The sequence below is a fragment of the Crocuta crocuta genome, unplaced genomic scaffold (assembly GCF_008692635.1).
Source record: "Crocuta crocuta isolate KB4526 unplaced genomic scaffold, BGI_CrCroc_1.0 scaffold41, whole genome shotgun sequence".
Lineage (NCBI taxonomy): Eukaryota > Metazoa > Chordata > Mammalia > Carnivora > Hyaenidae > Crocuta > Crocuta crocuta.
The window spans coordinates 7,924,439-7,996,527 of NW_027529428.1; the positions used below are offsets into that span (position 1 = coordinate 7,924,439).

The following is a 72,089-nucleotide window of genomic DNA, read 5'->3' on the forward strand; positions in this document are numbered from 1 at the left end:
TTCTCATGGTTTGTGAGTTCAAACCCCGCATCAGGCTCTGTTCTGACAGCTCAGAGCCTAGAGCCTGCTTCAGATTCTGTGTCTCCCCCTCTCTCTGCCCTTCCCAGTTCATGCTTTCTCTGTGTCGCTCAATAATAAATAAACTTTTCCAAGACTATGTTGAAAAAGTAAAGCAAAAACACAGCATTGACACTCATATTTGTATTCAGTTTAAGACACAGTTTCCTCTGCTTACCAATAGTCACATCTCTGCTCCAAAACCTGATCATTCACATGAGTCTCGTATTTCAATTGCATGATTGAATTAAATGCTTTTTAAATAGTAGATTTATCAGGAGGAAAAGGAGTGTCATGTCTATGAAAACTAAGTGTAAAACTGAGCGTTATGCAAACACCTAACCGTGTCAAGTTGTTAAGCACGTTCTGAGTCATCTGTGCACAAGACCACGGTAAAACAATATGGGAAATGTCATAAAAAGCTCAAAGTAGTCCTCATTCAGATTGCCTCAAACATGCCATTAGTGTCTAATTTCTCTCTCCACTTGGAGGAAATATGCGCGTGGTGAAGGCCGTGCAAGATGATGTCAAACTCTGGCAGCTGACCCAGTGCTAGGAGATGTCTTTGGCCCGCAAAGTTTACAAACACCTAATTCAGCTAAACTAATGATCTTAGGGAGGATTTAGCCTACTGATTGTTTTATTGACTTTACGAGTTGATCAGTGTCCCGATTGTGTCATGTAAGAGAGGGACAGATAAGAGTGTCCTTAATCATGCAAAACAAACAGAGACCAAAGAAAGGGTGTGTGATGGGCAGGAGGGTTCAGAGGTGAGGAAATATTGCTAATTGGAGACGGATGGCGGAGGGACAGAGATGAGCTCTCCAACATATACGTTCATTACTCGAATGCTGCCTTCCACCTTCAGGTTTAACACCAGCATTGCAACCAAACACAGATCCTGTCGCCACATATGAGACCCACTTTTTCCAAATTATTAAAGCCCCAATAGGCATAAGAACAATGTGGTGTCTGCGGAAATTGCAGTGATCAAAAGCAGAGGGATATATCCATGTCTGGATTAACCAGCCGGCAGACTCATCCAGCCATGCTCAGGGCAACACCGAACAGCCGTGGAGGAAGATGTCACTGAGCATAAAAATTTAGCTCCAACAAATTGATCCTGGATTTTGAGAGTAGAAAATGTGAAAAAAGGTATTTTTTTCTTTGACCTTATATATGTTTGTTTCACAGGGTTGAGTGGTTTCTATTTCAACTACTCATGCGGGTGGGAGAAGGAGAGGCTCCATTATCTTTCCAGCGACTGAGGCTTGAATGGAGCTCCGGAGAGATTCCTTCTAAGATGAGGCAGTAGTTTCAGCAGTGGCTGGAGTCATAGTGTGTATGTTTCTTGGTATAATGACAGCTTTCACAAAGGGCTGGAAGAAGTTACATTCAAGAGGAGAATAAATTATGTTTCTCTTTCTGCCCTATCCCTCTGCCCCATCTGTGTGCACTCATGTATATAATTTAGCTTGTCCATACAAAGGGAAGGAAGATTAAACATCTTTTGTTTGTTACTCCCAACTTCAAGTCCCATATATACAAAATGCAATAGGGGTACCTGAGTGGCTCAGTTGGTTGAGTGTTCAACTTCCGCTCAGTTCATGATCTCATAGTTCCTGAGTTCGAGCCCCACATGGGAATCTGTGCTGACAGCCTGGAACCTGTTTTGGATTCTGTCAACCTCTCTCTCTGTCCCTCCCCTGCTCACGCTGTGTCTGTCTCTCTCTCAAAAATAAATTTTTTAAAAAAGCAATAAAAACACAATGAAAATGCGTAACCCTGGGTTCAGTCTTAAAGTGGGTCTCCTTCGCCTCTGTGCCCTCACCAAAGCTGTGTGTGGTATGGGAAGGAGGGAAGTGGTCTGAGAAAGCCTTCTACCCGGGCAGCCATTCCCGGGAATACATTGTTCCAGAAGACAAGCTCTAGGGACCGGATGATGCTTACTTCAAAAATAGAGATCTCAGGCCCCGTGGTTTCTGGGCAGAAAAACAAAATTTGCCCTTCACGTAAGATTAAGGTTGGAGAATTCCTGATACTCTAATCACAGTGCTTCACCCATAAAAAGATACTCAGTAAATATTTGTTGAAATTCAATGGGCAGGTGTGGTAACGTGTTTCCAAAGCCGTTCTTTTCACCTACCTTCAGTAACGTCTGCTGTGGAGGGAAATCTTATGTAATCATTCAGTGAAATAAAATCAAGGATGAGCACGCAGGCAGTGAGCTGACACGACCCGTGTGTCAGGAGGCTTTGCGCTCGCGCTGCCTGAATGGCGAGTGAACCAGCATTTGGATCCACAGACCACTGTAGAGCTGGAAGCAGAAAGACAGCAGCAAAACACAGCTGTCTGGGCATGGCCAGAGCGCCGCTCCGCAAGTTATGTAATAGCTGTTGTATAATTGTGCATTTAACTCAAAACACATTTTCGAAAGACAAAACAATTAGATTTTCCAAAAAGAGAGCAAGAGCAAGAGGGAGGGATGGATATAAAGAGACAAGTATTGAAATAACACAGAAGTTTCTATCTGGCCTTCAAGCATGCGTTGCCCAAGAGACACGGCCCTTGGAGATGGTGGTCTTAGACATTGGGGGCCGACCCATGAGCCCTATCTGGCCAGGCTCCTGTTTTTGTAAATAAAATTTTATTGGAAAACACCGAGACCCACTAACGTATGTAGCTATTGTCTGTAGTTTCTTTCATGTAGAGTCGAGTAAGTCACAGCAGAAACCGTCTGGCCTAGGAAGTGGAAAATATCTTTTGTCTCTTTAAAAGAAAATGTTTGCTGACCCTAGTCTTGGATGAGTGAAAGAGCTAATAACTGGAAGTGCGCGTGAGGGTGACTATTCACTTAGGGAACCCAGCTGGGAGATGACGAAATTCTGATTTTGTATTTGTTAGATCTATGATCTTAAGCAAGCCACTTGCTCTCTCTCAATCTGTAAAATGGGGAACCAAGGAAGAATAGAAAGAGAAAGTAAGGCTCCCGTGCCTGGTTCGGAGCAACTATTTAAGAAGCCTTCATTTCCCTACCTAAATCCCATATTGGGGGGAGCGGGGCAATTTTCCCTGGAAAAAGAAATTGTCCTTCTTAACTCTCAACAATCAGAATTAAGAGTATTCATGGTTTTCCATCGTGTTCTTATTGTAACTTTTGCTTGAGCTCCGGTACAATAAAGTCTTGCGTTTAAAATGGGGCAAGGGTAGTTAAAAATTCCTTTTTAATGTTCCCAGCCCGAAACATTTATTCTAAGAAACGGAATTACTTAGGGTCCTGTTTAAGTCCACTTTTTGTGCAATTGCCTGTATCAATCACTGACAAATACAGCCAACTTCCAAAACCAAGGATTACTTTCATTTTAGATAGTTTTAACAGACGATATTGCCATGTTGCTATACCGGTGACTGCGTGTGACAGTGTACTCTGGGATCTGTAAGAATCCTGCTGACCTTTCTGTTCTCATATATAACATAAAGATAACTCAGAGCTTCTGCAATCATAGTAGGTCTGCTTACCTCGCACTAAGAATACACTCGATTGGTAGGATCCTTTCAACCTGATTTGAGGTAGGGTCTGTATAGAGGGACTTTCTTCCCACTCTGCTTTCTGGGACATGGACTGATTCGCCGACAGCACTGTCCTGAAGACACCTGGCCAGCGGCCTCCCCTCACCAGCTTCTCCTGAGCACAAGTGCCCTCGGAGACTCTTTGAATCTTCAAATTCTCTGATGCCAAGTCTGTCAGAGAACGGAAAGTTTCACCGTAGCATACAAAGCATGAAAAGCCAAAAAAATAATAACTGGCCTTAGTGGTCAGAGCAGCTGCTCTGCATATCCTTATCACAGGTTTCGGCTTTGTAAATTAATTCGTCTGCAAATAGTGCCCTGTCTCCAGATGTAGTTTCAACGCTGGAGCACTGGCTTCTTAAGGATTTAAGTTTAAAGTCAAGGGCTTCCTGCCCTAGGTGTTACAAATAAGTAGTGTCGTTTTCTTTTTGCTCCGAGTTTGTTCATCCAATCGTGTTCCAGTATGCAAATAAACCTTAGCCCGTGCAGATAAAAAGGAACAAATAAAGCCAAGTGCTCTATGAGAACCAAATCGCAGAGCCTGTCACCTGTGTTCCAAGAGCCGAACCAGAAATGTCGTCTTCAGGCAAGCCAGACTTACCTGTCCCACTCACCAATGTGACATATAAATATACGAAGGTTAGTACCATTTATATTTGCTGCTTTGCTTCAGGATGATAAGAACTACATGTGTGGAAAGCATAAAAGGTCAGTGTGAGTAAACTTGTGTAAAGAGCCCTTTGCAAATACAAAAATAAAAGGCTTGCAAAACGCAGGCTCAGGTTTAGTGTCTTGATCAAATAATGACTTCTAAATCGTATCAGGCAACTTTTCATAAATTCGTTTCTTAAAATATTTCTAAGTGAGAGGAATTCTCTTCTGTGTGAAAGGTTCTTGCTTGCATCAGGTTCAGTGGACTTTACTAAGCATTCGATTAACTTCAGTGTAACCCAGCATGTGTGATAAGAGAGGCAAATACTTACTAGACAAACTTACTGGTAAGAGCCAAACAAATAGGAAATGCTTAAAAAAAAAAAAAAAAAGGAGAAACGAACGCTGAAGTAACATGGTTTTTCTATATGTTTAGTGAGTGCCAAAATGAAGGACCTATCTCTGATTATTGGATGAAAGCTCCTCTTTCAAAAACTCCAAATGGACTTGCATTATTTAGCATATTTGGGGAAAGAAAGCATTCTTATTTCTTGCTTCAGCCAAGTTTGTTGCCACTGGAGCAGATGCGTAATTGTTAACTGATAAATATTTAGAGAAATGAGCCGGAGACAGACCCAGGCTTAAAAATCCACGGCTAGGAGGAGGAGGAAATGGATCCTGTTCGAGTTGTTCAAAAGTATCTCTGAACTTCGCCTGTTTCACCTTGTTATATGTCTGCTTTCTTGTGAGAGTCTAGAACTCCCAAACGCACAGATAAAATAAGCAAACAAACCAATCTGAACAAAATCCCTTAAAATTAGCTTCATGAAACACTGCAGAAAGCAAGGGAAGAGAGAGGCACCATTCCAACGTAGAAAGAGCCATTTTGCTTTCTGAATTAGCCAATGAAAAATCAAAAGCAATATAACTTAATGATAAAGCAAAAGCCCCACTATTATTTATTTATTCCCTTACTTGTAACCATGGATGGTTTTGAAATCCTAAGGTCGGTTACATTTTCATTTTCATAAGCACAATAAATGAGGAAGTTGCTCAGCTGACTGGTTCTTTTCCTTAGGAAAGTGTCTGCAGAGATCAGATTGTGCCTTTAATGTGGTCAATCCGGCAGCTAGAAAGTGTGGGAAGGTATTATTTTTTATGAGATTTTATTCAAAAGGAAAACATCTGTTTATTTGATTGTATTCCAAATGAGAACATGAAAACTGAGGTGAGTCCACAGCCTCCAGCAATTTGCACTTGACAAAGGTGTGCCCAAAAGATGACAAGACTTCAACTTTCCCAACTTCCTTGCTCCAAACTGGTCATTCACAAGAAATCCAGCCTAAGCAGGCACATTTAAAAATGCATTTCATAAATGTCAAAATCATTGGCAATGACTAAAAAGTATCTTATTACTATTATTACAGTGACTTATTTTTTCCCTATGATAATACTTGGGAAGATGTTTTTCATCGTCAGAATGTCCCATTTTAAAACGCTGCTTTGTAGAATTTTGCGGTCTCCTTTGTATGCGTGTCTTGAGGAAGCTCTAAAGTCAAATATTCTTTCTACTGCATTAAGCTTCATTCAGTAGCTGGTAACTGAGCATGTACGAAAGAGGGGTGGACAAATGAAATGGCCCTCAAAAACGTAGCATACAAACACAGATCTAGTGACCCTTTAGCCCAGGGAGACGTTTTTAAGATTGGATCTCCTGTTCACTTCAAAGCCAGTAGAGGAGATCACCTCTTCAAGGAAAATGACAGACCTGAGTGTTCAAAAGAAGGTACAATGCAAAGAGCAGCCATTTGCTCTTCTTTGAAGAACTTTTCTGGGGAGAAAATGCCCAATGTAAGTGAGTGAATGTTGATTGCTCGCACATCTTCTCTATAAATCTGCTCAGATAGCATTTTATTGTCTGATTTATTAGTGACAGCATTTTTACACTTGGGAGAACACCAGTTATGTATGTAATTAAATCTAAATGGGTGAGCTTTTGCAAATGCCTTGGCATTTGCTTTTTTACTGTGCCCCCCTGAAGAATCGTACTGAATTTGCACTTAACAAGAGGAGTTGGAAAAATGATGGTTATGCTCTAAGTTTCCTGATCGCAAATCACAGAAGCAAAGATTTTATAGTGCGTGTGGAATTACCTTCTATGGCCAGCGCTTAAACTCTGTACTATTTGTCTCTTACTAGGTTAATGTCTTTCTTTCTTTATTATCACTAGAAATATATTGATCATTGGGGCAAGGTGGGGAGAAGGGGCAAGCAAGTTTGAGTAACAAGAAACGATCACAGCTACACTCACTCTCTCAAGTTTGAGACTGCTTTTCACCCAAACAAAAGAAGTCAGTGTTGCATATCTTTATGACTTATTCTCTAGTACAGGCTGATTATGTTCTTATTGTGGTGGTGGTGGCTAAAACAGAGACCAGAGTTAAGAAAGAAACAGTTTCTAAAAAGATACGAATGTCTGTAGAATTGAAAACCTTAATACCATCATTATACATCCACGTAAACTCGGCTCCCAATTCGAACCTGATTGGTTCCCCTTTCCAATTCTAAATGCATCCCACATCTGCCAGCTCATCCATTTTATTGACGTTTTAAATGAAGAGCCTCTTTGAAACTTATGTGATCATTGCAAACTACATTACCTCTGTCTCCCTCGGTTTCCTTATGGATAAAATGGGAATAATAAAGATTCCAACCTCCTAAGGGGATACAAGTATTCAATGAGTTCAATGCATACAAAGCATCTGAAATAGTGCCTGGCACATGGGAAGTGATTGATTAACATTGGCTATCCCGGTTCTATTTATGTTTCTAAATTCTTTCCCATTTTCCAGAATCTTCTTTTACCGGACCTCACCAAGACTGGTTTCTCACACGTGTTGCTCTCATCTCACTCTTTCCTAGTAGTATCCCTGTCTCTCTTGCACACAGAGTCACGCCCCACCTGACACAGATCACATTGGTGCAAAATTCCCAGGGTTTATCCAGGATTTCATGGATCAAAATTTTCTCTTACAGGATTCTGTAACTTTGTTTTCCATTCTCCCTTCACAGCTTTGTTGTTTTACCTTAAGAGAGAGAGAGAGAAAATGAAAGAAGACAAGCTTTCTCAGACAGGATTCAAACCCCAAAATGTTTACTCTTAACTCCCTGAACAATAAGGTGTTCATACCAGAACAGATGTTCATCAGCTAAAGACATTTCATATGCACACAGACGCAGGTAACTACACACAGAAAATAGCTCTGGCTGAAATTCATCGTGTTCACTCTGTACCAATGGCTGGTGACAGTATGTGCATTGATTCTATTTATTTCTTACGATAGCCCTAGGAGGAGGTTCCTCTGGTTTTATCGATGAGGAGACTGAGGACCAGAGTGGCCAAGAAACTTGCCTTAAATCATACAGCTAGATGGGTGCTTGGGTGGCTCCATTGGTTAAGCGTCCAACTCTTGATTTGGGCTCAGGTCATGCATGATCTCACGGTCCTGAGATGGAGCCCTATGTCAGGCTCTGTGCTGACAGTGCAGACCCTGCTTGGGATCCTCTGTCTCTCCCATACTCATCCTTTCTTTCTCTCTCTCTCTCTCTCAAAAGAAATAAATAAACATTTAAAAAAAAGTACAGCTGGAAAATAACAAAGCTAGACTTTGTATGGGACCAGCCCCCACACCAAGTGTCTTGTCTAAGATCCATACCAGTATTTCGGAACATGGAGTTGCTGGATTATGCTGCCCTTGATTCTGACTCTCGTGTGTCCGTTCCTGAGTACTGGAGGGAACTTGACCATGAGCCTTTCCAGCTGCTGCTCAGCTGTTCCCAGGCCAACAGGAGGAAGTTGGCCGCCAACTTAGAAAAAAAGGCGAACAATAAGGAAGCTTGGAAGCTAACAGACATTTGGCTTTGATTGAAAAGGTCGGGTTTGGGCTGGGAGAGGCTGCAATTTAGAGGATTTAGAAATAGGTGTGCAATTTCTACGGGAGCTGTGTGTCTTCTACTCCTATGGAATAGCTTTTGGTTGGAGGAAGAGATGACCTTCCTAGATTTCTGGTATCATTGAATAACACATTGAAGTGAAAGACATCTTTTTGGTAGAGAAGAGTTAGGAACCATTGCGTACTAGGCTCCACGTGCCATTATCTCCTCTTTAAATTCTTACAGCAAATAAAATCAGGTCGCGTGCATTTCTGACTACCCCATTCTCTTCACTCCTCTCATTTTCCTTCTATTTATTTAACAAGTCATTGAATTACCACCCTGTGCTTGGGTGTATGTGTATGGAGGCTAATAGGGCTCTTGGCTTAGGGAGCTTATGTTCTTGGAGGGTGTGGGAAGGAAACAATCATGTCAGTGAATAGTTTAATCATAAACTTTGATAAATGCTAAAGGCAAGACAACGACGGGAAAAGCTTGCTTTTGATGAGCTGTTCAGGAAGGTCTCTTTACGAAAGGGACGTTTAAGGTGAGCCTGACTGATGCAGAGCATAAAGTGTCCATGGAGAGCTGGGGGTGGGGGATGGGAGTGAGGGATGGGAGAATAACAAGGAGCCAGAGGTAAGAGCACGTGCAAAGTCCTTTACAGGGAAGAGCCTGCTGTGTTCAAACAGGGAGGCTGTAGTAAAGGGAGGCAAAGAATGGAGCAGATGAGGCTGGAGGAGGGGGCTCTGGCCAGGCCACCTGATGGATTGTGTAGGAGGGAGACCACGGAGGGGTGCTTCAAACAGAACAGAACTTAAGTTCAAGGTGAAGCTGATTGTGCTGAGGCACTGCTTTCACCTGGGAAATGTTGCTAATTCCCTTCTGATTGAGTCAATATTCTGTTGGCTTTTGACTTGGAAGCAGTTGAACAAATAGCTGGGTGGCTGCAAGGTACGGCGGCTTAACAAGATAAACGCGGCTTTGATTTCTAGCTCTTCTGCTTATTTCACGCTATGACCTTGGCTAGGCTTCTAATCTCCTTGAGTTTCAGTTACCCTGTCTGTAAATTGGGAATAATAATAACTACCTTGGAAAGTGGCCGTGAGAATTAAGTGAGGTAATTTGTGGAAAACTCCTGGCACTTCCTAGCTGCTTGGTCCAGGCTCTCTTTAACCCTCTCCTTTCCAAGATGACTCCCACAATTCTCTAGTTATTCTATCCCCGATGGACATGGAATGAGTTCTTGCAATGCCTGCTATCGTTTAAAAATGCTTGCATCTACTGCTCTCATTTGAGTCACCTAAGTAACCCCTGTAAGAGTTAGAACACATTACCAGTGTCCCATTGTAAAGCTGAAGAACTCGAGTGCAGACGTCTTAAGTGATTTGCTCAAGGTCACACAGCTCCCAAGAAGCACAGATGGAATGAACTGGATTTTGAGGCTTCTCATTTCAGATCGGATACTTTTCCACATGATACCGTTTTCCCCTACATCCTAGCCACGGCCTTGCTTGTATCCTCCTGGATTGTCTCTAACAAGTGCTCTCATAACCGTTGCTTCACTTGTTTCGTGCGTTCCTCACTCTGACTGGGAGAGTGGCCATTTGGATGATGAGAGAAGAGGTATGATTAGGGCACCAGATGCCCAGACAGGTGGATCAACAAGAGAGAAGGCACTGTGGGGCAGCACTTCTCGAACTTGACTATGCAGGTGAATCAGGGGAGGGTTCTTGTTGAAATGTAACTTCTGATTGTGCAGTGAGGTCTGAGATTCTGCATTTCTCTTTTTTTTCATATTTATTTTATTTTTGAGAGAGAGAGATGGAGCACGAGAGGGGAAGGGTCAGAGACAGAAGGTAGACATAGAATCCAAAGCAGGCTCCAGGCTCTACCCTATCAAAATGGAGCCTGACTCGGGGCTCAAACTCACGAACTGTGAGATCATGAGCTGGCCGAATTTGCATGCTTAACTGACTGAGCCACCCAGGCTCCCCTCCGATTCTGCATTTCTAACAGACTTCTGGGTTTTGCTGATGCCACCCAAAGTGTGGCCTGTTGACCAGCAGCAACGACCTAATAGTTTTGGGTCAACCTCATAATTTTACCTGCAATGACCATCATCTAGTTACTTAGGGACCTGATTTCCTCTTTCTCTCAGAAAGTTACATGCAGCCAGCTCAGAATCACTGACCTTCCCCCTTCAGAAAGTGCCTGAGTCCAACAGGAACCAGATAGTGGCCACAAACCCATGGTGGAGCCGACATTGATTTTGCTCCTGGGAGGTAACCATTCACTACAAATGCAATGTTTTAGCTCATCTCCGAGGATGGCTGTCTTGGCAAATCTTTTGTTCTCTGGCACCTGCCTGCTTCAAGAATCCTAATCAGCAGCAATCCTAAAGTGAGTAACAAATACTCTAAGAGATACTTTGAGCCCAATTTCATGAGGCATCAAGTGTTCATGTGATTTCTTTAAACTGAACTTCACCGACTGCATTTGTCAGTAACTGCTTGCCAGAAAGAGCAGGCTGGGTGAGAAAACTCTTAGGCATTATGGGAAAAAGGTCCTTTGAAGAGGAACCCAAAGTTAAGCTAATGCTTCTGAAGTGGCATGGGTAACCTGTGGGATGATGTAATACAGATCTGCATAAAAGATACCTCCTGGGAATACAGGCATTGATAAAATGACTTCTCTCAAAGTAGCAACTTCTCTCAAAGTACCAACTGCCTGGTTAGGGGTGGTGTTGATGATGGTGGTGGTTTGGGTTTTCCTGATGCTAGAATAATTATGGCCAAATGCCTTACGCATATACCAGGTTTAAGTAGCAACATAGAGCCATGTTCAAAAGAACGCAGGCAATGGGTGCTTCCTAATTCAAGCCACTACTAAGAAACAAATCAGAGGAGTAGATACTTGTGTGAACCCTGATTCCATAACACTGATATATTTTGGGTACGTGTGTATCAAAATCTCCCACAGAGGCACTGTTTGCAAGGGATATAAAGAGTTGCTAATATTTGGTTTTCTGATTACATATTTTAATATCTCTACCTGATGACTTTATTGCAATGCTGCAATTGTTAACGGAAATTCATTTCCTAGGAATCTGCACAAATATCACAGATGTCAAAACTTTGCCTGAATAACTACCTTCCCCCCCCTCCATCCAGGTCCTATCCTGTAACTACATCCACTGCTCTCCTGATACTACATAAGAAATTGAAACAATGCAAACAACAGATAACTGAATTGGGCTCTATACCTGGCTCTTTCTTTGGAAGGTAGAAGGCTTCCATGCAAGCAATTATACTGTTGCACCTTGATATGAAATATAGAAAAAAGTACAGAATTTTCCAGTGCTTCTCCATCTTATCTCTTTGATACAGTATATGTGTGACGTGCAGAGGTCATTGACAAGTAGTTTTGTCACCTGTGGGACATAGTGAAGATGTGGCTTGAAACAGACATACTTTAGCATCTTTTCTTTTCCTGAGCTGAAAAAGCCAAAGAAGAGTATACATTCATGTTACTAAAGTCAGACTGTAATATAAAACAGAAATTAAAGGGAAAGTTTCTTTCTCTTACGTTTGTTTTGGTCACTCCCATTCTGTTTTCATTCCTTTGACTACAGTTAAATATTTTCCTCTCTTCTGTTATTTCCTCCTTAATTTCCTTTTAGATTTCTTTCTTTTCTTTTCTTTTCTTTTCTTTTCTTTCTTTTCTTTTCTTTTCTACTTTCAGTCTCAACATTTTGCTTTGCTGCCTCAGGGTTTGGGATGAAACCCAGCTGCCAGATAACTGCCAGAGATTCTTTTAAACGTTTAACACCTCCACCTGGCTTTAGTTCAGCCTTTCCTATTATTCATTCCCATTTTATTATTTTCCCCTCCCCCACCAAAGTCTTCCGTCTTTCTTTAGGTGCCTACTGCTGAGAAAAGTTTACACTTTTACAGCATATACCCATCACTCCACGTGCTGTGAGCCAGGTCCTCGGGTTTGGAAATTCACACAGGGGACATCAGATGGAGAATTCCATCACCCACTCTCGCCCTTGGTGTACCTCAAAAGAAATTCTCTGTGCATTGAAAATTTGACCTATCAACATCTCTCTGCCACCGAGAAAACATTGGCTTCCCTCATAGGATCTAGAGCCATTATTCTGTCCCCGAAGAGATGATGTGAATTTAGAGCAGCTTGAATATCTATTGGAGGGAGTCAGGGGCTCTTTCCCTTTTAAGGCAACAGGTACCAAAATGTTCTATCAACAGGTAAGGCTTATAGGTTTTATTTTTGCCTATTAGCCACATTCGGCTTGATCCAAGCCAGAAATATTTGAGGAAAGGGCTTATTTATTTAGAATTATAACTTTACACCAAACACATTAAGACATAATAGTTTTTACTCTGGAAAGAAAGCTTTTTTTTTTTTTCAAAATTCAAAATTATGATGTGTTCTTGGACACTAAACTGCATTCAGGAAACAATCATTTCTTTTTAAAATCAGAGGTCAAGATGCATCCCGTAAAAGCTGACATATCTAAAATTTAAAAAGTAAAAATCAATTTTTAAGTCTCCTCAACATTCCCATTGATTGTTTCCCCAAAGAAGAAGCACTTGGTGTCTAACAGCATGTATAGGAATCTATAATTCCCAATCAATATTGTGAACTTTAAGCTGAGGTCTAGTGTACATATATTATTGTAGCCTGTGTCCAAAACTCAGAATTAGAATGTAGTTAATATAATAGTTAAATAGGACCCAAGATTTTTTTTATTTTTATACAATGCTCCCTTTCCCCCCAAAACTTGCTACAGGCAAACAGCAAATGGGAAATGAGGTTGTCACCAGGATAGATTATTTCCACGGGCCTGAAATATGTTTCAGAAGTATTATTCCGAACATCCGTTAGCCAACACGGCTCCACATAACCATTTCATATGACAGAAAAGATGATGATTCACAAACATTTGGTCACAAAGTTAGCTGGAAGGCAAACGTCCAATGTAAAACCCACAAAATTAAAACAGGGAAAAAAGGATCCTTAAGGTAGTTCTTGACAAAAAACTTTTCCCCGGCTAAGGAGAAGAAAAGGAAGGTACAGTACCTGGCCTTTACAGCCACCTTGGTCATCTCTTTGTCTACGCTGGGCTCTGTTTGTATGCTGAAAGGCCTCTGTTTGGGGGAGAATGTATCTATTTCGTAATCTGCAGACAGTAGTGCTATCTCACTATTCTCTCAAGCCTTACGAGTGCATGCCTGGAATGTTAGAAATTGTCTCCCAGCTAATCTCCTGGGACTCTGGTCACTCTACTTCAAACCCACGTTGGGTACATTAACATCAGCATTCCTAAAACATCTATTTGTTCCTGTCACGCCCTTATTACATCCGGAATAGAGTCCAGCCTTCTCACTCTGTAGATGGGATCAAGATTCACCACTATCTGGCGTCCTTTTCATCATCGAAATTCATCTATGACTTGTTTCCACACACTGTCCCGTGTCCTGTGGTCTCTTCCTTGGATTATACATGTCCCAAGAGTGTTCCCTTCCTTCACCCTTGTTCCCCTTCTTTCCACCAATCCAATCCTTTGCTTCAAGGTTGCATTCTTCTGGTCCTTTACCTACTCTTTTGTGAGTTACACTCTGCAATTTACTAACGAAAGCACTGCTCAGGTCTTTACCCTACAACCTTCCATTCTTTACTGGCGGATCTTCTTTGATTATTAAGCCCCTTGAGGGCAGGGGCTCACTCTCTCACACTTTCCCATGATACCTTCCAGATGCCTCAGGTCCTTACTCACTATTGGACAGAACATAATAAGTAATTTAATAGCAGGATATGAAAGGCCAGGTCAGAAAAGAGGGGGAAAAAAGGTTAAGTCCAATTGGACCAACTAGTGAAATCGTCATGAGCAAGTGACACTTTAAGTGAGCCTTGAAGGATGAGTAGAAGAAAACAGTGAAACTCCAGCCCGAGGAACAGCATGAATAAAGGAACAGCATGGAGCAGAAGGGCATGGTGTTTGAGACAGTAGAATGAGACTAAAATAGAAGGTAAACTGAGGAAATAAAATACAAAGTTGGTAAAGAATATCAGGGGGCTAATGATGGTAAGGAGAAGCATGTCTGAAAAACTTAGAAGAACCACCTAAGTGTCCCGAGGAGTGGCCAAAATTTGAATTGGGTTGGCTTATGATCAGGGGAGGGGGAGATTAAATTTTAATTAGGCAGTGGTTGGGGGCAGGAAGAACAGGGCTTCTTTTTATAAGATGTATAAAACAAAGTGATACCAAAGAATGACTAGGTAGGGATTGTGTGTGTCACTAACAGGAGAGGGAAAGTGTGTGTGTGTGTGTGTGTGTGTATGCCTCTGTGTGTGTGTGTGTGTGAGAGAGAGAGAGAGAGAGAGAGTGTGAAAGCTGTAGAATGTTAGTCTGAGGTAAATACTCAGCAGACAGCCAGGGATGACAGTGAGAAGAATTTGGGACACATTGATTAAGACACTTCCTAGCCATCCCTTGGGAAGAAAATTACAAGAAAGTAAGGGCTAGGGATGCACAAAGAAAAATACTCCTTAAAAGTGATTATAGGATTTTGTAAAATGTGTTCATGAGGGCTGGAATGCTGATTCACTCATTGGGCCAGTCAGTATTTTTTAAACTATTATTTTTAAAATATTTTTTAAATGTTTTATTCACTTCTAGGAGAGAGAGAGAGAGACAGCGTGAGCAGGGGAGCGTCAGAGAGAGAGGGAGTCACAGACTGAAACAGGCTCCAGGCTCTGAGCCGGCAGTCAGCACAGAGCCTGACGCGGGGCTCGAACCCACGAACCGCGAGACCATGACCTAAGCGAAAGTCGGACGCTCAACCGACTAAGCCATCCAGGCGTCCCTTAAATTATTTTTTAAATGTTTATTTATATTTGAGAGGGAGAACACATGTGTGTGAGTGGTGGAGGGGCAGAGAGAGAGGGAGACAGAGGATCCCAAGCAGGCTCTGTGCTGACAGCAGAGGACCAGATTCAGGGCTCCAAATCTCGAGGGGCTCACACCCCTCTCTGAGGGAGATCATGACCTGAGCCAAAGTCGGAGGCTTCACCCATTGAGTCACCTAGGCGTCCCTGAGCAAGTCAGTATTTTAATCTGAATTTATTGTTCTTCCAAGTGATCTCAGATGCCAACATGTTCTTCTTGAAGGACAGTATCTGTGTGCCATTGTCCTTTCCCACATCTCCATGTATGTGTCCTTGAAGATCTAGTCTCCTCATCCGAATAGCTATACACCTCCTTTTATTTATTCATGCTAACATCTTTTTCCTGACAATTCTAAGCTACCACTACGATTTTTCGAGCTCCTCTAAAATCCTGGACTGATGCTGTTCTGACATACAAACAATTATATTGGGATGACTAGGCAGATAAGAAGGTTCCTCCTTCCCTTTGCTTTATTTTGTTTTGTTTTGTTTCCAGCAAATCATGAATATGATAGTGTGCTCGTCTGCAGAATATGATGGTTTTACCCATGTGTAGCTCCCAGATTGTTGGGTCCTTGATTCAGTTTTAGGTTATTTATTCATGAATCCTTGACGGACCTTCAAAATCACTTGAAGGCTGGCATTGTGTTGAGCACTGAGGATAAACCAGAAAACCTGACAAGCATAATCTTTGGCCTTATAGAACAAAGCTTACAGCCTAGGAGAGAGGCAGACATTTAAAAATGACTTTAAAAAAAAGTGCCAAGTTTTACGATGGAAGTTTAGGAGACCAAGGAAACAATTTTGAGATCAGGCTGTCTATGTAATCTGGTAAATAGAGAATAGAGAATAGGGAATTAATTGTACTTAAGCCTTTAGGGATACATGGCAATCATACATGGGGGATTTTTAATAGCTAACTGATTTGTATTTAGTATAGTTACAGATTTAAACCTTTGCTGGGGGGGCAGTGTTTCAATACTTTCTTCCTCAGAGTTTGCACTATTAATAACTTATCTTTAAATATCAGGTAAGGGAGGTGTCTGAATTCAGATATATGTTAAAAATACAACATTCACCCTTCAGTTAAAACTGTGTCTATCAGCTACCTGTGATTCACAGTTAAATACACTAATTCATGTTGTGATAATAAATCTAATGGAAAGTTGTCGTACATAATGTTCAGTAGCATGCTCGTGATGGCTTTTAGGTTTCAAAAATAAATAAGAAAAAGGAGAATAAACAAGAGATAATGAAATGAGAGAAGGGAGAAGAAATTCTAGCTTTTCCCAGAAACAAAACGTATCTTTATTTGCAATAAAGGAGTACTTCTTAAGTAGGCTTTGTAAAGTATTTTTACTTTGCAAAATGACAAATTAAAGCCCTGTTAGGCTCCATAATGAAGCAAAAGTTGAAACGCATTCTTTTCAAATGACATACTAACACTTTTAAATATTACTGTTCTTTTATACACAGAACAGAACTCCATGTTTTCGAGACCCCTCTGTCTATTTGGACGCAAGTCTCTTAGATATCGCTAAGAAATCTAGTGCCTGATTTTATCTGAGGGCAAATAAATGATTAGATAATCATTTAAAAGAATAAAGTCCTTATGCCTTGAAAAAGTCAGTGAAAACATGTCACTCACCAATTTTTATTTCTAAGCAAACTTCTTTTAAAACTTATCTTTAAAACAGTAAACTAAAGGATCAGAAAACGGTCACTTGTGATACCAAATCACTAGCAGCCCAATATGAGAAACTTCAGAATCTGAAGTGAAAAATTGAGATGATTAGGGGCGCCTGGGTGGCTTAGTCGGTTAAGCGTCCGACTTTCGCTTAGGTCATGGTCTCGCGGTTCGTGGGTTCGAGCCCCGCGTCGGGCTCTGTGCTGACTGCCAGCTCAGAGCCTGGAGCCTATTTCGGAGTCTGTGATTCCCTCTCTCTCTGACCCTCCCCTGCTCACGCTGTCTCTCTCTCTCCTAGAAATAAATAAAACATTAAAAAAAATTTTTTTTAAAAGAAAAAAAAATTGAGATGATTAATCAAGAGTTAAGCCATCAAAGTCCCTGCTCTTGCCTCATATTCACATAAAAGCACCATTTCTAGATTGTTTTTCTCCAGACTGTATTTTCTACGGTTGAAATGACCTTGTACCGTAGTGTAATTTCAAAGTATTACTGTATTTTAATGAGTGTGTGTGCACATGCAAGCACGCACAGGTGTCTGTGCGTATAAAACCTGTGCGTATAAACGTCTTGAACCCCAGCCAAAAATACCTTACAGGGTGGGGTGAGGTATGTGAAAGAGGTAGGGTTTTAACATTGACCTCACTTAGGCCTATTGAAATGCTTTAAGTTTGTAGAAGAACTTCTGAAATTTGCTGCATGTTTAAATGCTTATTTACCTCCTTTCTTTCCCTCTCTATAGATTTTCATAAACAATGAGTGGCATAATTCAGTGAGTGGCAAGAAATTTCCTGTCTTTAATCCTGCAACTGAAGAGAAGCTCTGTGAAGTAGAAGAAGGAGATAAGGTGGGTTTCATAACGCTTAGGCCAGGTTTCTTTGTTTTTCAACCTCCTGAGCTCCCAAACACGCCACAACTTGTAGACGTGTTATGAAAATACCATTTCTGGGGCCCTGTGGGAAAATTTTCTAGGTACCTAAAGGGCGCCCAGTAGCCATGTGATAACGATGAGTCTAGGCTTCTGGGTGTTGTGCTGATTTTCTTTATACTATTTCTCCTTGCTTGTTCTTCAATTTGAATACAAACACACTATCTATAAAGTGATTGGTCATAGATGGATAAAGTAGAGAAATCCCTTATTCATATAAAATTGTTCTTTTTTAGAGTGCCTGGGTGGCTCAGGTAGTTAAGGGTCTGACTCCTGATTTCGGCTCAGCTCAAAATCTCATGGTTTCTGAGTTCAAGTCCCACATCGGGCTCTGCGCTGCCAGCATGAAGCCTGCTTGGAATTCTGCATCCTCCTCTCTTTGCCCCTTCTCCACTTACTATCTCTCTCCCTCAAAATAAATATAAATAAACTTTAAAAAAGATTTAAAATTGTTCTTTTTAAGTTGCTAAATGAAACTAAAGGAAACAATATAGGACGTTTGAAATGGTAAAACTGCCAAGTTGTCAATTAAAAATCATTGAAAGACATTGATTAGTACCTTAAAAAATTGAATTATTAAATCACTGAAACGGAACCATTTAAAGTGTTGTTGCTTTCTAGCTAATCAGACTAACAACACCAAAACCCAACTTTTATCAGTATTTTTTTTTTATTCTAAATGTTAATTGAATCTTCCACCATTCCAATAGGAAAGCTACCATTTGCTACTGCTTTTGCATATGATGATGAAATAGCAGAATGGACAGGTTAACTAATTTACTGTAGGTGATGTTGCTTTAAGAAAAATATGAAATCCATATTCAAGTGCTGTCCTTCTGACCCCAGAGCCTATGCCTGGCAGGACTACCTTACTTGGTGATTATTATAAAAGTAAGATAGGGGGGCACCTGGGTGGCTCAGTCGATTGGGCGTCGGACTTCAGCTCAGGTCATGGTCTCACGTTCTGTGAGTTCAAGCCCTGCGTCAGGCTCTGTGCTGACAGCCTAGCACCTACTTCTGATTTTGTGTCTCCCTCTCTCTCTGCCCCTTCCCCACTCATACTCTGTCTCTCTCACTCTCAAAAATGAATAAATGGTAAAAACAAAAATTCAAAAAAATGTAAGATAGGGTAATATTAAATAGGCTGGGGCATGAGGAGAGTAAAAGGCTTCAAGTTTTAATCTGAATAATTACTTTAAAATGTATACATATTTCTCAGTATTTTTTATTTTAATTTAATTTACTAGAAAGAGAGAAAGCGTGTGAGCAGGGGAGTGGCAGAGAAAGGGAGAGAGAGAATCCTGAGCAGCCTCCACACTCAGCACAAAGGAGACAGATGGGGGGGTGGGGGGGGCCTTCATTCCAAGACCTTGGGATCATGACCTGAGCTAAAATCAAGAGTAAGATGTTCAACTGACTGAGCCACCCAGGCGTCCATTTCTCAGTCTTTAGTAGTCCAAATATTATCAAGCTTTCAGTCTCTGTCCCATGAGGCAATAAATTATTTTGCTATATAAAAAGATGACTGAACAATGAAGGATAACAATCCAAAGCAAATACCATGTGTGACACAATACTCAGATCACTGGGTCAGTGTCATGTTCCTGCCTGATGCTCACACTTTCATTACCTTCTACCCACTTGGTGAGATCACCCAGGTGAGATTAAGCCTTGCAGATCTATTCTAAGATAGCCATAGACCCAAGATGCTCATTGGGTTTGGATAAGCCCCTGGATTCAGGTGGCAGTATTATCAGAAGACATAAGATCCATGCCTCAAGGTACAAAAATGCAGAGTTTAGCCAGAAGGCTGGACAGTTTGAGAAGTAGATGCCTAATAGAATGGAGACAAATGTCACCTGCTTTCAGATTTCACTTTCTGAATTTACCAGAGTTCGTCCGTACATAAATTCTTCACGGGCTTCTCACCAGCCTGTGGGTGAGGAAAAAATCCACAATTCTCTTGGTTTGGGCTTCTTCTCAGCTCCCCCTCGGCAACTTGGGAGTCCCGCCTTTACCCCAGAACCAGGCTCCAAATACTGGATGCTGGTCACTGCCTCCGTGACTGCCAAGATCATGGTGCAGCCCTTGGAACTGAGTTCAGATCATTATCTGCAGCGAGACTGAGAGGTTCCACAGTTCATTTACCTTCTTTGAGTTTCTATTGCTTTTGGGGTAAAATGGGGAGATAGGAAAAACTTGGGGGAGATTAAATAAGAAAAGATGTAAAGTGTTTTAACAATGCCAGGCACATAGAAAAAAAGCCTGAGCTCCTCAGGTACCCCAAAAAGCTTCAGTCTTTATAGGGCTTTACTTTTCTTTAAAGCACCCCAAACTTCCCAGGTAGTATTGCCTTCTTCCTGTGTCATTACAGGAGATCATATTTACAGATATTATCACCCTTGCGTTGCATAGGTTTTGGTTAATTTGTCTGAGACAGGATGCTTCTTATAGAGGCCAACACTCAACTCACCTTTATATTTTCAGTGTCTAACACTCTACCAGTAATAGATAAACAAGCTAATCTCCTCCGTCAAGCTCTCAGCTTCCATATGCTCCACACATCTCGTCTTAAAAATCTAGTACTAAGTTAACTATTGACTAAGGCAGTGGTTCTCACAATTTCACATGCAACAGAATTCTCTGGAAGGCTTGTTGAAACACATATTGCTGGGCCCCACCCACCCCTAGAGTTTGTTTCCCTAATTCTAGGGTGGGGCCTGAGAATTTGCATTTCTGACAGATTCTCAGGTGATGCGGATGTTTCCAGTTGGGGTGGAGGTGGGGGAATATACTTGGAGAACCACTGAACTACGTATTAGACCATAAATTGTATCCTTGCTGTTAGCATTGAATGGAGGCCATGGACTTAATAAATAAAATGTTAGAGTTGGAACCTGAACTGTGATCATCATTCCGCCCCTCTATGAAATGTTACAAGACGCTCAAAGTTGAGCAGAGAAATACTGAGGGTCCCTGGCTACATGTTCCAGGAGACCCAGAAGCCTGTGTCCTTTGGGCTATCCCTAGAAATAAGAGGAAAATGTATTCTTCATATTCAACAAAGAGGAATGACCTTTTATCGGAGACTGCCAGAGATCTACAGAACTTCATTAAAGCACCATATTACATCAAGTGTCCTTCTCGTTGCTTGAGTAGCTTTGGAGACTCTGAGGTGGTGGGGAAAGCAGTAAAGGGTAAGGTAAGGCACGTTTGTGCCCCTTGACAGCTGCCTACACTTTCTCTCCAGAGGTATAAACGCTACTCAGGAGTAAGACCGCAGAATTAGTTGTAGTTTGCAATTAACAACAGAGCAAGCATTCCGGATGCTTTCGCTCTGGTGCCTTGGACATCCCTCTTTGCCACTGGCTTCCAACTGTAGTTTCATCAGTGAAACAAATCTGTGCCAGGAATTCCAGCTGAATCTTGTCAGGCAGTCTGACGACTTTTCTTGGCGTTGTTGGTGGTATTGACCTTCTTCCTAAAAAGTAGTGAAGAAGAGCTGATGATCAAACCTGAAGCTTTAGAAATATTGGTCATTTATTTGCTGTGTACTTTTTTGGCAATTACTCCCACTCGCAGCAGAGCAGCATTGTCTGTGCAAGTGTAGCTCCGGGACACTCATTAACATCCAGCAAAGCTTCAAATCAGGTCACAATGCTAATCGAGTTGCTGGATACTCGATCGTTTGAGTTTAGTTGTTTATGATATAAACTGTTCGGGATAAGCAACAGTTTGCTTCACATTCGGCACTCATGCCACCCTGTTCTCGTTTGGGGTAATCTACTAGCGTTTGTTTTCAAGTAATTACTTCTGGTCTTAACAATTTTGCCGACAAATGTGTATTAACTTCTAACATTGCTTAGTGAAAGGTACAAATCTAGTAAATTACACAGTCACCGTAAACCTAATATTCTGGAACTGACTCTTTAGATAATGAGCCAAATGGTTTTGGGGATTTAATTTATGAGTAGAATGGAGCTAACAATGGGCTATATACCGCCTTTCATTGGTGTTATAAAGAAAGAAGGAGGAGCAAGAACAAATGGAGGTTACAAAGCAAAGCACTGATGTGGGTGGGAACTGTTTTCTTTTCACTTCACTGGCTCTTTTAGGCTATATTGACTAATCCTGAAAACTTCTTTTAATACTAAGCATGACCTAACAAATAATTGGTGGGGATAAAAGTAAATGTCCATTAAAGTAAGTGCTTATGACAGGTGTAAAAATAAAACTGGTCTGATAACTATTTTCTCCAAATTGGAATGGATTTAATATGGAAATGCACAGCCTGGGAGTGATAGCAAAGTTTGTCCTTCCTTAACTGTGTTTCAGAGGACTTTCATATTTTATCTTCGTTCGATCCACTTTCATACATTCAGCTTTAGTCCCTTACTTCAAACAAAGGAATTTTTTAAACACTCTAAGACAAAAGTGTTGTTGACGATGGCAAATCTGAATGTATCAAATTGTTTGTTGGTTGATTAAAAAGTTATGTCCTTGCGGATGCTAGTCCCAGAATAAAAATCCAAGAAACACTAGTCGTAAAACTTTTATTATGTTTGTAACGATAGACTTTATGCCTAATATGGTTCATGTAAAAGCTTTGTTACATAATGGAATTGACTAAAATACAGTTTATGATGTGAATGTCAATATAAGCAAATTATTTATATCAGGAGCACTCTTCTATAAAATCAATGTAATACGATGAGTTTGAAAGATAGGTAATTAAATTATTAAATATTTATTAACTGCCTACTGTAGGCCCAGAATAGTAAGGAGTATTATAGCTTTTAATATAGATAGCAATAAATATTCATTGCAAAGATCACTATCAGGATAGCCTTGCAGAGCTATAAAATTGGATTTTGGAGCCAGACGTGAGATCTAATTTTGGTTGATAGGTTTCATGCTGGATTTCATGTCTTATAAAACAAGATGCATGGTGCTTAACTGTGATAGTAACTATGGGGTTATAGAGGGTATCACTTAGTGCATAGAGCTTAGTCAACTCTTAACTAGTAGTTGTTATCAAGCTGGATTAGCCCGGCAAGAGTTTAGGTAGATTGTGATCTTTGAGCTGGGACTTTTTTTTAATGTTTATTTTTTTGTGTGTGTGAGAGAAACAGAGAGAGAGAGAGAGAGAGAGAGAGGCAGGGGCAGGGAGAGAGGAAGACAGAATCTGAAGCAGGCTCCAGGCTCTGAGCTGTCAGCACAGAGCTCAATGTAGGGCTCAAACTCACCAATGGTGAGATCATGACCTGAACCGAAGTTGGGTCAGATACTCAACCAACTGAGCCACCCAGCTGCCCCTGAACTGGGTCTTAAAGAAATGTAGAATTTTCAAAGTAAAGGGGTGTGCTGGTAGAACATTCTAGGGTAGGAGAACTACAGGAGCAAAGATGAGAAGTACTTGGGACAGGCAGAGTAGAAAAAAATGTAAACACAAGTTTGGGTAGGTGAGGTGGCACCGCATAATGTTGGGTCTTGAAAATCAGGCAGAGGAGTTAGGCCTCGGGACTGTAGGCAAAGGGAAAAGTTGCAAATATTTGAAAGGGAAAGTGATCACATAAAATTGTTTGAGAAAGATTAGCCTGGTAGAGAGAAGACAATGGACATGGGAAGACTATCAACAGTAGGAGATAATAAAGCCTAAAATGATACAGGGGAGAGAAAACTGAAAGGAAAAGATTAAAATATCCTAGAACTGCTGAAAGTTATTTTAAGATTGCTTTGCCTCAACTACGATAGCACTTGCTACCACTTAATGAGCACTCAACATAATGTCTGTCACATAGAAAATGTGTTTCTAGTGTTACCTTATTTAATTTTCAGAGGGGCAATCTCCCATCTTCACTATTTTATCATTAACAACCTGATGCCAAGACTTACAGAATAGTGTTTAACAAATTTTTGGATGGGTGGATGGATGGATGGAGCGAATAGATGAGGAACCGGAATTCAAACTTGAGTTGTTTTGTTCCAAATCTATGTATTAACCACCATTACTCTATTTCTATGCCTGCAAGATAAAATATAAGTTAGGAGAAAAGGAAGATTTTGACCCAAAGAACACAACCACAAAAGTCTTTATTTCAGGATTTCAACAATTCTCCATATGACAGAGCTAATTTTCTAGAAGTCATCTTTTTCACATCCCTTCGAGAGGCCAGGGTGCCTATGATAAACCATATTTGGTCAAAGCCAAGAGCAGAACGCTGAGCAGAAGGAACCAAATGAGAGCTGCGGCACCCAGGTCTGTTTAAACACAGAGTAGCATATAATTTTATAAGCTGTGGTATCTACAGATCATGCTGGCAATTTGAGATTCTTGTGGAGTTTTTTCCAGCAGTGCTGTCTGAAAATAACTTGAAAAAGGTTAGAACCTTTTTCATGTTTCATGGAAACATGGCATAAATACAATCATTGTGATTAGCTGAATACCCAAAATATGATTATGCACATATTTTGCAGGAAGGGCTAGTAATAATGCATATATTTTATTGTATATACTGATCATTCTCTAAAAGGTTAGGTAATGAGATTAACAGGTGTATGATGTATTATAAAGAAAGCATTTTTACTTGTGCTTGGTGAATATTATCACTTAATCACACCAGATTATACTTTTTAAATTATTAAAAAATAATTTAAAAATAAATGCTATTTATTTTCAGAGAGATGGAGAGAGCACAAGCAGAAGAGAGGGGCAGAGAGAGAGAGAGAGAGAGAGTCAGAAGAGAGAGAGTCCCAAGCAGGCTCCAAGTCGCCAGCACAGAGCCTGACGCAGGGCTTGAACTCACAAATCATGAGATCATGACCTGAGCCAAAACCAAGAATCATAAGCCCAACTGACTGAGCTACCCAGGCGCCCCATGAGAAACGGACTTCTTTACCTAGTCAGGAATTGAAAAGATTACGTTGTACTCAGTTGGGAAATGAGAGGTTGTAATACCTAGACAGATCCTTCTGTATACCATACCAGTTCCACCACGCGATGCCTTTTTCTCTCTACGCAATAGGAATGAACACACACTTATAATGTTTACCCTTCAACAGCAAAACCCAGTTCTTATTCACCGTGCAGTAGGTTCCAGATGAGAGTGTATAGGCTATAGTGTCACCAGCCGCCCAAGAAGATATTCACCATTTTAGTAGATCTTGAGCTTTGTCTGCAACTCTTGGTAACCCAGTCACCAAAGCAGAGTAACGTAGTGGTGAAAACCCAAGGCTCTACACTCAGAGGTGCTCCCTTTAAAATTCCATCCTGCCACTTGCAGCTCCTTACCTCGGGCAAATTTACTCTCTCTCAATCTTTGCTTCACTTTCTTCATCTGTAAAATGGGAACATATTTGTGTCATAAAAGTATTAAGAATTAAATGAACTGGGGCACCTGGGTGGCTCAGTCAGTTTAATCATCCAACCTTAGCTCAGGTCATAAGCTCACGGTTTGCAAGTTCAAGCCCAGCTTCGAGGCTCTGTGCTGTCAGCACAGAGCTGCTTCAGATCCTCTGATCCCTGCTCCCTCTGGCCCTCCCCTGCTGGCTCTTTCTCTCTGTCTCAAAAATAAATAAACATTTTTTAAAAAGAATCAAAGAAGTTAATGTGTTTAAAGTAATTAGAACATGATCTGATATATGGATGGGAAACACTTTAGTGATAGCAATGCTAAAATACTATAATATTTCTATTCTAGGAAATCAAGCCTGAGCTATGTGTGTGGAATTCATCATTCTAAAGATTAGGCAGCAGGTATATAACTCCAGTGTATGTAGTTGAGTTTATACAGTGTGCTAGACATTGGGCTAATGAGGACGCAGCACCTGCTTATGAGGACCTTTAGTCTGTTTTATAGGGTTACTGCCATTGGATTTGATAACACGTTTAGGCTACTGAACTGAATTTCCTGTGACTTGCAGGAGGATATTGACAAGGCAGTGAAAGCTGCAAGAAAGGCTTTTGAGTTTGGCTCTCCGTGGCGCACCATGAATGCTTCGGACAGAGGGCGGCTCATATACAAGTTGGCTGACTTAATTGAAAGAGATCGTCTTCTCCTTGCAGTGAGTATTAACCAAACTGGGCAGGTAGCGAGATCTCCAGAAAGTACTCATTATTTGGATTGTCACGTCGCTTTGGTTTTAGGCATTTACTACATGCTCACTACAAACAAAACGAAAAATTCTCTACCAGCTCCCGTAGAGAAATCTTATCACTAAGATTATTCGCAGGTAGTAATCGGCACTCAAGTTCCAGTGATGTTAATTTCTACTCCTGTAGTCGATTCTACGTAAACCTTGGCAGACCCCAAGTTAAGCCAACTTATACAAATCTCTTTTCTCTATTCTAGAATTCCTTAGAGCCTTTAACAAGGTCACATGCAGTGAATATCCTAGAATAATATAAGGGTTTTCCAACTTACTTGAACACTGGACTCTTTTGTTGGAAAATCTCATAGAATTTGTCTAAGGTGCCCAGAATATTTCTCGAAAATAAATTTTCTTTAATCTAGCCCACCAAGACTTAATAAATGGCTGCTTTTCCCCCTCCTGAAATGTATGCATCACAATGGTCTTGATCAAATGACATTCTCTTTACAGTTGAAAAAGGCGAGGAATAAAAAAGAAATCCAATCATTTGCAGGTTTATAATAATTATATTTTAATGTATACTGATTAAAAAAACATCTTGGGTGTTAGATGAGTTAGTACGTAAAATGTGTGGGGTGTAACCTTGTTTTCTTCTTAGTTAGGCATTATAGTGAAGCCAATTGAACACACACCAATACCAAGATCAAGTTTCAGAACAAATTTTTATAATCTTTAGAATCTTTTACTGGCTGTAACAAAGCGGCCTATAACATATTTTAAAATCAACATTAGCAATTATAGTTAATCAAAAAGCTATTTATTATTTAAAGGTTTGGAATAATTCAAAGTATGCAAAAATGTGGAGTTAGAAGTTATACACAATAAATAAAATAAATAAAAACCAAAATGTCCTGTAGGAAGAAAGCAGAATTTGCCAAAACTTGACTTCTCTTATTTAGCTGTTCTGTGGACTATAGAGGGCTCACTGCCTCTGTCCGATAAGATCCTAGGGGGAAAATAAGAGCAGACACACAAAAATCATGGTTGATTTAAGTTTTGAGATGGCTAACAACATAATGCAGAGTCAGAAGATTGTCCAACAAATGAGGAACCGTTTTACCAGATTATCACCTGTACATTCCTGACCTGGCCAGACATGTGGTCCCAAAGAGCTCTAAAAGTTCCTGCTTAAGGAAAGGAGGAAAGGAAGACAGGTCATCAGCTACTGATAGATGGTTAGAGCACCAGACCAGAAAGTGTGGCGCTCTATGGCCTGACCACTCAAACAAGAATTACAATGATAGTGGCAAAACTAGGAGTTTCACAATTAAAAATTCTGCTGCTGAAGAAAGCGCATGAACAAAATGCTCCAGGGGTTACTGACGTTTGTGTAATTTGTGTAACAAGTTTGTGTAACTTAACTATTAATAGTCACTGACACTCAATTGTCCCACAGTTGTATTTACACACAAGTGAAAAATTTTAGGAGCGCCAATCTAAGGAAACTAGGTGCCACTCACTCTCACCAACTGTGTGTCTATCAAGTTAAAACCGATTCCTAGAAAGCTGGTCAACTGAAAGACAATGGAATGAGATAGAAGGAACACTAGGGTTCTATCTGGATCTTGATATGTGACCTTAACCATGAAAGACTCTTGAATACTGAGAACAAACTGAGGACTGATGGGTGTTGGGTGGGGAGGGGGGAGATGTGCGTGGAGGAGGGGCACTTGTGGGGATGAGCACTGGGTGTTATATGGAAACTAACGTGACAATAAGCTATTTGTAAAAAAAAAAAAAAACAAGTCTAAATAAGTCATTATAACCCTTTTCTCTTTTACCCCCCTTCGTAGAAGGGGAAGGTCATACAAGATGACTTACAAGATTTCTATTTCCAAAATTCTCTAGCACATGATTGCTCAAAATGTTAACTCTGTATTTTTTTAATCTAAAAGGTTTGTGGAAGTTTACATTTGAGGTTTGGTTTCTTTTTCAGACAATGGAGTCAATGAATGGTGGAAAACTATTCTCCAGTGCGTATCTGATGGATTTAGGGGGCTGCATAACGACATTACGCTACTGTGCAGGGTGGGCTGACAAGATCCAGGGTCGCACCATACCCATTGGTAAGGAGCTCTGAGAAGCCGCCAGGGGTGGGGGCAGGTGTGAGAAGATCACTGTAAGGCTGAATTATTCCAAACCCTCCTTTGTAAAGATGTCAACCGAAATGGCAGTCTTATTTTCTCCTTGACTTTGAGACAATGCAGCTCTGAACTGGGGAGTTCTGCTAAGATTTATCACATGGCTTTTTAACATTGTTTCTCCATGGTCACACAGAAAGTACCAGTACGGATACGTTAGACAATTTTAAGGTAAGAGCATTCTTGTGCTCACGATCACTGAATTAGGCCAATCGTCTCTCTAACGGCACAAACTTTTCAAAGCTGGCCTCAAATTATTTATTGTGTCTTCCAGTAGTGGCATTTATACCCCTCCTATAATGTAATTATTTAAGTGTCTTTGCATGTTCCAGAGTGAGTTGGTTATGGTCATCTGTGCCTGGTCTAACTCAGTAGTTATAGCAGATTAATAAAACAAACCAATTCACATTGATTTATTTCAAGTAGCTTCAAAGCAAGATGAGACTGTGTTTATAGCCCAATTTAAGAATTTGTGTGAGTAAATGTGTATGTATGTGTTTTAGTATTTTAGTAGAGCATGCACATAATGGGAGAGGAATATAAAGAAGCATCAGTTTGGATAACATGATGGGTAGAATTTAATTCCTATAAACTTACTGGCTATTGAAGTACAACAGGGCTGTCCCTTCTGGGTATTTTCAATCTCATTAGAGCATCCAGTAGGTTAAAAGCGATAGCCAGGAATTAAAAGGGAGGAGTGAGACCATGGTAAAAAGCAAGAAATGTGGCTATGTCAGAAATTCTTACTTTACCCTTTGACAAGGGAGAAATTATTTTAAGTACAAATAGATTTGATAAGGAGCTTTCTTGTTATGATAGCCAGGAAGTTTTTGTGAGAACTAGAATAGAACAGAACAAAATGCACCATGTAACCTCAAAATGACCACTTCAAACTTTGAGGTGTATGAAACAATCAAAACCAGATTTCAAATATCTTACTTCTGGCATTTTTTTCATGGATTAAGAGAGTCTGCTTTTATTTTTTGGTAGGAAAAACAAAAACAAAACAAAACAACAACAACAAAACCTTTAAAATAAGCCAGTAGGCTTGTAGGGATATATATATATTTAATTCTACTCTTTTCTAATTTTACTAGTTTCACTTCGAAAAAATTCTGTCATTACTGATAGAAGTTAGAACTGTCAGCAATAGCACTCTAACAGGTATTTTCTTAGTCACACACATTTACCTTTTTTCTTTTTTTTAAGTTTATTTATTTATTGAGAGAGAGAGAGAGAGAGAGAGAGAGCATGAGTCGGGGAGGGACAGAGAGAGGAGACACAGAATCCAAAGCAGGCTCCAGGCTCTGAACTGTTAACACAGAGCCTGACATGGGGCTTGAACTCATGAATTGTGAAATCATGACTGAGGTGAAGTCAGACACTCAACCAACTGAGCCACCCAGGGGTCCCGTTTTTGTTTTTAGTTATTCTCCAAACCTTCCTCTAACATCAACCCAAACCACCAACCCATGTATGTCAAGTATATTTGTCCATAAATGATTTTGTGTTTTTTCCAGATGGAAACTTTTTTACTTATACAAGACATGAGCCTATTGGCGTGTGTGGCCAAATCATTCCTGTAAGTTGGTCTTCTCTATAATTTTCAATCTTAAAAAAAAAAAAAGAATTCTAGAAGCTTTATCCAACACTAATGGATCTTAGATATTTGCTAAATGCAGACCAAATACATTTGGTAACTGATGAGTTTAGGTCTCCCTGTGACTGAACTCCTTGGACAGGAATGAGATAGTCCCAGAATCATATCTATATTGTGGAGTCTCTCTTGAGTGTGTTTCTCTACTATCTATAGCCCTGACATTGACATTTACTCTATGGCTTGTTTTTAAAATGCTGTGTCATGTAATCTTTTTAAGACCCATGCTTCACATGTACAAGCAAAGTGGCCGTCGCCTATTTCTCTGCTGCAGGACACCAGTTTAAGTTTGGCCCTACTGTCTTCCACACTTTTTATTTCCTCATTGAGCCTTATCATGGAGAATAGTAGCAACCAGAGTGTTCAAGTCCTAAATGCATTTTTTCAATTAAAAGGGAAGAAACTATTGGACCCCTGTAAGGAATAGATCCTACCTTTGGAAGTATTTTTCAGCAGAATCATGAAGATTTCCTTTTAAGCCCCCCAAAATAGGAGGCTATCTAACTGATTGCATCAACATATTCAAAGAGGCCAGATAAAGCGTTGGCAGAGTATTCTGAAGTTTTTAATTAGTTTTTAAAAATGTTTATTTATTTTGAGAGAGAGAGAGAAAAAACAAGTGCAAATAGGGAATGAGCAGAGAAAGAAGAAGAGAGAGAATCTCAAGCTGGCTCCAGGCTGTCAGCAAAGAGCCCAATACAGGTCTTGATCTCATGAATTGTGAGATGATGACCTGAGCTGAAATCAGGAGTCAGCTGCTTACCTGAAGGAACCACCCAGCCACCCAAGAAGTTTTAAGATGAGGAAGTCACAATGAATTATCTTCTGCTTCAATGAGATTGAAATGCATTTATGTCAATATTTTGAATGAAATTGCTCATTAGTTCACAAATCTCAATAAAATTAAGAAAACCTACAAAATCCTGAACACTAATAATAGCTAATATTTATTGCAGGACTATGATGAATCAGTCACTCTATTAAGTCTTTGGCCTACTTTCTTGAAGAATCCTCAGGATAACCTTCTGAAGTAGGGAGGATTTTTTATCAGTACTTACAGATGATGAAATCATCCATGGAGAGCATGTAACTTGTCTAAGGTCACTGAGCTAGTGAGTGACTGAGATGAGATTTAAACCAAGTGCTTAGCCACCAGATCCTAGACTTTTATGTCTTTAGCCAGATATATGTCTTAGAAATACACACACACACACACCCCTTTTATTATTGAAATATAGTTGACATACAGTATTATATTAATTTCAGGTCACTGCTAAATATTACCATTGTGTATATATTTACAATAAATGATCTATAAGGAGGGAGGAAAAATCACATTTTTCTATACACATCTGTACACACATATACAGATAACTTACAGTGTGTTTAATAGTAAGGCTTGATTTTTAAACCATGCAGTAATTTTTTTTTTCCCTCCAGTGGATGAAGAACTCAAAATAACAGCACTTGGTAAAACTATATGACTCTCTTCCATGCCCATCCCATAAGTAGTTGTTGGAGCTTTTTAGCATTTATGAGTTTGCTTTTAGCAATTAGCTGAATTTGAGCACAACAGCTGATCACACAAAGCTACGACAATTATTATTTCACATCGACGGGTAGTGTATAATGTAAAAGTTAGATTAGCAAATGTGGCTTTCAGCGGTACAAAGACTCTATTGTTGTATGTTGCTTTCTAGTGGAATTTCCCCTTGGTCATGCTCATCTGGAAGATAGGGCCTGCCCTTAGCTGTGGAAATACAGTGGTTGTCAAACCTGCAGAGCAAACTCCTCTCACCGCTCTTCACGTGGCATCTTTAATACAAGAGGTGAGTTTCCCAAATCAAAATATGTACAAGAAGTCAGGAGCCTCCCTTTACAATAGGAAGACATCACATGGTGCTACTGTAAACTACCTCCCAATGGCCCCTGGCCAGGGATGAGGACATATTTAATATGGCCGCCAGCTGAGATTCCTGGCAGTCAGCCCAGATGAACTTCAGCCCAAATGAACCTCTGCCCAAATGGAGTTAAGAAGCCAGACTCAAAGCTTCATGTCAAACAGTCACCTTATGGTCACTTTTGTTTGCTTCTTTTAAAAAATGTTATTAACGTGTATTCATTTTTGAGAGACAGCGTCCCTCATTTATTTGTTTCTTTAGCCTTAACTTCATGAATGCAACTTCACATTGAAACTGATGTTTCCTTCTTTTAAAGGTTGAAATGAAAAATGGTTGATAACTGGCACTAATGGCCTGGAGGTTCTGTGATTTTTTTTAAAAAAAACTAGTCCATTTGAAGATTGGAGGCTCCTGTGCCAATATGCTTACTTGTAATATTGGGCCTCATAATCTTTGAACACATCTCCCCATGAGGGGACATGTTTATATTCTGTTTTCTCTTCTAGTTTCCTCTGCATTTGCCTTTTTGCTCAAAAAGTGGCAAAAAAAAAAATTGCATGTGAAATGTATTTTCGTCAACTATCTAGACTGTATTAATACCTTTTTTCTTGCAAACAATTTATTGCCCCTTGTCCTTCAGGCCTTTCCAGAATTTAAAAACCAAGCTTTTGTTACTAGAAACTTACATTTAAAAAATCTGAGCCTAAATCTTAAAGCTATGCTTCACTTTAAATTTAAAAAAAAAAAAGGCAAAAGAGATATCAAAATGGGGCATGTTGATGCCTATAACATGAAATTTGACTGGGCCTACTTCAGGTACACACTGGGTTTTACCTCATCATGTTTTTTAAACCAGGAATGAGATCAGTCTGTGAAACTTAATCAAGCATGGGATGACAATTCTTATCTAATGTTTTACTGATTAAATATTGCCAATAAGCTTTTGCAACCCAGTTGGTATGCCCAGCACAATCAATAGCTAGCCACTAAAAATGTAAGATTCTTTTCATTTTGCCGATAGGCTAATAAACACATTGCTTTCCTTCTATCGGAGTAATTTACCAAGCTCTTTTACACATACTGTCTTTCTGAGTTACTGTTAGGAAATCTGAGACGGCCATCACTAGGGCAATGATCCATAAAAGTCAAACATGGTCTTACCCCGAGGAGAAATACTTCTCCAGCAACGCAACTCTTGAGGTTATTTTAAGTGGGCTGAGAAATGAAATAATAATAATAAAACCACCATGTAAACGAATCTTTCTTGGTAGAGAAACTCGTAAGCTTGGCATAAAGAGGCAACTTTGATCCCTTACTCTCCTCTTTGAATGAAATTCTCAGTTCTCTTATAAATATTTCACTGTTTATCTACAGGCAGGTTTCCCTCCAGGAGTAGTGAACATTGTCCCCGGTTACGGACCTACTGCGGGGGCAGCCATTTCTTCTCACATGGACATAGACAAAGTGGCCTTCACAGGATCTACAGAGGTAATCAGTTACTGGGGCCAGGAGGGAGGAATGTCTGCATCTCCAGGTATCAGAAGCGTGTTTTATGTAACTGTTTTTAGGATGACATTTCTTTAAAACAAAAGTTCTTTTTAGTGATTTGTTCCTTATTCGAGCCTTCAAAGGTGTTTATAGAACATAAGCAGATGTCGTTGAGATGAAACGAAATACCTGCGACAAAGTCGGACTGCAGTGAATTGCTTTTAGTGTGTTCATTCCTTTCCTTGACGAGGACTATAGCTGATTAGATCCTGTCATGTGATTAGTATGGTTTATGATAGAATATCTAAATTAAGCCACAGTGATTTGTATGAATGAACGTAATTTTACCCTGTAGATTATGAACACTAAATTGCAGAACATCACCCTTAGCTCCTTATTTGGGGCTCTCTGTTTCTTGATCATTCTGAAAGGGAGCAAGTAACTTAGCTTCCTGAATGTTACTGTTGGCTTAGCCTAACTTTTATGCCTCTCTGGCTCCAGCTTGACCTTCTGGAAGGTTAAAGAACAAGGTCTCACCCATGGGCACTGCAGGAAGAGGCAGGAGAGAGAGAGAGAGAGAGAGAGAATGAGAGCTGACTGGAAAGTGGAGTTTGGGAGAATAGATTCCCATCTATTGAGATGATTTCCTACTGCAAGCAAAAAGATAGTGGCAAAATCAGACTATACCAAGCAAAACACAACTTGCGTCCTATTGGCTTGTGTGACATTGTTGGAAGGTCGGTGCAAACCTCTTACTGGTATTCAGTAGAAAGGTTGAAGACTGAGAAGAATGCTTTCTTATAAAGTGGCTGTTACAAATAAGAGATGCGGCAGGGTGTGATTAAGATACTAAGATATGTACCAACTTCTCTGAGGGCATTCACAGGAAAGAATAAAGAATGGTGATGTCTACATGGGTGTTAGAATTTGCTCTGAATTTTAAAAAGTGGTTACCTTTTTAACTCCCCTGGAGATTGAGAAGCAAGAAGAACATTCTAGACAATGAGGAGAGACTAATTGGATTATATTATACTCCTTCTTAGCCCCTCCAGTATAAAGAAACATCTACATAGAGATTTAAGATGGTGGAAAATCAAAGGTTATTCTTTCTGATTTTCTTTAAACTAGATAAATACTTATGTACTTTTTCTTACATTTCATAGACACAGAATAGAAAAAGTTTGCATTCTACAAACCCCTAACTGATGTGGGGGAATGTGAATCCTGCATTCGGAATTCTGTGGACAAAATAAGTGGAAATGAGAAGTGGTAATAAGTTAAAAAGTGGTAAAGTCACAGATCAAAATCATAGCAGAGGCAAGAAGGGCAGAAAGGTACAAACTCCTTGGCCAAGCATTCTAGACCTTCCCCAATAAAGATTCATATCCATTTCTTGCTCTAGATCCCGTGCCTACTCATTCTCCAGTTCACGTGGGCTGCTCTTCCCTGACCTCATCTCTAGAATCACTGCCAATTTGTCTCAGCTCAGCCCTAAGCCCCTACAGCATTTTGGAGGACTTTATCTGCCAAAATAGAAAAAACTTTGAGGTTAAAAGACTAGGAAACATCTGGGCACAAATTACACTGTTTAAGCAGTGTGTCTTCCAAAAGTTAAGTACCATTGCTAAATTTGCATTTCTCATTTGTGAATAGGAATAATAATATCCACCTTATTGTACAGAATAAAATGGAATGAACTAATGAGTAGTAAACACCCTACTAGTGAGTGCCCTATAGTGGACTCAGATGTATCTTTTCCTTCCTCCTGGCTTTTGCTCACTCATGGCCACTCCTACTATAATAATGGCCTCTGCCACATATGACTTCTATGACTCTCTCTGCAGTCCCAGAGACACCCTGAATTTTTTTTAATGCCTATTACTTTATTATTGAGAGAGACAGACAGAGGCGCAGAGAGAGAGAGAATCTCAAGCAGGCTCTGTTCTGTCAGTGTAGAGCCTGATGCAGGGCTCCATCTCACGAACCATGAGATCAGACCTGAGCCGAAATTGAGAGTTGGATGCTTAACCAACTGAGCCACCCAGGTGCCCCATCCTGAATTTGATGCCCTTCCCACCACAATGTCCCCAATATCCATGAAACATCATTATATAGTTCATGTTCTTTGCTTGGTCTTGAATCTCTCTCCTTTGCTTACCATCCTCAAAGTCTATTATATTCATTGTTATCTGCAGAAACGAGTACAGTAACTACTTCTGAATAAGTATTAAATAGTCAAGTGTAACCAAGATGATTTTAGAGGCCACACAGAAAACTCAGTCTTTCTGGGCTCTCTTGGAGCTTCAGGTTTGTTTGGCAGATAGCAGGAAATTTGCCAAGCTCCACGAAAGAGACCAACAATGGATTACATCTACTGTGGTTCTTATTACAATGACCCTCTTTCTAAAATCCTTCTGGTAAAATAAAAATGTTAATGTCTCATCAGATTCATTTAAAACAGGATCTAATCCAACAGGGTGTGGTAAGCTCTGCTATTTTCTTGAGCATTTGCTATTTCTGTCCCACGTGACAATGCCACAATATCATGCAACATGTTGTTTACCATAGTCTTGAAGGTTCTTATCTTTCTCGTTATAGAACTTTTTTAAGAAAAATGGTGAACCTTTACTTTTTTCCAAGTAAAGGACCAAAAACACCAGACAAAAATGGATGTTTCCTTGTTTTCACTTTAGCTAGACCTTTGAGAAAACGCAAACAAACGTCTTATTTGCCAACTAAACTTGTCCTAAGCAAACGTGTAGCCTTCCTCTCTTATTCATGCTTCTAGGCATTCTTCATTCTCATTCTTTTGACATCTGTCGCTTTTAGAAAAATATCTCCAATCTTATTCCCTTCCCCAAGACAAAACTTACCTGCTTTAATAAAGTTTCACCAGTATATTTTTCTAAGTTAAAAAACAAGGGGAAAAAAGATGCAGAAAGAAGTAAATTCAAAGGGGGAAAAGAAAAGAATATTATGTAGGAAATAAAAAATTCTTAATCATCTTAAAGGAAAATTGAATAAGAAGTATATAATGTAAGGAAAATGGTATACAAGAAAAATTTCAGACAAGATTTTCCCACTGCAAGCAAGCCTGTTAGTTTAACCCACATTAAAGGGTTTGGATGTAACATCTTTAAATAAGATACAAACACTGACAGATTAATTAATGCTTCACTCTGTAATGCGCAGTAGCATTCAGCTCAGTAATCACATAAAATTCAAACATACGCTCAGCAAGCATCCACTTATCTCTTGTTCCAGGGGATAGAAACATTTTATTTAAATCTGATGTGTCAAATGGGAAAAGAAACCCAGAAGCAAGATAAAATAAATCATCTTTCAAAAAGGAAGGCAAAGATCATTTAGTGCATTAGGATTTCAATAAAAATAATAAAGAGGAAATAGATATAAAGCAGGCCAGGTTTTAGGGATGGAAAAACAAAACAACTACAGAAAATAATCTTGATGGGATGTGATCCACAAAGAAAAAAATGAAAACAATGCCTTTCTCTGAAGAGAGGCAGCTAGCATTAAAGAAGAAACCAGAACAGTAGGATTCCAGCTAGCACAGAGCCTAGATCCAATTTCTTTTTTCTAGCTCTACAGTTCAAAGGTGTGGAGGGAGAGAGGAAGGGAGGAATGGAGGGAGGAGACAGAGAGAGAGAGGGAGGGACACCGGTCAGCCAATTCATCTGCAACAGATAGTGCTAACAAGAAGTACGCAGAGATAGGACTTTACCGCTGCTACCAAGGAGGTGATATCTGTTTGAGAAATTGATATGTACACAAATAATACAATCCGAGGGAGATTCTCATGAGGGTTTTGAGGGGCGTACGAGGAAGCAAAGGTCATGTCTACCCAGAGTCAACACAGCAGGCTTCTAAGAAGAGTTCAGGTACCAGCTGGACCCCAAGGAAGGGGGAATTGGAGCCAGCCCAGGTCAGAATGAGCACAGAATGAGAAACAGAGATGAGATTTAGGGGTTAGTGAATATGACAGTTTGGATGGAGTTCTCTGGATTTCAGTAGAGGGATAAAAAGTCAAGTAGATAAGTTCTGCTTGGATCGTGATGTGTCAAGTCCATCCGTAGAAAGGTGAAGTTCTGATTAAAATGAAAACTCCTCTGTGTCCAGTTGTGTACATCAAGATCAGCTGTGTATCTGCTCTCATCAGTGTTTTCCTGATTCATCGCATTTATGATCAGATGGAGGAGCCTTTGATATCTGCAGGTGCAAAATCTCGAAAAATGCCATTAATGCTTCTCCCTAACGAAATGCAACTATGGCACAAACATCATGTAAATTAAAGATGCCCAATGAACCTGCCGTCATGAGAGCAGATTAAGCTTCCTCCTTTGTGACACTCCATTACAGGTTGGCAAAATGATCAAAGAAGCTGCCGGGAAAAGCAATCTGAAGAGGGTGACCCTGGAGCTTGGTGGAAAGAGCCCCTGCATTGTGTTTGCTGACGCCGACTGTGAGTGAAAGCCACTCTTAACTTTTCACCCCTCACACCCTCCGGTAGTGCCCTCTGGTGAAGCTGAAGTTTATAAAAGTGCTCGTCACATCAAAATGTAAAGCATTAATGACAATCTGGAATCACTCTTGAAGATCTCTCAAACTGCCCTAAAATATAACACCTAGATACGTCTAACACAGACACTATTTCTTCCCGATTTGGAATAGTTTACTATTTCCTCAGTGGAACTCTAATCAAACTAACTGTTTTGCACTTAGGAGCCATGGTGTATTCTTATTCAATTCCATGCCTTTAAATATCAGCCTTGGATTAGGCATGGTGAAATACCCTCAGTTATATTATACTGAGACCTGCTGGAGAGATGGTAAATTTCACATGTGTCATTTCCCTTCGCTCTGGGTCATACACACATTAAATGAAATGGCCAGAAGGAAATGACACCTATTATTTAAGAAATTTCTCTCTCTCTTTCTCTTCCTAGCAAGTATAGTCGGATTCACATATATTCAACCCACAATTACGATGTGACTCCACTATACAAAATCCCAGGTTCATTCTCATTATATCATCGAGTAAAATCCCATCATTACATTCTAAATGGATGTCAAATAGCAGAGATAGATTGTCAAGCATTCATCTAGCTCTTTCTTTAGCAGCTGAGGTGTGTGTCCATAAACAAAGATGGCTGAATATGGTCTTAACTGAAGCTTTTCAGAACACACTACCTTATATATTCTACAAATGAGATTCCTCATTTTTACCAAACCTTTCTAGGACCTGTTTCCACTACAACTTAGGTAGGTGTGGTTAGTTAACAAAAGAAATATAATGACACTCGACTGATGTATGTTGAATTAAATCTTCAGCATTTAGAAAATAGAAATGCAGAGAAAACTTTTTTGAGGTTGTATAGGACTTAACAATGATGCAACCTATTCCTCACATTCAAGACGCATTCTACTCTCTCAAATACATAGGTGAGAAGAGCTTACAGGCATATATGAAATAATACGGCATGTTTTAAATAAAGTTGGGAAATGTTTTTCCTGGGACAAAGTTGTAAATCTTGGCTAGTGATTCTGAATATTAATTTTTTTCAGGAATAACACATTTCCTATTGATCAGGGTGTCTAAAATTATTTTTTAAATTATTTAATGCAATGGATAGTTCATATTTTCTTTGTCATGTAGTTAAAACCTGGAGCCTGAAATATTCATAGTCATCTAAGTATAATTGGAGATATTTATACAAATCATTTGCAGTGGAATTAGATCTTATGAGACTTTCTACATACTTGGTAATACCAATATCAAAATAGTAATAATAACTACAATATTTTTAGATTCTGTATTTGTTGCTATCATTTTCTTATCAAATAAAGAATTAGAAAAGGTAATTTGTCACCTGGCTGATAAGAGGTGGGAGGTATTGACTCTATGTCTGACTATGTAACTCATAATTTTTCTATACCATCATACTACTTCTGATAGATATGCATAAAAATATGTAACCTTTGAAAAATAACTCTCCTTCAACGTGAATGTCTTCTTTGCAGTGGATAATGCCATTGAATTTTCCCACCATGGGTTATTCTACCACCAAGGCCAGTGTTGTATAGCTGCATCCAGACTTTTTGTGGAAGAATCAATTTACGATGAGTTTGTTCGAAGGAGTGTTGAACGAGCTAAAAAATATGTTCTTGGAAATCCTCTGACCCCAGGGGTCAATCAAGGCCCTCAAGTGAGTATAAAATGGAAGGAAGAGGTCTCACAGAAGACAAGAATAAAGTGTCCTCTTTAGGCTTACTTTTTGTTGAGTAAGACTATTTCCTTGCCACAGATCTTCCTAGGTGACAATACTGTAGCAATTTAGTATTTAAAAAAAAAAAAAAAAAGAATCCAACACCCAATTGAAAGAAAGCTTCCTTCTTTCGTGTGTTGGCTAGTTTTCATGTCTTGAAACAGTTTAAGAAGCATTGAAAATTGAAAATATGAGGAGAAACGACAAATGCTGTAGATTTCTTGTTTTCCTCAATCTGCACACCTCTTGATTCCTGTGTGTGGTCTCTGTCCACTTTGGGAGTTTGTATACAATACCATCATTTGTGCCTTCCTCAGATCCAGCCCTTTGTCCCAGCTTACAGCCCACAGATGTGGGCAGCTAGCCTACCTCTATACTCTCTCCAGTCTTCAGTAACTCTGACTGGCCTTCTAATGGTGGCCCGAGTGTCCTAGAAGGTCCTGAGTTCCTGGCTCCGTGGCCAACTTCTCATTTTAGGTGGAGAAGGCCAGTTGTTCCCTAGAGTTCCCGTTTTTGTCTGCCTTCTTAGAATCGTTATCAACACGAGAGTCTTTCTCTTGTCCAAATGCTACCTTTGCCTCTTGCTTGTACAGTTAAACTTGTTCATTGTCTGTTATGCGAGCTCCTGGATCTTTGGTTCTAAATTTACTCCAGTCCTTGGGACCTTGATGCAGAGCAGTGGTTCTCAACTGAGAAAGGGGATGGTTCTCCTGGTACCTAGTGGAAGGTAAAGGCCAGAGATGCTATTAAACATCTTAAAATGCGACAGGAGGGCCCCACAACTAAGAGTTATCTGCCACAAAATGCCAATGAGGCTGCTGCTGAGAAACCCTGCTCTAGAGTGTAGACATTAAGCTTAGAGGCTCTCTTCTTTCACACGAAAAATTATACACTGTTCCATATTGTTGATTTGAAGCAAACACTAATCTTAACTTACTAAACCAAAAGTAAATATGATTAACCAAAATTTATTGAATGTGACTATCAGCTGAAGCCTGGGATAAGCACCTGGCGCGACCAAAAGGAGCAAGGAGGATATGATACCTGATCTCATGGAGTTTACAGACTGAAAAGGTCAAAGCGATGTTCTGGGTTTTTCTGCTCGAGCCAAGATAGCTAAGGAGGAAAATCTTAGGATTTAGGCAATGCCACTTATTAAAACCTAAAAGCCCTAAAATACCTCAGCTTGGCAAATGAAGTAATACATTGATTTATCTCAACCACATTATATTTTGTTTTTATCTTTGAGTTAATGAGTAAATAGAGGTAATGGCTAATTTTGCTCATATTGGTTAGATTTTCAAATGGATGCCAAGACATGTAATAAATTTGATTTCGATTTGGTCTCCAATTCTAAAAAAGGAGGACATACTAAGTTTTCAGTTTGCTTATTTCTCTCTATAAATAACTACTTATCTATGTAAAAGTAAAGCGTTTTTCCCATTTGATGTGTTCATAAATAAATAGGTAGATAGATAGATAGACAGATGATAGATGATAGATAGATAGATAGATAGATAGATCTGAAGAGAGGCAGGGAGGGGAAGGAAGGAGAAATGAAGAGAAGAGAATATCTAAGATACTTAATATTAAACATTGTTGGGCAATACACTCTATTGGGGGATCTGCACAATTCAAACAGAGGCTCAAAAATTGATACCTCATTCTTCGTAAGAGAAGGGAGTTAAAATAGACTTTAAGAAAATGCTTATTCATAGGATTCTTAAGTAAATAGTGATCTAACTTCATAGTATAAAGCTTTAATCTCCGTAAGCAAATAGATTTTCATCACTAGTTTTACTGATTAAGTAGAATAAGTAAATTTTTGAGAAGTAAGACTGAAAACGCCTTGAAGCTTCTTCACCCATAAAAATATCTGTTTTTATTAGAAAGAACTGATAGAGACATTTATGCACTAAGTACATTTATATATAAACATATGTAAATATATGTGTTATATATACATATACATATATACGCATATGTGGGCATATATGTGTGTATATATTATATATAGATATATAAATCTCTTAATTGGTAAAGTGATTTTCCAATTTGAGTTCATAGACCAAAATATGCATTTTTAAACACCTGGAAATGTCAAAATTTTCATTTGAAAAAGAAGTAATGATACCAATATCGAATGTTGTTAACATTATCAGCAGAGTTTCATCTTGTCTTAATGCAGAGAGATGGGCTTTTGAAATCGAGGTTGGCTTTAAAATCTAACCTCCCTCAGGCTCTGTTTTCTCATCTGTAAAATGGAAGTAGTAACACCAGTCTTGTGGGGTCATTGGGCAGTGAAATGCAATAATCTATATAAAGCATCTATCTAAGTGCCTGGGTCACAGTACATGCTCAAATGTCTGGCAAACAGATGAAAATTACATGCTTCCATTTGTACCTATGGTGACAATTATTATCACAGATCAATAACTTCATATATCTGCTCTCATGGCTTTTGTTGATCTATGGTTTCCAAATAACTTGAAGGATGCGTCGGTGTCATTTCTCAAAGTGTCTTCTTTCTCAGCCCGTGAACCCTAAAGAATTAAAGAATTTACACACGCAAACACAGCAAAATGTATACTTGTGGCTATCACAATGCCATGCCCCATTACATTTCATGGACTAGCCCATGAGCTAAGGGCCCATCACAGAATAGAGGGCCCTTGCTACATCCTAGCATTATTGAGAAGTTCCTGAGGGCCAAAAAGGGAGCAAATTCAGATATGGCCAGTCTGAAACCTTCTGAAGAAGATTTGTATTTATGGTGAATCAGAATTAGCCAGGTTAAACTGGGGATGTCCCTAAGTGTAACTGAAAACTTCCCTCACTAGGCCTAACCTAGAATGCAATGTTCTCAGTCTTTCTTGTGCAGTTGAATCCCCCGAATTAAAAATGCAAATTCTGATGTAGTAAGTCTTGGGTGAGGCCTAAGAAATGCATGTTGCCACCAAGTAATGTTAGAGCTGCTGGTTAGAGAACTGTGTTTTCAGGAGCCAGGCAGTAAAAGATGAATTCCTGTAGTTTTAGAAGTTATTGACCATCTAAGTCTTCCAACAGCCAAATCTTTTCAGCCTTTACCTCCTAGTGCACAGGGAAAACTAGCATTGACACCAAATATCCACTCTGGTCATAGGCAGAGGAAAGATATGGTTTAGGGAATACATATTAAAACCCCCCAAAATCATGATTTTTTTGAGGCTACAGTCAAATTAATATTTTGGAATAGGCCAGGGAAGCTTTGCATGGAGATACATGGACCCTTGGTTATTTGCTGACAATCCACAATCTTCTAACCAGGCAGAACCAATACCTCCACTTAGTCTGGCTGTAGTAAATATTATGCAGCAATTTAAATATAAAACCAGCAGCCATTAAACCAACACTACAACTCCCATACTTTGCTGGAAATGAAGGAACATTTTCTTTGGAGAATATTCAATTAAATATTGTGCACTGAGAAGGATTGAGCAACGTTGTACCGAATATTCTGCCAAATTTTAGAAAAGCGTTTCTGGTTTCAGAGAGCACTTAATCTAATTGGATATGGGAGCTGGTTTGTGTGCAGGCAGGGCTCTTTGAAACCTTTTCCTGGGATTTAGAAGATGGCGGAGATTGCAGGGTAAGAGAAGATGATAAAAAGCAACACTTTTTAAGTAATGAGAAAAGACAAGTTGAACTGGCATAAGCCCCTCCCCCTTAACTCCTGGATCTTCAATCGTTTTCCTTTAAAATTTTTTAATAATGTTTACTTAGGGACGCCTGGGTGGCTTAATCGGTTAAGCGTCCGACTTTCGCTTAGGTCATGATCTCGCGGTTCGTGGGTTCGAGCCCCGCGTCGGGCTCTGTGCTGCCTGCCAGCTCAGAGCCTGGAGTCTGTTTCAGAGTCTGTGACTCCCTCTCTCTCTGACCCTCCTCTGCTCAAGCTATCTCTCTCTTGCGCCTAGAAATAAATAAAAAAAACAAAACATTTAAAAAAATTTAATAATGTTTATTTATTTTGAAAGAGCAAGAGAGAGAGCAGAGGAGGGGCAGAGAGAGAGGAAGACAGAATCTGAAGCAGGCTCCAGGCTCTGAGCTGTCAGCAGAGATACATGGGGCTCCAACTCACGAACCATGAGATCATGACCTGAGTTGAAGTTGGACGCTTAACTGACTGAGCCACCCAGGCGCCCCTAATCTTTTTCCTTTAAAACTTAACCTTAACCTGCTGAGAGGGATCTTAACTGGAGAGAGTGACCAGACTGTGGTCAGCATGGATCTGGCCAGGAGAGAATGTCAGGAATGAGGAAAACCACACAGAGGTCTAGGAATCGTCAAAGTCCCAAAGCATATCTGCTGGCCAACTGCCATATTTAATTAAACCCATTATCAAAGTTCTTTTTTTCCTTTTACTCTTTATTTCACTTCAGACTACAGTTGTCAAGTAAGTATGTTTGACTATTAACAGGCTTTCTTCCAGTGTAAATGAACATAAATAATGTAAATAACACTTGTTTGCAGTGATGATGTGCTTTTCTTATGTAACTATAAAACAGGTGCTAAATACAAATATGTATCTTCAAGCACTCAGATCACTCAGGCTCTGTCTGCTCTTTTGATGGAATATTTGACTTAATAACAATATTTGAGCATTTTGAAGCCCTCGCTAACAGACTGGGCAATGTATTACTTTTATAAACTTACTTGCTTAATTAATTCACTTATTGTCGTTTCCGTATGATATTTTTCAAATAGATTGATAAGGAGCAATATGAAAAAATACTTGACCTCATTGAGAGTGGGAAGAAAGAAGGGGCCAAACTGGAGTGTGGTGGAGGCCCGTGGGGGAATAAAGGTTACTTCATCCAGCCCACAGTCTTCTCCAATGTTACAGATGAGATGCGCATTGCCAAGGAGGAGGTAAAAATGCTTTCATTCTGCTCTGTTCCCTTTGTTGCCATATTTTGTCTATGTGTCTGTACAAGGTGTCCCTTTAAAATTCTCAGCTCTTTTAACATCTTCTTTGGTTTGTATGTTACTTTCCATCTCTGTTACTGATAAACATTTATTTGTAATCAAGACTCAAAATAGTAAGGAAGTCATGAGGCCAGCCAAGAGTTTCCCGCCAGGGATAGATCAGGATGCTTAGTAATTTCTGGGTGCTTCTTCCACAGCTTTAAGGTAATGGAAATGAAAACTTCATCTTCATTGTTTCTTTTTCTCCTCTGGAAATAATATATTCAAATATTATTGGAAAAGGATTACATGATATGCAGGATTTTTTTACATTATTTTAAAGTTTATTTACTTTGAGAGAGAAAGGGTGTGAGAGCTTGGAGGGGCAGAAAGAGAGGGAAAGAGAGAATCTCACTCAAGCAGGCTCTGCACTGCCAGCACAGAACCTGACACGGGGTTCAAACTCATGACCTGTGAGATCATGACCGCAGTCAAGAGTTGGACTTAACCCACTGAGCCACCCAGGTGCCCTAGATATGCAAGATTNACCTAAGCGAAAGTCGGACACTTAACCGACTAAGCCACCCAGGCGCCCCAGGATTTTTTTTTTAAATGAGGGCACTTATTATGATACACACTGGGTGTTATATGTAAGTGATGAATCGTTAAATTCTACTCCTGAAACCAATATACACTATACTTTAACTAGCTAGAATTAAAAAAAAAAATACTTGAAAAAAATTTAAGCCTCTTATTTTGAGATAAATGTAGATTCAACTGCTGTTAGGAGAAATAATGCAGGCAGGTTCAGTGTGCTTTCTACCTAGTCTCCTTCAAATGGTAACATCTTGGACAACTATAGCATAATGTCACAGCAGGTATGTTGACATCAAAATAGGCAAAACACCGAACATTTTCTCACCACATGAATCCCTCATGTTTCATTACTAGTCAAATCCATGTACCTCCTACACCACACTATCCTTCAGCGTAGGCCTTTCCTTAACTACTAATCTGTTCTCTGTTTCTATTATTTTGTCATTTCAAGAATTTTTCATAAGTAGTTTCATACTCCATGTAACCTTTCAGGATGGGCGCTTTTTTTTTTTTTCACTCATCTTAACTTTCTACAGATTCAATTATATCATTGCATGTAAGGGTAGTTGTGCCTTTTTACTGCAGAGAAGTACTCTGTTGTATAGATGGACGCACCACCGTTTAACCATTCACTTACAGAAGACCTTGTGGGTTGTTTTCCATTTGGGGCTACTACGAATAATGCTGCTATAAACATGGGTGTACAGGTTTTTGTTAAGAACCTAAGTCTTCCTTTCTCTGGGATAAATGCCCAGGAGTACAATTAGTGGGTCGCACAGTGGATGAAATTTTTATAGAAACTGGCAAACTTGTTTCCAGAGTGGCTGAGCACTTTCACGTTCCCATTAGCAATGTGTGAGCAACAGTTTCCCTGCATCCTGGTTCACGTTAATGTAGTTTTCATTGTAGCCGTTTAGCACTATGTTGAAAGAGAGTAGCAAGAGTGAGCACTTTCGCTTTTCCCCATCCTAAGGGAAAAGCATTCAGTCTTTGTCACTAAGTATGATATTAGCTGTGAGATTTTCATAAATGCCCTTAATCAGGTTTTGGAAGTGCCTTTCTACTCCTGATTTGTTGAGAGGAAAAGGAGAATGGATTTTTGTCAAATGCTTTTTCTGTCTTCACTGAGATGATTATGTGGTATTTTTTCTTCATTCTACCAAACTGGAATGAATCTCACTTGGTAATGGTGTGTAATTCATTTTGTGTATTGCTGAATACTATTTGCTAATTCTTTTTAAGAATATTTGCTGTAGTTGGTATTGGTCTGTAGTCTGAGAGATATTGGTCTATAGTTTTATTTGTTTTTATTAACAAGAACAATTTAGTGATTACTCACTATATGCCCGATAAAGTGCTAAACACCTTATCAATACCAGCATAAAACATAAAACATGTTCCTATGAAATGTATTAAACACAAGTATTTTATTTATGTTGTAAATACATATTTATATTTATGACATTTGTATTCATTTTTATAAAATATAAAATTATATTATATAAAACATATATAAATATATTTTAAAAATAAATATAAAATACTATAAATATGAAATATTCTCATTTAATTCACGTGAGAATTAAACATGAGAATAAGAGGAGTACTATTGTATTCTTTTCTTTAGTCTTTTCTTCCCAGAAACAAATGCTCTCTTTTATATTTTCACCTATTTAGAGTGGTATTATTTTTCTAATAAAAATCTCAGAACATTTATCAGGTATATAATTCCTATGTTACATTTTTATGACTGGTAACTCAATAAAATTATACATAACAGTTTGATCCAAGAATTTTCCTAAATAATGACATGATAGTTGTTTTCAGCATCTACACATTATACAGATTTTATTACCCCAGTGAATATAACATGAACCTTTTGGTATTGTTATGCCTCTGTGTCCTGAGTTCTCCTTTGATCCACAGACTCAACTATGATTTAGGATTCTTGTTGTTGTCCTAAATGGTAAATGAAAAACCCAAGGCCTGCAGTAAAAAGGGGCTTGGTCACATGGCTAGCTAATGACAGTTTGGAAGTACAGTTAATTCTTGTGACTGCCCTTCCCCACTCTTTCTACTGTGATCTATGTTGTTCATATTAACTTCGTTGTCCATCCAATCCCACCTATCCTGACATTGTAGAATCTCATGGAGCATGTAGGAACCTTCCTGCTAAAAGGTGATAGAGTGTTAACGTTAGAAGGAGCATTATAGATAATTTAGGCCAAAAGTCAAACGTATAAATAGGGTCATCAAGATCCAAAGAGCTTCAGTGACTTGTTACTGTTACAGAATTATAGATGCCATCATCATCAAACTAGAAGGATCTCTTAAGCCCACCTCTCCAATCTCCACTAAGTCCATCCGTTTGCTCCTGACTAATGGCCAGCCAGTGTCTCTTTAAACAAATTCATCAACAGGTGCCTCATTATTTCTTAGGCTTTTCCATGTTTGGACAATGCTAAGCGTTAGAAAGTTCTGCCTCTGGCCACATACGGATCCCTCCTCTGATGCTCTACTGTTGGCCTCATATCTGCACTCTTCCCTTTTCCACATAAAAGCCATCCGTATAATTGAAAATACCATTCATCCCCTACATTCCTCCTCACCCCCCATCCCCGTTCTCTTGGCCCTGTTTTCAGCTCTTGCACTTCCTGATTTTCCTGGGCAAATATATTGCAGTTAAATATTTTGTGAGCATAAACCAATTAATATTAAGAAGCTATTATCCAGAGATATGATAAATGAGGGCACTTATTATGATACGCAATTATTGCTTACTCATTTATCCGGTAGAACAAGTATTGGTTTCTTGGATTTACTTTTTATGTAGTGACTTGGATGACGAAGAAAACTAGGGAGAGAATATACAATATTCCTAAAGGTAAAAGAAATTCCGAAGTTAATGACTTTATGCACAACAGTAAGTCTTGGAAGTCTAATTCCAACGAGAAAATAAATATTGCCTTATTTATTCTACCCCATTTTGTTCCAAGGGGAATTTAACCCATGACCATTGCCTTTCCTAACCTGCCATTCCAGGAGCTACCATTTTGATTCCTAAACTTTAAAATAGAAAGTAAAATCTTAATTTGGGATAGTTTGTAGGGGAAGAAAACTACAATGCCATTTAAAATATTTGGTTTTACCCTGTTGCTTTGATTTATTTCATTCTCTTTTTTTTATGGTATAGATATTTGGACCAGTGCAGCAAATCATGAAATTTAAATCTTTAGATGAAGTGATCAAGAGAGCAAACAATACTCTTTATGGCTTATCGGCAGGGATCTTTACCAAAGATGTGGATAAAGCCATAACGGTCTCCTCCGTTCTGCAGGCTGGGACAGTGTGGTACGTCAGATCTACATCATATTGCCTTTTCAATGTTAACCGCATTAACATGCTATTTTGAACCTTTTTCTTTCTTTCTTTACTTGTTTGTTCTTATTTTTTTTATAGTTTATTTATTTTTGAGACAGAGAGAGACAGAACATGAGTGGGGGAGGGGCAGAGAGAGAGGGAGACACAGAATCCTAAACAGGCTCCAGGCTCTGAGCTGTCAGCACAGAGCCTGATGCGGGGCTCAAACCCACGAACCGTGAGATCATGACCTGAGCAGAAGCCAGACACGCTCAACCGACTGAGCCACCCAGGCGCCTCTTTACTTGTTTATTTTTGAGGTATTGACATTATATTAGTTTCAGGCATAGGACACAATAATTTGATATTTGTATCCACTCCAGAGTGATCACCACAATGACCTAGCTATCATCAGTCACTGTACAAAATTAAGAAGTTTTTTCTTGTGAGGAGAACTTTTAAGATTTCCTGTCTTGGTAACCTTATCAAATATATAATACAAAGTTATGAACGATAGTTGCCATGTTGTACATTATATCTCCATAACCTATTTATTTTATACCTGGAAGTTTGTACATCTTGACCCCCCTTCAGATATATGTCCCATTCCCAGACCCCTGCCTTTCTGGCAACCACCAGCATCTGTAAGTTTTCTTCTGTTGGTTTGGATTTTTTAAAATTCCACACATAAGTGAAATCTTACAGTATTTGTTCTCTCTTGGATTTATTTTACTTAGTATAATACATTCAAGGTCCATCCATGTTGTCACCAATGGCATGGTCCCCTTTTTTGTAGCTAAGTAGTACTCCATTTTACATATGTGTACATCATCTTTATCCATTCATCCATGGAAAGAGACTTAGGTTGTTTCTCTATCTTGGCTATTGCAAATAATGTTTCAATGAATATAGGGGCACACCTATCTTTTCAAAACTGGTATTTTTATTTTCTTTAGATAAATACCCAGAAGTAAAATTACTGGATCATGTGGTAGTTCTATTTTTAATCTTCTGAGGAACCTCTAGGCTGTTTTCCATAGTGGCTGCACCGATTTAATCCCCACCAACAGTGCAAGAGAGTTCCCTTTTCTTTACATCCTTACCGATACTGTTATTTCTTATCTTTTTCGGAACTAGTCATTCTAACAGGTGTGAGGTAATATCTCAAGTGGTTTTGATTTGCATTTCCTTGATAATTAGCGATGTTGAGCATATTTTCATGTGTCTGTTGTCCATCTATATATCTTCTTTGGAAAAATGTTTATTTAGACCCTCTCTCTGTTTTTTGTTGGACTGTTTTTGAATTGTTTGTTATATGAGTTCCTGATGTATTTTGGATGCCAATCTCTTTTTGAAGTTCCATTCTTAATGTATAGACATGTAACTGATTTTTGTAGAGATTTTTCATGGAGTTTGTAAGGTTTTCTATATATAAAATCATGTCATCTGCAAATAGTGACAGCTTTACTTCTTCCTTTCCTATTTGGATAGTTTTTCTTTCTTTTTGCTGCCTAATCACTCTGGTGAGGACTTCCAATATTATGCTGAATAAAAATGATAAGAGTGGATATCTTTGTCTTGTTCTTGATCTTAAAGGAAAAACGTTCAGTATTTCCCCATTGAGTATGATCTTAGCCATGGGCTTGTCATATATGGCTTGTATCACTTCTCATGATTCAGTCCTGAAAAACTCTCATTTATATTTTTTTGGAATTTATGTATTTCTTCTAAGTAGTCCAATTTATTGGTGTGTAATTCATGGTACTCTCTTATGATCTTTCCTATTTGTGTAGTACTGTTTGTAACGTTTCTTCTTTTATTTCTGATTTTCTTTTTTTAATCTCTTCCTTTTGCTCCTGGTGAGTCTAGCTAAAAGTTTGTCAATTTGGTTTATCTTTTTTTTTCATATTTTTATTTATTTCTAGGAGAGAGAGAGACAGCGTGAGCAGGGGAGGGTCAGAGAGAGAGGGAGACACAGAATCTGAAACAGGCTCCAGGCTCTGAGCTGGCAGTCAGCACAGAGCCCGACGCGGGGCTTGAACCCACGAACCGCGAGATCATGACCTAAGCGAAAGTCGGACGCTTAACCGACTAAGCCACCCAGGCGCCCCTGGTTTATCTTTTTAAAGAACGGCTCTTGGAGCACCTGCATGGTTCAGTTGGTTCAGCACCTGACTCTTAATTTTGGCTCAGGTCGGGATCTCACAGTCCGGAGGCTCGGCACTGAGTGTGGAGGCTGCTTAGGACTCCCTCCCTCGGCCCCTCCCCCACTGTCACACACAGGCTCTCTCTCAAAGTAAATAAATAAAAATCTTAAAAACAAAGAACATTCTCTTCATTTTATGGATCTTTTCTTCTGTCTTTCCGGTCTCTATTTCATTTATTTCCACTATAACCTTTATTATTTCCTTCCTTCTCTAACTTTAGGCTTCAGTTTTCCTTCCTTTTTTTTTTTTTGGTTTCTTTATGTGTAAAGTTAGATTGTTTATGTATGCATCCATGGAAAAAGCTAAGTTCAGGATGATCTTATACTACTGTTTTGGGCTACTCCTCACTTTGAACTTTTTCAGACTTTGGTTTTTTCCTAGAGGCACATGGCCTACTGGACAAGCAGTTGCTGCCTTAAAAACCAAACCAAACCAAAAGCAAACAAAACAATACAAAACAAAATAATAAAAAGCAAAGCAAACAAACAAATTAAGAAAAATACCTACTTTAATGGAAGAACTTCAGAAGGGTACTTTCTGTCTATCTAGCTTCTTAAATTGCTTACCCAAAATATTTTATTGTTTGGCTACTATAGAATAAGTGTTACTAATTTCTAAGTAGTTGGCACTATGCTATACACAAAGGGGATGAAAGTTCTGCTTTAATCAAGTTAATGAAATGCCAGGACAATATTTATTCAATGTCCCTATGTCAGAAAACATTTAATTCTTATATCAGTTTCTTTCTCTAATTTTATCAGAAATGGCTGCAGGTCTTCATTTGGGACAATAAAGTGAGTTTTGAGGAACGTGTCTATTCATTTTTAACTAATTTATACCTATTTTGAGAGAGGTGGGGGGGGCTGGGGGAGAGAAAGAGCACAAGCAGGAAAGGGGCAGAGAGAGAGAGAGGGAGACAGAATCTGAAACAGGCTCCGGGCTTTGAGCTGTCAGCACAGAGCCTGACGCAGGGCTCAAACCCACGGACCATGAGATCATGACCAGAGCTATGGCTCTCAAACTGTTACACTCCTGTCCAGCCCCAATTTCTGGTCAGCTCTGTTGGTAATCGCCACCCTCCCCAAACCGCACTTTGTCCCCTCAGTCTCGTCAATATTCAAAGATTATTTTCTTTCCTGAAAACAAGTAACATCTACTCAGGTTAAAAATCCACTGGACATTGAAAAGTATTTATCTTTAAGAGACAGCCAAGCAGTCCTTGCCTCTCTCTGTAGCTCTGAAACCCTTTTTCTTAGTCAAAGAGAGAGTCACCATTAATTAGTATACTCTATGCTAGGCACTATTCTCCATTCCTTACGTTCATTATCTTGTTCCACTTTACAACAATTGTGTAATTGTTTTGTCAAATTTGTGAGTTAAAAAACCGGAGATTAGTGAAGTTAAGTCATTGATCAAAGCTCATACAATAAATGGCTGCCGAGATACAGACCTATTTCAGGACTCTGAAGTAGTGATTCTCAACTCGGTAGTATATTTGAGTCATCTGGGGAGATTTAAAAATAATAAGCTTATTTGGCATAGGGTGGTGCCCATAAAATCCATCAATTATATCAATCTCTGTGATGGAATCTGGACTTTTATTTAATGCTTTTTATTTAAAGACCATTTGTCAAAACTCCCATGTGATTCGAGTGTGCAACCAGGACTGAGAAATTGCTCAAAAGCCTGATTCTATAATGGGATGCTTTCTTTCAGAGACTTAAAATCAAAAAAAGCCTTCTTAAAAAATATTTTGTATGTTTTATTTATTTCTGGGAGAGAGAGAGACAGCATGAGCAGGGGAGGGTCAGAGAGAGAGGGAGATACAGAATTTGAAGCAGGCTCCAGGCTCTGAGCTAGCTGTTAGCACAGCCCCTGACATGGGGCTCGAATCCACAAACTGTGAGATCATGACCTGAGCCGGAGTCAGACGCTTTGACTGAGTCACCCAGGCATCCCAAGCAAAGCCTTCTTAAATAATCAGTATGGATTCTTTTATTATAATTATATAATTATTTATTTATTACTAATGCATGTATGTATATTATCTTCAGTCACTAAAGCCAGGATGTGTGGGCTTGGAACCTCCCTTATTTATAACAAGAAAGGACTCTAGAAGGAGAGCCAATTGGCCAGGCCAATTATTTTGAACTTGCAGTTTTCTCCATTTACCGAAACTCAAATAGTTTCATTTCCAGTGTAGTCAAAAGGGTAAACTCATTTTCGGCACCTTTTAACAAAGACAAGTTTCAGGTGTTTGACTTTGGGATGCTATATGCCTGCTGGGATCAGGAAGCTTAGGACATCATTCTGTCCCGTGGCATGGAAATCCCCACTCAGGCTTACTCTGCTATCAAAACAGAGGCATATTCTTACTGCTATTTATTCTAGAACATAATTCTAGTTTTGGCATTGTCCCAGACATAGTTTCCACTTGGTGTATTCAAGATAACTATTGAATCCCAGGGTTGCTGGGGTTTTACCCATAATTTCAGAGGAGGGATCTGATTTTGCAGTTTAAAGGGCAATTAAACAAAACTGAGACAAGTTGTCTTTTGAAAGCACACATTTATTTAAGGAACTATGCTCCAGAAGGAGAGACGTGGATAAGAATCTGTAGTCCAATGAGAATATGGAACTCTGGGAATTGGGGTTGTACGTGCTTTACTGAGGAAATATGTGAATATTATTTCAGGATCAAATTGATAACCAGACTTCATGCATAATACAATGTATTTAAAAGTCATATTGTTGTTCTCCTATTATAATAACATCAAAGGAGAGGAAATATTTAAAAAATATTGTTTCTCCTTTAAATAATATATTTTCCCTCTTATATATAATGAGAATCACACAAGTAATTGAATTTTGCTATTGACTCTGGCCACCAGGAAATTGAAACAAATTGTTCATGTCCTGCAAAACTACATTCTAACCTTTCCTTCCTGTCTTGACCTTCTATCATAACATTTTCCTTTAATTCTAATTATTCATGTTTTTGTAATTATGTTTGTTCATACAAGCATCTTTAAACTTTTTATGAAATAGGACAAGGAATAAACAAATTAATCGTGAAATCCAACTCCTGCTAAGGCCTGTTTAAGTAATTTATAAAGCCAATTAATGAAAAAAGTAAACTGAGGAATCTGATACATATTGTAAAAGATAATTGATTCTCGCCTATTATGTACACAACCCTCAAGAGAATTACAAAGGTTATGAATACAGGCAGTAAAGAACACCCACCCAACAAACTCCATTCTCTGGCAAACCATACCCTTTCACCTATGATATGTTGGCTACTCTATTATCATTCAAATAACCACTTCTCAGGGACAGGAGGTGCCCCCAAAATGACTGCCCACACACAGGGCTGTACCATTCTATTTCTTTCTAGGCAGTATATATTCATATACTTATACCTCTGCATTCTAATTTATAGTACTGCTTTTTTAAAAAATAACATTGAGTATGTTACATGGAAATTAACAAGGTTAAGGAGCTTTCTGAATTTCTAAAATTCCAAATGTGGGAGTTATTTCAGAGGGTAAGTATGATCTATTATATATTTTTTTAATATTTAAAATATTTAAAATAATATTTTTTTCCTCAGGGTGAATTGCTATAGTGTGTTATCTGCCCAGTGCCCCTTTGGAGGTTTCAAGATGTCTGGAAACGGAAGAGAATTGTAAGAACCACTTTCTATTAGGATAAATTTTTACCTTGACATAAATGGTTGTCACTCTAGGGAATTAATCTATAGTTGTTATTTGAATTAAAACCTGCCTCTGTGCTTCCCTGGAAATTCCTACTGTCAGCTAGCTTTTAAAAGCTGAACTTAGCCCATGAGTGGAAAAAGTGATGGCCAAAGAGAGATACAACATATGAAGCTCCTACTATTCATAAGGGACCATGCTAAGCACTTTACATTGGTTATTGAAATCTTGCCAACCTTTACACTTTCTTCCTGTATATAAGAATGTAATCTATCTGGGCAACATTTCCAAAAAGGAGGCAGAAACTACAGATTGGTGACTGTAAGAAGTGTGAATATATAAGAATATTCCAGTCATTCAAATATACCTCTTAAATAAGTCAATCATGTGCCTTTATCTCAAAAACCTTTTCAGTGTAAGAAGAGTGATTCTCATTTGTTGAAATATTTTTGATGTGGAATCTAAACTTTTAAATTACTTCAGTAATTTTTTTGTACCAAAACATAAGCTGAAAGGGAAATTTGACTAAGGAAAACATGTTTTACAGTCATGACTATGCTCAGAGTATGTATACAAAATAATTTACAAGCCTTTAGTTGCTTTTGCAACCTGGGTATATAGACTTTTTATAATGTGCATATACACATGTATACACAGAAACAAATGACAATATGTTTCGTTAATTTTCTCCAATTTTAACCGTTTTATTTCTTGTATTTATCAACACATTTTAGAAGTCATGGGGCAAAAAGACACATCATATACAAACCTTATGGAATCAAACATGGTTAAAACTGTTCATTCTGTAAATAGCAAGTACGGATGAGTCTCAGTTTCTAAAGGTCATGAATGCATTAAATTGCCATCTTCTTTGTCATTTAAATAAATCGGCAAAATTACAATGAAGCAATCATCTCTGGGGAGCCAGTAAAAAAGAAGGCTGATAGAATGATCTATCCTCCTTCTAAATAGATGTTTATTAAGTATTTGCCTAGAAGCCCCAGAAACGTGATACATCTCCCATCCTCCATATCATTGAGAAATATGTCAAAGATAACTAGTGCAAAATAACCTATACACACTATGAAGTAAATAGCCATAGACTGTGAGTTCTTAAGTCATGAGGTAGAAAAGTAGATAAAATGCAGAGGGCATGGCACTGAAGGACAGAACATCTGGGCACCAGCAGAATATAACATTCGAGGCATTGCTCTATCTCTCGCCATTTTCCTCTGTCAGGTAAGATCAGCAATTGTGGGTGGGGACAGGAGGGGGAGAATAATAATGTACAAGGTCTACAAGCTCTTGGCCCTCCTTCAGATTCTATAGTATTAACCCCTGTGAGAACTCAGTGGATAAGAACACAGTTGACAGAGTAAGAGATGACCCCACCGAGAACACAGGGCTTGATCTAGGGGGTGAAACAAATGAAGGATGTCAGTAAGCAGGGAAGAGAGCATTCTTGAACACAATGTTACACATGGCACGTGGAGAGGTTCGTGAACTTGGATGGCTGGGGAGGATTTATGGAGATGGATAGCATGATCTCAGAGTTAAATAGGATACAGATTAAGAAGTCTTGTATCCAAGCAAATTGGCTTACATTTCATTAGTAGAGCAGTGAAAAGCCATGGGCACCTGTAGAATGTTGTTGGGAAGGCGGGATGGCAAAATATCAACCTAGAAAAGGAGCACGGAATAGTAGAGGAAGCTTAATTGGCCACTAAAGGACCTGGACTTGAATCCCAACTCCACCTCCTGCTGGCCACGCAGCCCATTTCAGGTTGTCCAACTTTGGAGCCCCCATTTCCTCCTATTTAAAATGGCAGAGTTAGCAAGCCTCTTAAGATAGTTGTTTGAGCATGAAATGACACATCACATGCCCCTCGCCCAGTGTTCTGTCACAAGGTGGGGACTCAGCAAAAGTTCTTCTTTTCCCTGGTTTCTTTTCTTTACGATATTCTTTATTAGAGTCCCTTGGCAGAACTACTTTGTACAAAAAGCTGTAACAAAGTTTAGATTATTCTGAAGGACAGAGTTCATTGCCGGCACAGCTACCTAAGGCATTTTCCTAGGAATGCCGAAGATAAAACAATCAAAAGGGACAAAATAACTAATAATGACCAAACATGTCAATTTTGTTGAATACGGTTTGGTCCACCTTTAAGGTTGAGGCATACAGAAATCAAATAAGAGAGGGAATGGAGAACAAGAATCAAAAGTCAGTAATTTCTTAAAATTCTGGGAAATGACTATAGGTAATTCTCCTCTATATCTATATAAATATAAAGAAAAGAACCTGTAATTTTTTCCTTCAAAAATTCCAGCAGAGGATGCTGTTAATTTCTACCTGAAACCAAATTTGGTGAACTTAATAAACAAGCCATTTGCTACAAGATGTTTGAAGAGAATTACTGAAGCAATAACCTCACATGACTCCCAAGAGCTCAGTTACAATTTATCCTCAAAGCTAGAAAGGTATAATTGATCAGTTGGAAACAGAGTCCTCATAGAGCCAAAAACGGTGGTACACCGCCCTCAATGGGGTAGTGATACTAAGCGCCCAAACCAGGGTGTTGGTCTCAGATCATGGTGCTGGTGCTGGGATGGGTCAATAGGTAGAAATTCCTTCCTGTGTGTAATTGTACCTAATTTTCGCTTCAGTTAACATAAGGCACCTGAGACTTTACTAGTATATCATTGCACACTCAATTGGTTCTCAGCATCTCACAAACTATTTCTCTCCTCCTGTCCCTGGCAGAAAAGGGGAGCATGAAATTGTTGTGAACTACTGGACTTACAAGCAAAGCGCACAGAAATATTTTTTGTTTGATTACATGCACCAAGTCAGTCTAACAAGCATCACCTCTGTGCCGACTTAGGTAGTGCCAGGCTCAGTACAGGGTACAGAGTGGAAAAAAATTAGATGTAACTTATTTACTAGTACCTTATTACTGCAGTGTGGACCCTGGGGGCGAAGCAAGGTTATCATGTGGAAGTTTGTTGGAAATACTACTACTGAAACAGAATCAGCATTTTAATAAGGTCCCAGGTGATTGGTACATTGAGGATTTTAGCACGAAACTGGTAACTGGTAGACGACAAGATAATGAGAAATGCAAACAGATGTTTTTGTGTTATATTACAGACAGGAATGTCTACGCTTTGGAATGCTCAGGAGTGGGACTTAGTTCAACCTGAGTGTGACAGTAATCACACTTAGTACTCTCCTGCCAGTTTCAAGTGTCTCTGTAACCCAAAATACAATGGAAAGCCTATTGGCAAAAATCATGAGTTAATTTATCAAACTTTGTGAGATAAAATACTTACTAAAATATTATCCCTTAATGGGTTTCAGACAACTAAGGCTAAGCCCTTTAATTACTCTGAAGAACATGTTCGTTGAAGCTTTTAGAAGGTATTTTTGGAAGCTTAATTGCCCAAGAAAATAATCAGTGTAAGAAGATTAGGTTACTCAGGAGAAAAAGATGGCTTCTACTTACCTGTCTACCTCACCAGAAGGGAGGGGTAGGGAAGGATCAAGATCATTTTCTTCTGCAAGCCTGCATGTGCCTGAGTGTTATCATTTTAAGAGTGTTCCTATGTGCATGCAATTTAATCCTCTCATCAAAACACAGAGAAAAAATGAAGCTCAATGCTTTTCATTATTTCTTCAACAGAGGGTAAATCACAGTATCCAAAATGGGTAGGAGCTCTCAATAAACCCAGTAACAGGATACTAGGATCCTAACTGATTGACTCAGGTTAATTCTTGATCGTTTGAGTTGGATTTAAGAGTTATATAAGCAAATGACAGTGGTTGTCTGAATAGAAAGACCCCAAACCCACAAGCAGCCCAAAGGTCTGAAACTGGGCCAATGAACCTTCTCTTCCCTCCCTTCGAAATGAAAGAAACAAAGAAACAAAAAAGAAAAAAGAAGAAAAAGGAAGAGGAAAACAAACTGTAACAATAAAAGTTGGGATTTATTATGTCCTCCCAAAATTCAAGAGATACTGTCAATACTACAGCTACAAAATATTTTGTTTCAAACCATCTCTGGGCACCTTAGAATGAAACCAGAAGCCCAGCCATTTTTCGGCCCCTCATCTCTTCTAGGCCAATCACACACAGTAAAAAGGCTAAGCTAAGCTCTACTTGAATTGAGTTTTACTCCACTACTCAAGTGATTATATATTACTACTTCTTCTCTTGTACTAATATGTCTTGTTTATTTGAACCTAAATTAGAGATGATAAAATTCTTCTTGTACTGAACTGTCTTTTTTTGGTGTGGTGAGCTTATTTATAGTCAAATAGAACACTGTCAAAATTGGACAGTTTCTGTGAAAACCAACAGAATGTACATGGTCATTTAAAATGCAGAACAAAAAAATTTTTTAAAGGTGCCCCACAAGAGGATTTATGTGAGACCAGATAACTTATGGTTGGCTGGCCACTGTTTAAATGCTTCTGTACACAGAAAATATTTTCCATTGTCCCAAACCAGATAAGCAAGAACAAATTTGTACCAAATCACTGACTGTAATACAACTGTACGGCTGTGCTAAATTCTGTGGATTTTTTCCCGCTGTCTAGGGGAGAATATGGTCTCCACGAATACACAGAGGTCAAGACGGTCACAATGAAAATTTCTCAGAAGAACTCATAAAGAAACGAGAGTGGGGCGAAGAATCCTCAATGGATAAGCATCTCCTCCAGTCGCCAGTATATCGTAGTGGGTTTTAAATATAACACTGTTCTTTCCTTGATTTTTTTTAAACATAGCTAATCACAATAGCATTAAAATTACACATAGAAAACTTGACATGTAGCTTATTCTGAAAGAATCCTTTTTCTGCTGATATGTGACCCCCAAGTCCTGTCTGGAATAAAAAAGATGGAGTTGATGCAAGACCTCTCTAACCTCTGTGATAGTGACGTGCTTCTTTTTGTAGCTACTTGTCCAGAATAACCGTGGTATAGAAGAGGACCCGTTGTCATGTAGCATCTTTCTCTAATGACCCCTTCACGTCCTCAGCACACCCTTGAACTACAGAGTAGATGTGTTCTGCTCCCAGTAGTTTTGACGTCACTGGAGTTTGTTGAAATGTTTCCTAGAATGTCATGTCTGTTGGCCAAGTGATGTAATGCTTGAAATGCTTAGCTGTAATCTAAACGTAAAGCTTAATAAAGGCAACCTTGCATGAGCTCTGTCAAGTTTGTGTTTTTTAAGTTGAAGTTCAGGTTATGGTGATTTACCCTCCCTGTCTTTCAAAATCAATGCTAAATGGGGCATAAAAATGTGTTTAAGAATAAAAGTCAAACTCACTCATTCTCAAATAGGTAAAGAAACAGATTTTCTATTCCAGAGGAATTCTTGAAATCAATAGTAAACATTTAAAGTAAGTGGCTTCAGGGGCGCCTGGGTGGCTTAGTCGGTTAAGCTTCCGACTTTCGCTTAGGTCATGATCTCGCGGTTCGTGGGTTCGAGCCCCGCGTCGGGCTCTGTGCTGACTGCCAGCTCGGAGCCTGGAGCCTGTTTCAGAGTCTGTGACTCTTTCTCTCTCTGACCCTCTCCTGCTCATGCTGTCTCTCTCTCTCTCTCTCTCCTAGAAATAAATAAAAAATATTAAAAAATTAAAAAAAAATAAAGTAAGTGGCTTCAGTCTTCAGCAAACGTTTATTGAGTTTGTTTATTGAGTTCTGGGCGCTACATTAGGTATTTTTTTTTAAATACAGGTGAATAGTGGATGCTCCGTTACCTCAAAATGCTTTGATTTAATGGAGAACAAAAACACCATATACCAGAAAAAAAAATTTTAATAATGGGGAATGAGAATCAAGGAAACTGAAGAGCATGGTAATAATGCACCAATGGGGTAGAGATGGCCTTTAACTGAGGGAACTGGGAAGGACCTCATGGAAGAAATTTAACAGGATATGAACTTTAATAATGAGCAGATTTCCCTCCTACACTGTTGGTGGGAATGTAAACTGGTGTAGCTCCTTTGGAAAACAGTGTGGAGGTTCCTAAGGAAACTAACAATAGAACTCCCCTAGGACCCAGNAAAAGTTTCAAGCAAAATAAAAAAAAATAATGAGCAGATTTGCAGTGAATAAAGAGGAAAGCGTCTCCATATCATACTCTCTCTCAGGACATATTCCATTGGAAAAAAACTGGAAAAATTCTATACCATATTTTCCTCTCTTGGAGTTTCAAATTGCACGTTGCTATATTCTAGGTCCTCAGAAGTTCCAGCACCTGCTCGGTTTTGTTTAATATATATTTTCTTCTAAATTTATTTAACCGTAGACCTTACCTTTCTCCTACCCCTTCTTCTATCAGTTAATACTGATTAACCTTAAGGAATTCACTTTGGGGGAAGCTGTTCTACACAACAAATTATCACTGAGTGTTCTGAAGAGAGAGCTCGAGACCAAGGAGGAGCAGCTGGAATAATGAATGTCCTCAGTGCAAACTAACATATTTATGCCCTCACACAAGGAACTTCTGCCTGGGCTCCCAGGTAGAAAGTAAAAACAAGTGAATATTTTGTGTGTATATATATTCTAAAAGGCTCTTAGTTCATTCAGCAACCTAAAATGTAAGCCTAGTAATGTTTAGATTAACATTTTTTTTCAGATTCAGATTTTATAAAAATAATTACCATCTTGCATTAGCAGATACCTCAGTAACACTATTGTTAGGACATGTAACAGCTGCTACGATGTGTGGACAAATGCAATTCTTTGGATTCTCAGACTTGAAATAATCCCAACTCCAGCTGCAAGAATTTCTCAAAATTCTGTGGGCCTATAAGATTTGTAATCTGGACTATCTTGTAAGATTTGGGACCTAATTATGACTTGAAATCCGGAGGACTCAGAGACTCAGGGAGAACTGTTTGGACATTGAGAAGAAAAAATATCCACATGCAGAGGGGAATTGCATTTCCCCAAAAACCAGACAGTGTCTACATTTTTAAAAGATGTGTTTAAAACTATGCATAAATAAATTAATAGGCAGACAAGTTAATATTATAATGGCAACCCCCCAGAACATTTTAAAATGTAAAACAAAGAGGGCTGAGCCCAGAACAAGATAAAAGCCAGAAGCAAGTTTAAATATTTGAAAATTAAATCTTCATCGTATAAATAAGACATTACAGGATTAAACAGAAAATATCTGTTTTATATTGGCTTGCCCTGAACCTCTAGACACTATTTGTATTTCTCTTCTTCCAGTTTATAAAGCTATGCTGGCAATAATTCTTAAAACCTTGAAAAGTTAAAAGCTATTGTATTAGCCTATGAGCTACAGAAAATATAAGGAATTTTATCATGAAGAATTCTGTTCTGTGATCATTCATGTGATATCTTTGTCCCCATTATCCACGTGGTAGAAAGTGTTTTCTGCTCCAGGAATGCCAAGCGAAGTCACTAAGTGACTAACAGTTCAGGTAGAGACAATGTCAGTGATCAGATACAGATTCTCAAATGTCCGAGTGTCTTCCTACCTCCTTTCCTCCCCACCGCCCCACCCATTTTTTTAGGATCGATGTTTCTGGATTTCTTTGTATCCGAGGGGAAATAAGGGGAAAACATTTTTCTTAAAATTTTTGGTGGCAAGGGGCGCCTGGGTGGCTCAGTCTGTTAAGCGTCCGACTTCGGCTCAGGTCATGATCTCGCGGTTGGTGGATTCGAGCCCCGCCTCGGGCTCTGTGCTGACAGCTCAGAGCCTGGAGCCTGCTTCTGATTCTGTGTCTCCCTCTCTCTCTGACCCTCCCCTGCTCACACTGTCTCTCTCTCAAAAATAAATAAAAACATTAAAAAAAAATTTTTTTTTGGTGGCCAATTGAAAATAGAGCTAAGTAAAAGTAGGAAATGTTAACCATTTCCTCACATACTTGGAGACAGTGATGACCCCTTTCTCTGGGTAATGCATGGTTTTTTTGAGTTTCAATTCACTTGGACCTTTAGAAGTGCACACATACCATCCACTGAAAGCTTTTTTTCCTATTTCTTTTCCTCCTTCCTTCCTTCTTTCTTTTTCTTCCTTCCTTCCTTCCTTCCTTCCTTCCTTCTTTCCTTCCTTCCTTCCTTCTTTCCTTCCTTCCTTCCTTCTTTCCTTCCTTCCTTCCTTCTTTCCTTCCTTCCTTCCTTCTTTCCTTCCTTCCTTCCTTCTTTCCTTCCTTCCTTCCTTCTTTCCTTCCTTCCTTCCTTCTTTCCTTCCTTCCTTCCTTCCTTTCTCTTTCTCTCTCTTTTTCTTTCTTTCTTTCTTTCTTTCTTCCTTTCTTTCCTTCTTTCCTTTTCTTTCTTTCTTTCTTTCTTTCTTTCTTTCTTTCTTTCTTTCTTTTCTTTCTTTCTCTCCTTTCTTTCTTTTCTTTCTTTCTAATATATCAAATAACCAGGCTATATTTTCACATGAAGCACAAGTTCCCAATTGGAATTTCACTTTTTAATTTATCTTGGGATTTAAAAAAGTTTTATTTTATATATTTTCTGGAGATGCATTTGAGTCTTATCATTTTGATGATAACAGAGTATGTTGAATTGGAGATGATGGTTATTCTCCCTCGATATCAAAATGCAGTGACTGCCAGAAAGGCAAGGAAGTTTATTCTTACAGCATGCTGGGACTGTGGTATTCTGAAAGATACTATCCTGAGTTATGACACAAATGAGAGAGAAATAGCTCAATTATCACTCTGACATTCTGTGGAAAGGTAAAGATGGCCACAGACTTTTAGTAGGGCTTAAGATTGCCCCTACAGAACGGGGTGTCTGTATGGCTCAGTCAATTAAGAGTCTGAGTCTTGATCTCAGCTCAGGTCATGATCTCACAGTTCATGAGTTCAAGCTCCACACTGATAATGCAGAGAGCCTTCTTGGGATTCTCTCTCCTTTCTCTCTCTCCCCTCCCCAACTTGCTCTCTGTCACAAAATAAATAAACTTAAAAAAAAAAAGATTGCTCTACATTATGTTTCTAAATGGGTCCTTGGACTCTGAGCGGTGGGTTTATCCCAGGGAAAAATAGTCATGTCTGTAAACACTTAGAATAATTCCAAAATCCCTAGAAAGTCAACTTTCTTGCCAAATGAAATATCTATGGCAAAGGTATAGCAATGCTTTTCACATGTTTGTCTTAGTGCCAGGTGCTCCCTAGTTACACAAGCATTTTGTTTTATTTAAAAAAAAAAAAAAAAAAAGGACATCTCTGGGGGCACCTGGGTGGTGCAGTTGGTTTAGCTTTGGACTCTTGATTTTGGCTCAGGTCATGATCTCACAGTTCATGAGTTTGAGCCCCACATCAGGTTCTGTACCATCAGTGCTTGGGTTTCTGTCTCTCCTACTCTCTGCCTCTTGCACTGCTTGTGCTCTCTCCCTTTCAGAATAAATAAATTTTTTAAAAAATGTTTTTAAAATTGCGCATCGCTGAATTTTATAGAAATGTTCATAGGAGGCTGATATGGTGTTATCTGGGAGTGGATTTCACCAGATTTTAAAAGTTTAGTTTGTTTGTTGTCAAGTCACTTATTTAAAGATTCATCAAGCTTAGGGGCACCTCAGTGGCTCAGTTGGTTAAGCATCTGACTCTTGGTTTCAGCTCAGGTTATGATCTCGCAGTTCATGGGTTCGAGCCCCATAGCGAGTTTCATGCTGACAGCGCAGAACCTGCTTGATATTCTCTCTCTCTCTCTCTCTCCTCTTTGCCCCCCACCACTTGCTTGTCTCTCAAAGTAAATAAATAAAACTTAAAAAAATAAAGATTTATCAAGCCTAGAAAAATATTACCAAATACAAAAACACAAAACTGTTTCCTTCAACTTTTTATTTTAAAATAACTACTTTTGAGGGGAGCCTGGGTGCTCAGTCAGTTGAGCATCCGACTTTGGCTCAGGTCATGGTCTTGCAGTTCATGGGTTCAAGCCCCGCATCGGGCTCTGTGCTGACAGCTCAGAGCCTGGAGCCTGCTTTGGATTCTGTATCTCCCTCTCTCCCTGACCCTCCCCTGCTCACGTTGCCTCTCTCTCTCTCTCTCTCTCTCAGAAATAAATAAAACATTAAAAAATTTTTAATAAATAAAATAACTTCACTTTTGGAAGTGTTGCTATAGCAGTGCAAGGAACTCTCATATATTTTTTATTCACTAATTTATAATATTTCCCCTCATCCACTTTATCATTCCTGTTCTCTAGACAGATCCACTTTTTTCTTGAGAGAAGCTCTGGAGAATAACTCTTGGATATTATGTCCTTTTACCCCAAAATGCTTCAATATCTTTTTCTAAGAATAAGCTCATTCACAAAAGCCACAGAGTAATTACCTAATTCAGGAAATCTGACATTGACAAAATATTAGTATCCAATATACAATTCCACATACTATTTTCTCAAGTTGTCCCTGTTGTCCTGGATGGCATTTTTTTCTGTCTATGACCCAACACTTGATCCAGGATCATGAATTGCATTTCATTTGCATGATTTTCTTTGTCTTACTATTCCTTACTAACGGCAGTGTAACACCTAATATTCAGCCAGGTTGGTTAATGTCTGGGCCTAGAGAGAAACCTAGGAAACACAAAACTCACAGAGTTAGTTAAATTAATAAGAGTCAGAAAAGGGAATTAAATAACTTTAAAGAATTAATACTTCATTTCAAGATTGATTATCATCCTTCATGATAAAACTGATAAGGATTCTGTACATATAGGTTGAAAAATGTTTCCTCCCTTGGACAATTTTGATGAAAGGTTATGTGTTCCCTTGAAGACATTAGTGCCTACTTCTTATGTGCATTATTGCACTACTGCCCCCTTTCATTTCAGTCCCTAGATTATTTGAATATTTCCCCATAATAACAGGTTGTCTACATTCTGATGACATCTAGGGAGGTACCTTAATTATAATTATCAATTATTAAGCCTTTCTCATTTAGCTGTCATTCAAAAGGTAATGGTGGCTGTTGATATTTGGGAAGCAATATAATATTGGGCTCTTGGAGTCCAGCAATCTGGTTTCGAATCCTGTTCAGCACCCTCTGGCCTTGGGATTTGGGACAAAATAACCAACCGTTCAACATTTTAGTTTTTTGCTTTTTTTTTTTTTAATCTGTAATAAGGAATTAATACTGCACTTATCTAACTAGGCTATCCTATTAAAAGAAATAATGTTTGTAAAATGCTTAGTAAGCTTCCTAGTGTATAACAAATATTCAATACATGCATGCTATTGATCTACTGATGAAGATTCTGGATTTAATAATAACAATATCAACAAAGATAATAAAGTTTCTTTAGATACTAAAGAAAGTATCTTTCTCTGACTTTGTATCTTCTGTAAGTTCTTTCTCTGTCTTTCTGTGTCCTAGCTCTTAGGCTACCCTCGGTTAGGGCCCTATAATTATGATTTGCCCATCTGTTCCCACCACCTTCTTTAAAAAAATCATTCCTTTAGACACAGGTGAAAATTCATTATCAAAGAAAGAACAGGGTGGAGGAAAATGTGAGCCAAAAACTTGGCTTACAATTGAAGTTAGAAACTTAAATACATTTAATACCAAAGTGGGGCTAGTTCTAATTAAATGAACCCAACTGCCTTTCACCCCTGAGTTGCCAGTCATGATTAATCCGTAAACTAATAGTCAGGGACAGCGGGACTAAGAGAACAACAAACTGAAGAGGCTGGTTTGAAACGCAGCACAGGAGCCCACAATGACATTGGTCACCGGGTGATTGATTGAGAAACTCGGCCCGCATGAATTCAATGAGGATTAGTGGACTTAAAAGCACACGGCTTTGCATTTGTGTTCAATGTTCAGTCACCTCGCATTCATGCAACCACAAAATGTCAGAGCTAGAAAAGAACTTAGCGTTCTTCTAACCCAATAGCTTCATTTCACAGAGGCATGCAGAAATCAAATGATGCTTGAAGCATCACTAAATTATCAGTGGCAGGGTTTGGCTAATACCCCCTATATTCTAACTGCTCGTTCTATGCCAATGCCTATGTCCCATGTGGCATTGTAGATGCTTACACTGATACTTGATTAAATATGTAACATGCAGTGTTGTATTTTATTATTTTTATTCCTTTTGTCTAAAAAAAAAGTAATGTAACATTCACTGCTGCATTTTGTTTGCATGTATTTTACTTTTGGAATTTACTCCTTTTGTCTAAAAAAGGAAAAACTTCAGGGTATAGTTGTTGTTTTTTTTAAATAAGACTTCAACCACTTACAAAGCAGAGTGTCCTGATAGAGTGACGGAAATTAAAATCCATTAAACGTGCTAACTCAACTCAACTTATCAGAACTCTACTGTGTACAAAATATTGTGTGTTGCAAAAGAAGGGATGAGTATTAAGTCCTTGTCCTGTGCAAACCCAATTTTAGGTGACTTAGAGAGGTTACCTTTCTATAAAAATGGAAGATCCTGCTCATACAGTGTTAGTAGAGGAGATGAAAAATATACACAAAATCATGGAAAGAAAAGGTCAAATGTATGAAGTAAGATAAGATGGAGAGCAACAAAATGTGGAATTGTTTGGAGGAAGGAAAATGGTCCATTTCTTGAGTGACTGTCACAAAGTAGGCAGCACATGGCTCAGCCTGACATAGAACAATAGGACCTCAACACAAGCAACTAAAGCAGGGAGAATGTTCTATACTGAAAATGAAAAGTAATCATGGAAAAGCCCCACTTTACATGGTGAACAGTGAACGTATATGGCCCTGTTTGGTGGAGAAGTAAGGCTGGACATGCAATGTGGGTCAAGATCATGGAAAACTTGAATTCCAAGTTAAGCCTGTAAAAATTTAACAAAGAGAACTCTTAAAATGAACAGCGAATACATTATGACAGGATTTTTCTTTCTTATAATTGGATTTTTCAATTACGCTCTTATTTTTTTAATAATTGTAGATTCACGTGTAGTTGTAAAAAATAATAAAAAGAGATTCAAGGGCACCTGGGTGGCTCAGTCAGTTGAGCATCCGACTTCAGCTCAGGTCATGATCTCACCGTTTGTGGGTTCGAGCCCCGCATTGGGTTCACTGCTGTCAGGGCAGAGCCTGCTTCAGATCCTCTGTCTCCTCTCTCTCTGCCCCTCCCCTGCTTATGCTCTCTCCCTCTCTCTCTGAAAAGTAAGTAGACATTTTAAAAAATGGAGGTCCCATGTGCCCTTTATCCAGTTTCCCCCAAAGGTAACATCTTGTAAAACTGTAGTATAATATCACAACCAGAGTGTTGGTGTTATTGCAGACCAGATACAGAACCTCTCCATCATCACATGGGACCCTCATGTTGCTCGTTGATTGTCATACCCTGTCTCTGCCACCTTGCTCCTGCTTTAACTCCTGGCCATCTGTCCTCTATTTTTACAATTTTGTCATTTCATGAATCACACGGTATATAACATGTTTTCCTCAGCATAATTCTATGGAGATCCATCCATGTTATTGTGTGTGATAAATTATGATATATGGCTGCTTTTTACCACTTTTTTTTTAAAAGTTTATTTACTTATTTTGAGAGAGGTTGAGGGACAGAGAGAAAGAGAGACAGTCCCAAGTAGGCTCCACACCCACCACTCAATCTCACGATGGGGAGATCATGACCTGAGCCGAAATCAAGAGTTGGAGGCTCAACTGACTGAGCCACGCAGGCACCTCTGCATTTTACTACTTGTAACTGGAAGCATCTTGCCAGATCCTAAGACAGATATCTTCAGAGAGAGGTTCACCATTTTTTCTTTCATAACTTCTGAATAGAGTGGAATTGTCTTATCATGTTACATCCAAGAATGAGTATAGGATAACAATGAAAGGGTGGGTAAATAGGAGGAGTGTCTGTTGGCAGAAACAGAGAATGTTCAATTTCCTTACTTCTGGAAAGTGCAACTGAATCTCCTCTGAAGTTCTGAGTTAGATTTAAGAAAATAGAAGAAACAATTCTTTCAGCATCCATGTTAGACACTCAACTAAGCCTTGAGGGTATGGTGCAGGGCACCATGGGAGAAAGGGTGCCTCATGGTCTTAGACAAACAGGTCAGTAGATTTTCAACACTATATGTCTTCTCTGTTCATTTCCCTTCGTGAGTACTCCCCAGAAAGCCCGAGGTAGAAAGCATGTAATTTCTTCCTCAGGGCCTTTTGACATCCTGCCAAACAGATGGGTTTCCTCCAGCTTCTCCCCCTTCCAGAAGACGCTTGGTTGTCTCCACATAAACCAGGTTTTTTCTCTACTCTGCTGGTTATTGTTCCAAATCCAGCCAAGACCAAGGTGGCACTTGGCAGACCTCCTGACCCTCCCTGCACAGTGGAAGGTGCAGTCGCTGCAGAAAACCATGAAATACCACAGAATATTATCCAACACCAGAGAACAGCACACGGACCAACAACACCCCTTACTGACCGCTTAGTTCACTCCAGCCATAATTGTAGGCACACTCAATGAGTAATTTCATTGCCTTTTCTCAACAACTACATTAGACCAGAACTACTTTCCTGAACTTGTAGGTGAAGAAACTGAGGCTCAGAAAATTTAACTTACATGGCTAGTAAGTAGCACCATGAAAATCCAGGCAGTTTAACTACATAACCCCCCTCATTCTTATCAACTGTAATAACGAGGCATCAAGCTCAGTCGAGCAATCACAAACTATAGAATATAATTAGCAAAACTTATTTTTTCCTAGGCCTTAAATGTTGTATGAATGTCATTGAGATTTTTCAGATTTCAAATATCTTTGATTTTTCCCCCTTTTTTCAACATTTAAGTCCAGCTGTCCCAGACTTCTCTGTTATATTCTTACTGACTTCTGCGGTCAAAAAAAAATCCATAAGCCTGGGGGGTCTTGGTGGCAGGTAACCTCCAAAGACACGGCTGCTGGAGAAGTCCCTCCATGTCTCCTTCATAATCAGTTTCAGGAAGGGCATACAAGGGAAACTCTTGTCTCATTCATTGAAATATTCCCCAGCTCAATGATGTTCAAAGCACTGATGTCCATAACTCCATTGGCCAAGGTCTTCTTCAGCGAAGGGAATTGATTATAGCACTTCTGTAACATTTCAAGGCTTTTAAGCTGTCCTCAGTCAATTTTCAAAGATAAAAGGATTTTATTAGGGCTCATCTCATCATGTCCAATAACCAAGGGAGTGCCAGTTTTTAGTCAAATCAAGTCTTAAGGAAAAGGGTGGAGGAGGAAGTATTTAATCTTAAGAATTTTTTAAGAGCCAAGTGATGGCTCAGGGGAAAATCAGGGTAAGATGTGTAGAAATGAGGAGTGAAAGCACAAGGGGATGTAGGCTCAGATGCTGAAGAGGAAGGAAGAACTGTACTTTATTACAGTGTTGACTTAGGTGATGCTTCTTCATGACTTCAGTCAATGGTCACCTTAACTCAGAAGGCTCCCTACTGCACACTTGTCTTCTAGTTGTTTGGCTCTCCTATGTATTCGCTAGCGTGTTCAGTTGATCTCTCACCTAGAAGTTATTGTTCCAAACTGTTACCCTCTGTTTATTCGCTTTCGTTACTCATCAGATGGATGGAGAAGATGCAACCTGAGATTGGATGGTTTGCTTTTTTTTTTTTTTTTACATTCCGAGATCCAGTACAGCGCTTACCACTTATTACAAGTTCAAATAAAACTAATAGACTGAATTTGCACTCTGACACACTGGTCCTTTGCAAGCTCTGTTTACACTTCCAAAAAATAGGTCTTATATAGAAATAATACATGTTGGATTTGCCACCACTCTGGTTTTGGCCATTGGCTCTTCCCAATCCTCTATGTCTGAGAATGATGGAAAGGGTATGGAACCCAGGGATGAAGAAATAGAGACTAAGAGAGAGCCAGAGCTGCCCATCATTGCACACGCTGCAGGTAGAAGAGAACAAGCTAAGAAGATCAGAAACACGCCTTTCTTAACCCAGGCAAGCACAGCGATCCTCACAAGAAACACTACAGAGATCTTGCTCAAGAGACATAACTTCAGCATCACACGGACTTGCTTCAAAGAGCCAGCTCCTGACTCTGATGTGAGTAACTGAGCCACTCTGGGTGGAATAACCATCTTAGGGTTTACTTCCTTCATCTCCTCGGTGAAACAGGGATAAAACAGTGACAACTTTGGAGGTTTGTGAGAATCCACGGAAGTAACTACCTTAGCCCGATTCTCGGCTCGCAATCCCTGAAGGTTAGCTGGGAAATCATTAACTATGAAATTATTCATGACAGCTAACATTTTTACTGCATTTTATACGAGACTTGCACACACTTTATTGTACTGGATCCTTGTGATGTCTCTTGAAGTGAGCTGGGAAGGTACAGTTACCCCACTGGATATATAAGAAATCCCAACTTCTAAGAGATTTACTGACTTATTCAGGTTCACACAGGTAAGACATGAAGATTATGCTGAAATCTTCTAATTTTATTACTCCAGGCTCCTAGACAGTGCCCTTACATCAATAATTGTTCTTTCTCTCACCATACTTTTTAACTCAGAGCCTGCTGGAGACGCAACTTTGGCAAAGAACAGTAGCTCAGTGCTGGGGAAAGAGCAGAAGGGAGGAAGGAAGGTGGTACATGGAGGCAGTGTGAGACATTTCTCCTTCCCATTGCCCATGAACGTCAAAGGAGGGCTACATGTGGTTAGCTCTTCATGGGGAAAGAAAGGGATGCATGAAAGAGATACAGCGCTCAGTGTTACTGGGATGATGCCACACATCACTTCCTCAGGGATGCTCTGTTTCCCTTCAAAACTCTGACCTCCTAACTCTTATTTGTTTCCTTACCATTTCTAAATAGTCAGTGGAGCACAGGGCAGCGTGGGTGGGGACAGTGTAAGAATAGAAGGAGCAGATTGAAGACGCTGTCTGTACCTCCATCCAGCAGAGATCCCTCTCTATTTGGGGATGAGAATTTGATCGCAAATCCCTTCATATCTAAAAGACGGACAAAAGCTTCAAAAGAAGGTCTGAATGGTGATGGAGGTGGGGCAACATGGAAATTTCTGGATCTGTCATCCAAGTAAATATTAGAAGCAAAATGGCTATTATTAAAGAGGCAAAAAAACCCTCCCCCCAACAGGATTTACAACATCAAGCATTCTAAAAGGTAAAAGCCCCGAACCTTGCCAACCCTGGACCTTTGCATAACTGAAACTGAGAAGTCTGTCACAGCCTCTCCTCGGGCAGAAAAGGCTGAGGGTAGATGAAAATGCTTAGCTACAACCTGCCCTTCGGATAATTGCATGTTCCAAACGACATCAAACAAAAAGGCAGTCTCGGCTTTATTGGCACAAAGTGCTATTAGGTTGTCAAGAACCCTGTGATCTCAAACTGCAAGAACAGGCAGAAAATGACTATGCAGAGGATATTAAAGGATTGCAGGATATTCTCTCCATTGTTGCATTATCATTTTTTTTCTCTAATCATTTTGAGTCACACTCTGGAGAGGAAAAACTAGGTAGGATTTTCCCATAAGGCAGACGATGTAATTTGAAGAGAAAGAATGGTTTTGCTGGGCTTGTAAACGTCCCATCTGATCTTCCCCTGGTTTATAAGCTTTTTTAGAATCAAAGAAATGTAGGCAGCTCTGGCATGTTTATACCCAGCAGGCAAAAGAGAGGCACTGAAATTAACTCCTGTAAGTCATCCACATTACAATTAATCTACAGATTGTTTGCTGTAGATTTGAGGAGGAAGTCAGCATAGAATGACTGCAAAGTCAAAATCGTCCCTTCTAGAAACAGATAAAATCGTTACTTGCCACAGGGTTATAAGGGGGAAGGAATCAAGTATACATTTTAGCCAGGACCTATCATTATATAGGTGAA

General features: G+C 39.2%; 1 protein-coding gene across 1 annotated transcript; it reads left to right on the forward strand.

Annotated features, from left to right (window-relative positions):
* Window positions 1-4,164: 4,164 nt before the first annotated feature.
* Window positions 4,165-59,454, forward strand: ALDH1A1 (aldehyde dehydrogenase 1 family member A1). The gene is made up of 13 exons (XM_077759381.1): window positions 4,165-4,266; window positions 17,616-17,720; window positions 25,725-25,865; window positions 27,889-28,018; window positions 29,614-29,675; window positions 31,451-31,579; window positions 33,026-33,139; window positions 37,517-37,619; window positions 39,179-39,363; window positions 44,167-44,331; window positions 48,158-48,315; window positions 54,145-54,219; window positions 58,844-59,454. Exons 1-13 carry the CDS (start codon window positions 4,201-4,203, stop codon window positions 58,914-58,916), a joined length of 1,506 nt encoding a protein of 501 aa, XP_077615507.1. The 5' UTR covers window positions 4,165-4,200; the 3' UTR covers window positions 58,917-59,454.
* Window positions 59,455-72,089: the final 12,635 nt, after the last annotated feature.

Bases quoted from the DNA above. Each gene is read 5' to 3' on its own strand.
- ALDH1A1 (XM_077759381.1), top strand. From the start codon at position 4,201: ATGTCGTCTTCAGGCAAGCCAGACTTACCTGTCCCACTCACCAATGTG. The intron at 33,140-37,516 runs GTAATCAGTTAC...ACTCCATTACAG, and splicing joins CCTTCACAGGATCTACAGAG to GTTGGCAAAATGATCAAAGA. The intron at 54,220-58,843 runs GTAAGAACCACT...CCCGCTGTCTAG, and splicing joins TCTGGAAACGGAAGAGAATT to GGGAGAATATGGTCTCCACG.